At 43.6% G+C, this 66,868-nt stretch overlaps 3 protein-coding genes and 1 pseudogene across 4 annotated transcripts in view; 2 read left to right on the top strand and 2 right to left on the bottom strand.

Annotated features, from left to right (window-relative positions):
- Nucleotides 1–6,187: 6,187 nt before the first annotated feature.
- On the top strand, nucleotides 6,188–6,598 carry LOC311116306 (histone H3.2-like; the record flags this gene model as incomplete). The annotated part of the gene is made up of 1 exon (XM_084191407.1): nucleotides 6,188–6,598. The coding sequence occupies one exon, from the start codon at nucleotides 6,188–6,190 to the stop codon at nucleotides 6,596–6,598; it is 411 nt and encodes a 136-aa protein (XP_084047533.1).
- A 27,310-nt stretch (nucleotides 6,599–33,908) lies between these two features.
- LOC311116307 (histone H3.2) lies at nucleotides 33,909–34,319 on the top strand (the record flags this gene model as incomplete). Its single annotated transcript, XM_084191408.1, has 1 exon — nucleotides 33,909–34,319. One exon carries the CDS (start codon nucleotides 33,909–33,911, stop codon nucleotides 34,317–34,319), a length of 411 nt encoding a protein of 136 aa, XP_084047534.1.
- Nucleotides 34,320–49,561: 15,242 nt separating this feature from the next.
- Nucleotides 49,562–66,765, bottom strand: LOC311116305 (annotated as a pseudogene). Its single transcript has 20 exons — nucleotides 66,711–66,765; nucleotides 63,646–63,762; nucleotides 55,739–55,884; nucleotides 55,514–55,603; nucleotides 55,232–55,413; nucleotides 54,855–55,046; nucleotides 54,625–54,731; nucleotides 54,348–54,458; nucleotides 54,013–54,149; nucleotides 53,628–53,836; nucleotides 53,389–53,515; nucleotides 53,105–53,215; nucleotides 52,760–53,023; nucleotides 52,540–52,668; nucleotides 52,196–52,381; nucleotides 51,810–52,060; nucleotides 51,374–51,685; nucleotides 50,986–51,176; nucleotides 50,777–50,867; nucleotides 49,562–49,830 (listed from the first exon to the last, which is right to left on the bottom strand). The product of its transcript is annotated as an uncharacterized misc_RNA (transcript).
- LOC311116315 (ras-related protein Rab-5C-like) overlaps nucleotides 66,711–66,868 on the bottom strand; it is a 5,282-nt gene continuing 5,124 nt past the window's right edge. The window contains exon 3 of the mRNA XM_084191411.1: nucleotides 66,711–66,804. The gene's annotated coding sequence lies outside the window, so the exon portion shown is untranslated. The remainder of the gene's footprint in view (nucleotides 66,805–66,868) is intronic.

Below are 66,868 nucleotides of genomic sequence, written 5' to 3'. Positions count from 1 at the left end.
TGCCACAGTGCCACACTGCCACTAAATGTCGAATCAGGCTAAAGTCGTGCTTCAAATGGCTCCCCCCCCCCCCTTTTGGGGCGATTTCAGTCAGGTTGAAAATCACCCAGAAGTCTGTCATAGACTCCCATGTAAAATCTATGTTTTTCAAATATCAGATCTTTCAATACAATCTCTATGGGTGTCTGAGGGCTTGCACTTACGCGCTTTCGTCATACGTTACGTAACCATGAACGTAACTAAGAAAATAGCGGATTGTGTCTTTGAAATAAGTTCCTTTTTGTCGGTGAACAAATGAAGATAAATTGGCAACGAAACAATTAGGACCTCCCAGACCAAATTTAATAATTCAACAGGTTTCTACTAAAGGCGGAAAGTCCTACACCCGAGGATTTTCAAAAAATTGGTACGAACGGAAAAATAACATTGCCACTCAACTTGATGAGGGATACAGGCTAGCTGTCCGCCGCCACAACGATGAGGTTAGTGTTGATAATCACAAGTTTACTGGAGAACTGAGACCAAGTAGAGACTTTGGACAGGGTGGATATGGTATAATAAAGGCAGTTTATTCAGAGGTAAAGATATCTGGAATCGCGTGCACGGACCCGTTTGTCAAACTCTTAGGGAGCTATACATTAAGCCCCATTACTTACCATATCAGATAAGAGAAATTGCTGCAGCTACATATATTTTACATCCTGGCCCTACACAGTTCACTATTTGCATCACTTACCAAAATATTACATGTGGTCATATATGCTTGGAAAGTGGAGATGCCATAGAACGTCAAAAAAGTAAACATTGCTGGAGACACATTGCCGTTTTGGAGAAGACATCGCGTTTGCTAGCGAAGAGATTTGTTGTGGCAAATGAACTTGGGCTGGGAATTGCCAGGGACCTCACGATAAGATATATGCATTGCGAGTCTCATGATTCTATACGTATTGCGATTCGATACTGTGATTTTATTGCGCACCATATGTCTGTTGCAGAGGGATCAGAAAGCCATGAGAACGAGTTTTGATCAGTCATGGAAATAAAAGTGCTGAAAACAAATTGGCTCCCAATGTGAAAAGATTGAGAACAAGCTATGAAGGAACAATAATGGTGTTTTGGTGCAGGTACAGCCAACTAGCGCTAAAATATTGCGATATTGTCAATACAGTATATCGTAAAGTATCACTATGTAACTCGATTTCTTTCACCCCAATCCCTCAAATTAACGGTAAATAACTGAATTGTTTGCCCCACATTTAGCTAAGATGATTAGCTAGCCAGCTAAAATGTTTTTTTAGTTAGCAGTCGCATCTACAATAGTTTACTGTCAATAACATGTCTCCAAACATGACGTGGTGTCTCCAATTGTGTTGACATTTTACAATTGCGATGCGCATCCATGAGTATCCACTTTCTGTAGCTCAGCTGGTAGAGCACTGCGCTTGTAACGCCAAGGTAGTGGGTTCGATCCCCGGGACCACCCATACACAAAAATGTATGCACACATGACTGTAAGTCGCTTTGGATAAAAGCGTCTGGTAAATGGCATATTATTATTATTATTATTATTATTATTATTATTATTATTATTATCTGAAGAGAGCCCCGAAACATTGTGTGCAGACATTTTATGCAATAAATGAAGTAGGTTGAATCTAGTAGTTCTGATCTTCTGATTGGTCCTGATGAGTTGGGCAAGGTCCCCTCCAGGCTACTGTCACTGTTGCATTGGCTCTGAGTCGGGTTCTCTGTCTTCAAATGTTCAGCCTAAGAGAGGGGATTTTTGTGTGTGTGTGTGTGTGTGTTTAACAGTGATGATGTGTGTGTGTGTGTGTGTGTGTGTGTTTAACAGTGATGATGTGTGTGTGTGTGTTTGTGTGTGTGTGTGTGTCCTCAGAGCAAGAACTCGTGAGTTGGAAGAACTGAGAGGCCTATGGCGTGGGTGTTGTCCTTGGCCACCTGCTGACAAGGCTGACAAGATAGGACCCTTTTGTCCATTGTTATTGGATAGGAACAGAACTTATAACCAGCTCCTGACCTAAATAGATCTTAGCACAACATTTTACTCAACATATCATATTCACTATAACAAATATATTTACTACGACATTAGCAAGAACCGCCACATCCTCAGCCGGCTAATCCAGTGTGTGAAGTTTTGCGGAGTGTTTGAGTTAGCTTTGCGAGGCAAAGATGAAACTGAGGGCTCCACCAACCCTGGTAAGCCAACACTTTTGAGATCAGTCAATAAATGCTTCTGGTATTGACTTATATGCTGCCCCTGTCTTCATGTTGTTGCTGGACATATCTTTTTTAAAATGTGTGTAGGTCACCTAAATCATCAGAAAAATTGCCCCCCCTGAGAATTTTTTCAGGAGCCGCCACTGCTTGTTTTAGATATAGTGATATTTGAGAATTGATTTCATTTCAAATAACTGAAAGTGAGAGGTTGTAATCTGAATAAAGGGGGGAAATGCCATTTATTGAACGTGGTGAGACAGTCTTACACATTTCTAGAGAACCAATTCGGATTTAAGTATAACTTTTGTATGACTTAAGCTTTTAGTGGTAGGTCCAAGCTTAAAATATTTAATAAATTCTGTCCTCTCTATTGATTTTCATTTTATAAATAGGTCCGTTTAATTTTGTCTGGCTTGCTGTTCCAAATCAAATGGAATATTTATTTTTCATATCAATTAAAAAACTGTTCGCTAGGTGTAGGCAAGACCGTAAACTGGGATAATACTATAGAGTTAATCAGTGTAATGTGAGGCTTCTTGTTTGCACGGGCAATGTCTCCGGCCAACTCCAGGATCTCAGCAGTCAGGCACTCGAGCACGGCAGCCAGGTAGACTGGTGCGACAGCACCCACACGCTCGGCATAGTTGCCTTTGCGCATCAGCCTGGGCATCTCGTAATCCATCTTGATTTAAATGTTCATGTAAAATGTGTTCCCAACATTGAAAGAATGTCTGTGTTTGTGTGTGGTTTTTTTATTCCAGGAAGATGAAGGGGGTGATGTCCTGCAGGACCTAGCAAAACATGCAAGGAAAATCGTTGTGTACTAACCTGGGATATTTACGTTAAGGATTATGTTTACCAATAGATGACAGTATTGACTCAATACGGGGTTTGCTTTCCCCTATCCGTAACCATTCAAATGTCTGACATATAACTGTGCTCGAGAAAGCCACAGGTAGCGTAATGTATTTCAGCAGATTTCGTGCGTTTCTGTGTGAAAAGACACGAATTTATGTGCTACTTAATTCGTGCGAAAAGACACCAATTTAACCAGTAAGCTACACACAACAACCATAAACGGATAGCCTATTTTTCTTTATTATAGTTGTGAATATACAGAAATGTTGTCTTTATTTAATAATGTTTCAAACATTGTAGTTGTATGCCTATGTACTGTTTGAGATTTTCTGAACATAATTTGTGAGAAAATACACACATTTACGTGGGAAAAATTGTTTTATTACATTTACGTCATTTAGCAGATGCTCTTATCCAGAGCGACTTACAGGAGCATTTAGGGTTAAGTGCCTTGCTTAAGGGCACATCGACAGATTTTTCACCTAGTCGGCCCGGGGACTAGAACCAGCGACCTTTCGGTTACTGGCACAACACTCTTACCCACTAAGCTACCTGCCACCCTTATTAATGTTAACGCTGTTTTCTATGCTTGATTTCGATTAATACTTTAATACTTTGGGATACTGGTGCACTTTTGGTCAGAAAGGCCCCTTTTCCGTGTAGGCAACAGTACACGATTTTCTTCATAATGCATTTCATATTTCGCAGAGCCTAAATTACACAATTTTCTTCATAATTCATTTAATACATGTTAAAGAGGTTAATGTAAAATAATGAAATGTCGGCTTTCACTTATGGCACTTCCAAGGCCTTTCTATTATGGTTATGTCAATCATATTATATACTTGTTGTAACACGTTCAACCAGTTATCAAGTCAGAAATGTCAGTTTCCAAGTACCGACTAGCACTTGAATGCTGTATTATGCCAACTTCACATTCTCGTGGAAAATGGGAAGTTGTAACTCCGACATGATTGTGTTAAAGTGGTTTTGAAGTCGGAACAATTCTTAAACCAATAAGATTGGCAACAACATTTTCACAATTTCTCACTTGTAATTCGAACTTGGAGGGTCATTCAAGTGAAACTTCCCAGTCGGAACTAGGTATTTCCGATAACTCTGATAGCACCCTGAACACGACATTAATATGTGTGATCGACAACAGTAGGGTCTGGGTCCTGGCGTGTCCAGTCCCCATACCCATTCCATAGGAGTGAGTGTCAGTAGTCTACTATATGTCCGTGCTATGTGAAGTAAGTATGGTGATTATTATTAAGGTTCTGGTCGTCAGAGATATCAACAAGTAAGGCTATACAATATCAATAAATATATGTTTTTTTCTATTCGTTTTTTTCCACAAATAGACAGGTATTTTTACCTTTCCTTGGTAGCAAGATCTTGTAATTTTTTGCTAACTTTCTATTAACATTTAATAGAGTGAGATCATTTTATTTATTTTGGGATATGTATCCACATCACCATCAGACCATTTTATTGGTAAACTACAAGTTGTATTGTCAGTGATCCAATTTACAGTTTAGTCATTTAGCAGACGCTCTTATCCAGAGTGCATACATTTTACATTCTGGCCCCCGTGGGAATCGAACCCACAACCATTGCGTTGCAAGCGCCATGCTCTACCAACTGAGCTACAGGAAGGTCAATACCTTATCTAGTACATTTATCATAATGTGGTTGTATTCCAGAGAGGTTAGAAAATGTATCTAGATCCTCTGAGTACAATGACACGTTTGTTTTTAAAGCTTGGATTTCTAATCCCTTGATATAATTGTTGGATCTGATTTGAATAGCTAACATTTCGATGGCCATAATAAATAGATATACCGATAGTGGACAACTTTGTACATTTCAGCACCACGGAGCTCCTCTATTACCCGTCTCGTGAGTGGAGATGAAGCAGAAGTGCTGTCCATTCAACTGTGCTGAATAAAGCAACGCATGCACCGAGACTTCCTTTGTCCTTCCTGATTTGTCCAATTATTTGGCTGGAGTATTTCGGCCTGCCGCGCGTCTTTGACTATTGTAGATAATCCCTTTGGATTTATGCGTTTTATTTCAACGCCTTAGGCAAGTAAAACGTGCAATACGTAGCTTTAAGACAGGTTAATATACATGGTGAGAAATGTAGAGGTGCGCGTATAAATGGAGCAATTGTGCCTTTTTGATGGAAATATGGAGGTGGGATTTTGGAGATCAGGTCATCATTTGCGCGCTCTCCGCGAATACAGTGGGCCATCAGGATGTCCTAGGGCACGATGGACACCCTCTTTGCGTGGATGGCACACAGTTTGGTGTCCTCGAACAGACCGACCAGGTGAGCCTCGCTAGCCTCCTGCAGGGCTATCACCGCGGAGCTCTAGAAGCGCAGGTCGATCTTGAAGAACTGGGCGATTTTTCTCCCCAGGCGCTGGCAGGGCTCGTAACGGGGAGGCGCTCCTGCGCGCAGACTTACATTTACATTTTAGTCATTTAGCAGACGCTCTTATCCAGAGCGACTTACAGGAGCAATTAGGGTTAAGTGCTTGCTTTTTTTCACCTAGTCGGCTCGGGGATTAGAACCAGCGACCTTTCGGTTACAGGCACAACGCTCTTACCCACTAAGCTACCTGCCGACTTGGCGGCCAGCTGCTTCCTGTAGGCTTCGCCATGGCGCGACAGTCGGAGTATAGCCTCGAAATGCCCATGTGAAATGTATAAAGCCGGCAGTGGCATCTGCTGATTGGACACCATCTCTCCACCACCCCGATTGGCCCGTTGCGGAGGACTCCTCTGTCGGTTACTGGAAGGGATGCTTTTCTTCTTTTTTTTAGGACAGCGCGCCCAACACAATACACTGGGCGCCCAAAACAATAGTCCACTAAGCGCGTGCGTACAATAGCACACTGCTGGCCCTTTGCGCGCAATAATAGTCGTCAAAGTCAAGAGTGAAATCTTGTGTTATATTTTAATGCTAGCCTGTTATCGCAAACGAGGCCAATAGTACACTGCCTGCACACAACTACACACTGCGCGCTGGCAAAAGCACACTGACAGTCGGGAGTTTAGCCTCGAAATGCAGAGACGCGCCATGGCCAGAACCAAGCAAACCGCTCGCAAATCCACCGGTGGCAAAGCCCCCAGGAAGCAGCTCGCCACTAAGGCTGCTCGCAAGAGTGCCCCGGCCACCGGCGGTGTGAAGAAGCCTCACCGTTACAGGCCCGGCACCGTGGCTCTGAGAGAGATCCATCGTTACCAGAAGTCCACTGAGCTACTCATCCGCAAGCTGCCCTTCCAGCGCCTGGTGAGAGAAATCGCCCAGGACTTCAAGACCGACCTGCGCTTCCAGAGCTCCGCCGTGATGGCCCTGCAGGAGGCTAGCGAGGCTTACCTGGTCGGCCTGTTCGAGGACACCAACCTGTGCGCCATCCACGCCAAGCGGGTGACCATCATGCCCAAGGACATCCAGCTGGCCCGCCGTATTCGTGGAGAGCGCGCATAAATGAGGATGACCTTAACTCGAAAATCCCCCAAAGGCTCTTTTAAGAGCCACCTCCATATTTCCATCAAAAAGGCACAATTGTTCCATGTATACACGCACCTCTACATTAGCCACCATGTATGTTGTTCACTAACACGTCTAAAATCTACGTATTTACCTTTTAGTTGCCTGAAGTCTAGCTTCAATGTTTGTGTGTGTGTGTGTGTGTGTGTATATACACAACCATCTGGCATCATCCACTTCCTTTGAACTATAGTAGCACAGTAAAATGCTTTACAAAGGAGGGGGAAAAGAAACGAGTGATAATATAGGCCGAATAGTAACAAGAATTGTGTTCAGATGAATAATTGACACTATTAGTTGTGTGTAATAATAGCCTTGCATGCAGTCCAGAAAAAACATTGCATGCCAACTTACTTTGAAAGTCCATGTCGCAGTGCTGCTGAGAGACTCATGCAGAGGCCAAAACTTTACAGTGGAGCACTGAGGCCATCTTGTGGTTAAATGTGGGTACTGCACATCATGGTGATTCCCTTTCAGTATTTGATCTTTAGGCCAGCGTTTCCCAAACGCGGTCCTGGGGTCCCCAAGGGGTGCGCGTTTTGCGTTTTGCCCTAGCACTCCACAGCTGATTCTAATACTCCAGCTTGATGATGATGAGTTGATTATTTGAAGCAGCTGTGTAGTGCTAGGGCAAAAACTCCCAAAACGTGCCCCGAGTTTGGGAAACCCTGCTTTAGGCTAATACTAGCCTATTAGGATGACTTGGTTCGATCGCTTTAATGGCAACTGCTGAACTCTGGTTTTCACTAATTACTTGTCCCAGGTGAATTATGAATCCAATAGCAAAACAAATGTTTCAAAATTGCTCAATAGTGAAAAAAGGGCAGGAAACGATGGGTTCTCAGCAATATTTCACCAACAACCAATCACTATTCAAGCATAGACATTAGGATCATCAACAAATATTCCTAAGTCATACTACAAAAGGGTTGTAACGAAATGGATTTGTCTGTTCAATGCAAGTTCAACGTCAAAGAAAAAGTTAATCACCACACCAAACGTGTCTTTAGATACACTGTAAAAAATGACTTTGTGGAATGTACTCAAGCTATTACAGTCAACAAAAGCACACGTCGTATTATTGAGTAGATCTTTTTGCTTGTTTTTATGAGTAGATAAGCTTGACTAAGTTGTTTAGATGTGGTCCAATACATAGAGTAAAGATTAGAGGTAAAAAAGGATTATATTACGTTGATTGAACTCAAATAGACATTGTGTTATTTTACCTGAATGATTCATCCTATTATGTATTTAGACCAAGTCAGAAAAATTTTCACATTTTTACTTTGGATTCACTCAATCAGATCCCTTAAGAGAAAAGGTATCCGGACACCGGGAATCCATTTATTTAAACATCAACGGTTTGCAAAACATCTGTTATTATGAGATGAGAAATTACGGATTTGCAATCAACACTGCAGGTAAATCCTGATTGCTGCAGGTAGGCAAAACCGTAGAAATAGGAACTACAACACTAACTAGTATAGGATCTCTGTGGGCAGAACCATTACTTACGAGAGATACAATGGAGCTTCAACCCCATAGACGTCACGGGGAACAAAATATTCTCATAGTAACCATGGATACCTACGGAAATGGAGGCTCAAATAGCTCGTGTTTGCACTGTGGGATATTTTTCAAACTACAATGCCAAAACATTGAACAACCCCAATAATCTAAACACTTTTACTCGTTTGTTCCTATAACATTTCTCTGTTCACGAGCACTGCTGATGGATGCCACCTACAGTGGGGAAAAAAAGTATTTAGTCAGCCACCAATTGTGCAAGATCTCCCACTTAAAAAGATGAGAGAGGCCTGTAATTTTCATTTTAGGTACATGTCAACTATGACAGACAAATTGAGAAAAAAATATCCAGACAATCACATTGTAGGATTTTTAATGAATTTATTTGCAAATTATGGTGGAAAATAAGTATTTGGTCACCTACAAACAAGCAAGATTTCTGGCTCTCACAGACCTGTAACTTCTTCTTTAAGAGGCTCCTCTGTCCTCCACTCGTTACCTGTATTAATGGCACCTGTTTGAACTTGTTATCAGTATAAAAGACACCTGTCCACAACCTCACACAGTCACACTCCAAACTCCACTATGGCCAAGACCAAAGAGCTGTCAAAGGACACCAGAAACAAAATTGTAGACCTGCACCAGGCTGGGAAGACTGAATCTGCAATAGGTAAGCAGCTTGGTTTGAAGAAATCAACTGTGGGAGCAATTATTAGGAAATGGAAGACATACAAGACCACTGATAATCTCCCTCGATCTGGGGCTCCACGCAAGATCTCACCCCGTGGGGTCAAAATGATCACAAGAACGGTGAGCAAAAATCCCAGAACCACACGGGGGGACTTAGTGAATGACCTGCAGAGAGCTGGGACCAAAGTAACAAAGCCTACCATCAGTAACACACTACGCCGCCAGGGACTCAAATCCTGCAGTGCCAGACGTGTCCCCCTGCTTAAGCCAGTACATGTCCAGGCCCGTCTGAAGTTTGCTAGAGTGCATTTGGATGATCCAGAAGAGGATTGGGAGAATGTCATATGGTCAGATGAAACCAAAATATAACTTTTTGGTAAAAACTCAACTCGTCGTGTTTGTAGGACAAAGAATGCTGAGTTGCATCCAAAGAACACCATACCTACTGTGAAGCATGGGGGTGGAAACATCATGCTTTGGGGCTGTTTTTCTGCAAAGGGACCAGGACGACTGATCCGTGTAAAGGAAAGAATGAATGGGGCCATGTATCCTGAGATTTTGAGTGAAAACCTCCTTCCATCAGCAAGGGCATTGAAGATGAAACGTGGCTGGGTCTTTCAGCATGACAATGATCCCAAACACACCGCCCGGGAAACGAAGGAGTGGCTTCGTAAGAAGCATTTCAAGGTCCTGGAGTGGCCTAGCCAGTCTCCAGATCTCAACCCCATATAAAATCTTTGGAGGGAGTTGAAAGTCCGTGTTGCCCAGCGACAGCCCCAAAACATCACTGCTCTGGAGGAGATCTGCATGGAGGAATGGGCCAAAATACCAGCAACAGTGTGTGAAAACCTTGTGAAGACTTACAGAAAATGTTTGACCTGTGTCATTGCCAACAAAGGGTATATAACAAAGTATTGAGAAACTTTTGTTATTGACCAAATACGTATTTTCCACCATAATTTGCAAATAAATTTATTAAAAATCCTACAATGTGATTTTCTGGAGAAAAAAAATCTCATTTTGTCTGTCATAGTTGACGTGTACCTATGATGAAAATTACAGGCCTCTCTCATCTTTTTAAGTGGGAGAACTTGCACAATTGGTGGCTGACTAAATACTTTTTTTCCCCACTGTATATTACTTTGGTCATTTTTCCTTTAACCCATTAATGTTGTAGGTGCGCCTTTTTTCAACAGTTCCCAATAGAAATCTGTACCGCACCTGCTGCTATTTCAACCTCTAAATGGCCGCCTATGAAAAGCCAAGTGACATTTACTCCTGATGTACCGACTGTACCGACTGACCTGTTGCAACCTCTACAACCACTGTGCTTATTATTTGACCCTGCTGGTCTTCTATGAACGTTTGAACATCTTGGAGAGAAATGTGCCCTTAATGGCCACGTACTGTTGTAATCTCCACCCGGCACAGGCAGAAGGGCACTGGGCACCCCTCAGAGCCTGGTTGTTCTCTAGGTTTGTGCCTTTCTAGGGAGTTTTTCCTAGCCACCGCTTTTCTACATCTGCATCGCTTGCCGTTTGGGGTTTTAGGCTGGGTTTCTGCATAGCACTTTGTGACATCTGTTGATGTAAAAAGGGCTTTATAGATCCACTTCATTGATTGATTGATTGATGGTAGAATTGTCAAAATACCAGTGGTAAAAGGTGTGTACCTTGATGATGAAACCTCAAAATGGTACGTACAACGGATTCAAAAATGGACATTTCAAACCGCAACTGTATGGGAACAAAATGGACATTACATTTTACAATGACATCCTTCATTAAAAACACCTATTTGGTATCTCTTGTATACAAAAACACAATGGAAAATACTGTGGCAGTGACCCTTTAAAAACACACCTTGCAGAATAAACGTGTCTTCCTTACCCTCTAACCTCTTTAGCCTAGATGACCGCCACGGGCCCATCGGGGACGGGGTCCCAGACCGCAATGTGCTCGAGCCCCGCCTCTCGGTGACCATCCCCCGGTAGGCAGAGGTTGGTCCCAGCACAGATTCTGTGCCCCAGGCGGCTTCACCAACAACAAGCGGGCCTGTGGTAGAGGACACCGTTCCTGACCTGCTACCAGAAAAAATGAAGGGAGAGAAGAGTTCCAAAAGGCACCTCAGCGTTTAACTACGAAGGTGTTACAAAGTAACCCTGACATTCAGTCTATGACAATTGTCCTCTGGCCTGGCATTCTGCTTAAGACAGTCATTTGTTCTTGAGGCCTGTCATCTTGACTGTGAGCTTTGAGCAGTCCAGCTCCACAAACACTTTCTGGAATGCCTTGAACGTGTACTCCGGCTTTTAGGGGTGGCTGAGATTCAGAGCATACAGTGAGGGGAAAAAGTATTTGATCCCCTGCTGATTTTGTACGTTTGCCCACTGACAAAGACATGATCAGTCTATAATTGTAATGGTAGGTTTATTTGAACAGTGAGAGACAGAATAACAACAAAACAATCCAGAAAAACGCATGTCAAAAATGTTATAAATTCATTTGCATTTTAATGAGGGAAATAAGTATCTTGTCCCTGACATCCTTGGAGAGGTCTTTGGTCTTGGCCACGGCGGAGAGTATGGACTCTGATTGATTGCTTCTGTGGACCGGTGTCTTTTACACATTTTTTTTTTTTATACAGGTAACACGCTGAGATTAGGAGCATTCCCTTTATGAGTGTGCTCCTAATCTCAGCTCGTTACCTGTATAAAAGACACCTGGGAGCCAGACATCTTTCTGATTGAGAGGGGGTCAAATACTTATTTCCCTCACAGTCTGATCCATCACTGTCCCAATGGTAGTGACTTGACAGGGGTAACTGGAGCTCAGATCACAGTCTGATCCATCACTGTCCCAATGGTAGTGACTTGACAGGGGTAACTGGAGCTCAGATCACAGTCTGATCCATCACTGTCCCAATGGTATTGACTTGACAGGGATAACTGAAGCTCAGATCACAGTCTGATCCATCACTGTCCCGATGGTAGTGACTTGACAGGGGTAACTGGAGCTCAGATCACAGTCTGATCCATCACTGTCCCAATGGTAGTGACTTGACAGGGGTAACTGGAGCTCAGTTAATTATGGCATGATTTTTCCTAGTAGCGTAGTAAAATAATACTATTAATTTGATCTTGCTTCTTTTTCTCTTTGGACTTTCAATTTGAATTATGAATAAATATATCCTCCATATTTATACATTATGGCATTTTGTTTTTAAAAGGTGTACTATATAGCTTTGGGAAGTACATTTTTATCAGAAAGGAAAGCTCTTCATTGATACATTTTCATAAATAAATAAACTGTCCTCAAAGTTTCAGGCTACTTTACTTTAAAGTAGCCACCTTTCTAGTTGGAAACAGTGTTATAGGGACTTTATTTTCTTCTGAGGATGGGATGTTTATTCAGTTATGGAAATGGTTAAATAATTTTTATTGTCTTATTAATATTGTTAATTTTGCTTTCGAGTTTGAATTAATTTTCTAAAACTATACAGTGCACCCTGAAGTTGCTAGATTTGAACCAGATAGCCAAAGGAAGGCTAAACACTGCCTTTGTACATGTTAATGTACCGTTTTGAAATTTTAGCCGTTTTAGTTGTGAAGAATTTACAAGCAATTTGTTTATACATTGCTGCACTGCAAGTTTACAACCAGATGGCCAAAAGTGTGCCTTTAATTGTTTATTTAATTCTCTTTTCAATTTTTAATTATTTTTATTACTATTATAGTTATATTACTATTATTATTAAATAGATTGTTTCATTTTGTGCTAAAAGGTGTGGGCAAATAATCTTTCTAAACAAATGTTTGGTCACCACCCAAGACTTGCTGATGCCCTCCTGGTAATGTTGTATTAACAGTTTATAAGCTATTTGTGATATAATGATATTTTCTTAATGTAATTTTAGCTTTTCTGAGTTTGAATATGTTCTACTATTACATAGTTCATCTTAAAGTATAAACAAAATGCCCAGAAGTAGACTTGTTAATTGTTATTTTTTATTAATGTTTTTTTATTTCATATTTTTTTGCTAAAAGACTGGGCAAGAAAAGTTTATACTAAACATCTGAATAGATGATGTTTTTTTGTTTGACCTTTAAGTCAATAGTATTTATTATTTTTAAGGCAATCAGTTGCCACAAATATTTTAAATTTGGTGGTAAATGATTTTGAGTTGTAACAAGTCTATGTTTTTGAGTTATGGGTAATCAGAAGATTGATTGAAAAAACGAATAAATGTTAAGTTAACTCAGGATATTTATGTTTCATTTTCATGCTTGAAATTATTAAGTTCTCTTGAGATATTGCAATGAGAAAGATGAATAAATATTCTGAGTAGCATAAACTGAAAATGTTTGAGTTGGCTTAATCAGTAAGTATGGTGATTATTATTAAGGTTCTGGTCGTCTGAGATACCAACAAGTAGGCTATACAATATCAAGACATATGTATTTTTCTATTAGTGTATTTGAGTTTGTTCTGTCGTTTCTGGATGATTAAATTGAAATTGCATCCAACTTTATATGGCTTGTTTTCAGGGGCGGCCTGTTCAATAGGGCGATATGGGCGACGCACTGCCAAACGGGAAAAGGAAGGGATTTTTTTTCTAATCAATTATATCACGGCAACAGTAGTTATCAGTGTTGTAATCTATACGTCTGATCTGCCACAGTGCCACACTGCCACTAAATGTCGAATCAGGCTAAAGTCTTGCTTCAAATGGCTCCCCCCCCTTTTGGGGCGATTTCAGTCAGGTTGAAAATCGCCCAGAAGTCTGTCATAGACTCCCATGTAAAATCTATGTTTTTCAAATATCAGATCTTTCAATACAATCTCTATGGGTGTCTGAGGGCTTGCACTTACGCGCTTTCGTCATACGTTACGTAACCATGAACGTAACTAAGAAAAGAGCGGATTGTGTCTTTGAAAGAAGTTCCTTTTTGTCGGCGAACAAATGAAGATAAATTGGCAACGAAACAATTAGGACCTCCCAGACCAAATTTAATAATTCAACAGGTTTCTACTAAAGGCGGAAAGTCCTACACCCGAGGATTTTCAAAAAATTGGTACGAACGGAAAAATAACATTGCCACTCAACTTGATGAGGGATACAGGCTAGCTGTCCGCCGCCACAACGATGAGGTTAGTGTTGATAATCACAAGTTTACTGGAGAACTGAGACCAAGTAGAGACTTTGGACAGGGTGGATATGGTATAATAAAGGCAGTTTATTCAGAGGTAAAGATATCTGGAATCGCGTGCACGGACCCGTTCGTCAAACTCTTAGGGAGCTATACATTAAGCCCCATTACTTACCATATCAGATAAGAGAAATTGCTGCAGCTACATATATTTTACATCCTGGCCCTACATAGTTAACTATTTGCATCACTTACCAAAATATTACATGTGGTCATATATGCTTGGAAAGTGGAGATGCCATAGAACGTCAAAAAAGTAAACATTGCTGGAGACACATTGCCGTTTTGGAGAAGACATCGCGTTTGCTAGCGAAGAGATTTGTTGTGGCAAATGAACTTGGGCTGGGAATTGCCAGGGACCTCACGATAAGATATATGCATTGCGAGTCTCATGATTCTATACGTATTGCGATTCGATACTGTGATTTTATTGCGCACCATATGTCTGTTGCAGAGGGATCAGAAAGCCATGAGAACGAGTTTTGATCAGTCATGGAAATAAAAGTGCTGAAAACAAATTGGCTCCCAATGTGAAAAGATTGAGAACAAGCTATGAAGGAACAATAATGGTGTTTTGGTGCAGGTACAGCCAACTAGCGCTAAAATATTGCGATATTGTCAATACAGTATATCGTAAAGTATCACTATGTAACTCGATTTCTTTCACCCCAATCCCTCAAATTAACGGTAAATAACTGAATTGTTTGCCCCACATTTAGCTAAGATGATTAGCTAGCCAGCTAAAATATTTTTTTAGTTAGCAGTCACATCTACAATAGTTTACTGTCAATAACATGTCTCCAAAAATGACGTGGTGTCTCCAATTGTGTTGACATTTTACAATTGCGATGCGCATCCATGAGTATCCACTTTCTGTAGCTCAGCTGGTAGAGCACTGCGCTTGTAACGCCAAGGTAGTGGGTTCGATCCCCGGGACCACCCATACACAAAAATGTATGCACGCATGACTGTAAGTCGCTTTGGATAAAAGCGTCTGCTAAATGGCATATTATTATTATTATTATTATTATTATTATTATTATTATTATTATTATCTGAAGAGAGCCCCGAAACATTGTGTGCAGACATTTTATGCAATAAATGAAGTAGGTTGAATCTAGTAGTTCTGATCTTCTGATTGGTCCTGATGAGTTGGGCGAGGTCCCCTCCAGGCTACTGTCACTGTTGCATTGGCTCTGAGTCGGGTTCTCTGTCTTCAAATGTTCAGCCTAAGAGAGGGGATTTTTGTGTGTGTGTGTGTGTGTTTAACAGTGATGATGTGTGTGTGTGTGTGTGTGTGTGTTTAACAGTGATGATGTGTGTGTGTGTGTGTTTGTGTGTGTGTGTGTGTCCTCAGAGCAAGAACTTGTGAGTTGGAAGAACTGAGAGGCCTATGGCGTGGGTGTTGTCCTTGGCCACCTGCTGACAAGGCTGACAAGATAGGACCCTTTTGTCCATTGTTATTGGATAGGAACAGAACTTATAACCAGCTCCTGACCTAAATAGATCTTAGCACAACATTTTACTCAACATATCATATTCCATATTCACTATAACAAATATATTTACTACGACATTAGCAAGAACCGCCACATCCTCAGCCGGCTAATCCAGTGTGTGAAGTTTTGCGGAGTGTTTGAGTTAGCTTTGCGAGGCAAAGATTAAACTGAGGGCTCCACCAACCCTGGTAAGCCAACACTTTTGAGATCAGTCAATAAATGCTTCTGGTATTGACTTATATGCTGCCCCTGTCTTCATGTTGTTGCTGGACATATCTTTTTTAAAATGTGTGTAGGTCACCTAAATCATCAGAAAAATTGCCCCCCCCTGAGATTTTTTTCAGGAGCCGCCACTGCTTGTTTTAGATATAGTGATATTTGAGAATTGATTTCATTTCAAATAACTGAAAGTGAGAGGTTGTAATCTGAATAAAGGGGGGAAATGCCATTTATTGAACGTGGTGAGACAGTCTTACACATTTCTAGAGAACCAATTCGGATTTAAGTATAACTTTTGTATGACTGAAGCTTTTAGTGGTAGGTCCAAGCTTAAAATATTTAATAAATTCTGTCCTCTCTATTGATATTCATTTTATAAATAGGCCCGTTTAATTTTGTCTGGCTTGCTGTTCCAAATCAAATGGAATATTTATTTTTCATATCAATTAAAAAACTGTTCGCTAGGTGTAGGCAAGACCGTAAACTGGGATAATACTATAGAGTTAATCAGTGTAATGTGAGGCTTCTTGTTTGCACGGGCAATGTCTCCGGCCAACTCCAGGATCTCAGCAGTCAGGCACTCGAGCACGGCAGCCAGGTAGACTGGTGCGACAGCACCCACACGCTCGGCATAGTTGCCTTTGCGCATCAGCCTGGGCATCTCGTAATCCATCTTGATTTAAATGTTCATGTAAAATGTGTTCCCAACATTGAAAGAATGTCTGTGTTTGTGTGTGGTTTTTTTATTCCAGGAAGATGAAGGGGGTGATGTCCTGCAGGACCTAGCAAAACATGCAAGGAAAATCGTTGTGTACTAACCTGGGATATTTACGTTAAGGATTATGTTTACCAATAGATGACAGTATTGACTCAATACGGGGTTTGCTTTTCCCTATCCGTAGCCGTTCAAATGTCTGACATATAACCGTGCTCGAGAAAGCCACAGGTAGCGTAATGTATTTCAGCAGATTTCGTGCGTTTCTGTGTGAAAAGACACAAATTTATGTGCTACTTAATTCGTGCGAAAAGACACCAATTTAACCAGTAAGCTACACACAACAACCATAAACGGATAGCCTATTTTTCTTTATTATAGTTGTGAATATACAGAAATGTTGTCTTTATTTAATAATGTTTCAAACATTGTAGTTGTATGCCTATGTACTGTTTGAGATTTTCTGAACATAATTTGTGAGAAAATACACACATTTACGTGGGAAAAATTGTTTTATTACATTTACGTCATTTAGCAGATGCTCTTATCCAGAGCGACTTACAGGAGCATTTAGGGTTAAGTGCCTTGCTTAAGGGCACATCGACAGATTTTTCACCTAGTCGGCCCGGGGACTAGAACCAGCGACCTTTCGGTTACTGGCACAACACTCTTACCCACTAAGCTACCTGCCACCCTTATTAATGTTAACGCTGTTTTCTATGCTTGATTTCGATTAATACTTTAATACTTTGGGATACTGGTGCACTTTTGGTCAGAAAGGCCCCTTTTCCGTGTAGGCAACAGTACACGATTTTCTTCATAATGCATTTCATATTTCGCAGAGCCTAAATTACACAATTTTCTTCATAATTCATTTAATACATGTTAAAGAGGTTAATGTAAAATAATGAAATGTCGGCTTTCACTTATGGCACTTCCAAGGCCTTTCTATTATGGTTATGTCAATCATATGATATACTTGTTGTAACACGTTCAACCAGTTAGCAAGTCAGAAATGTCCGTTTCCAAGTACCGACTAGCACTTGAATGCTGTATTATGCCAACTTCACATTCTCGTGGAAAATGGGAAGTTGTAACTCCGACATGATTGTGTTAAAGTGGTTTTGAAGTCGGAACAATTCTTAAACCAATAAGATTGGCAACAACATTTTCACAATTTCTCACTTGTAATTCGAACTTGGAGGGTCATTCAAGTGAAACTTCCCAATCGGAACTAGGTATTTCCGATAACTCTGATAGCACCCTGAACACGACATTAATATGTGTGATCGACAACAGTAGGGTCTGGGTCCTGGCGTGTCCAGTCCCCATACCCATTCCATAGGAGTGAGTGTCAGTAGTCTACTATATGTCCGTGCTATGTGAAGTAAGTATGGTGATTATTATTAAGGTTCTGGTCGTCAGAGATATCAACAAGTAAGGCTATACAATATCAATAAATATATGTTTTTTTCTATTCGTTTTTTTCCACAAATAGACAGGTATTTTTACCTTTCCTTGGTAGCAAGATCTTGTAATTTTTTGCTAACTTTCTATTAACATTTAATAGAGTGAGATCATTTTATTTATTTTGGGATATGTATCCACATCACCATCAGACCATTTTATTGGTAAACTACAAGTTGTATTGTCAGTGATCCAATTTACAGTTTAGTCATTTAGCAGACGCTCTTATCCAGAGTGCATACATTTTTCATTCTGGCCCCCGTGGGAATCGAACCCACAACCATTGCGTTGCAAGCGCCATGCTCTACCAACTGAGCTATAGGAAGGTCAATACCTTAAATAGTACATTTATCATAATGTGGTTGTATTCCAGAGAGGTTAGAAAATGTATCTAGATCCTCTGAGTACAATGACACGTTTGTTTTTAAACCTTGGATTTCTAATCCCTTGATATAATTGTTGGATCTGATTTGAATAGCTAACATTTCGATGGCCATAATAAATAGATATACCGATAGTGGACAACTTTGTACATTTCAGCACCACGGAGCTCCTCTATTACCCGTCTCGTGAGTGGAGATGAAGCAGAAGTGCTGTCCATTCAACTGTGCTGAATAAAGCAACGCATGCACCGAGACTTCCTTTGTCCTTCCTGATTTGTCCAATTATTTGGCTGGAGTATTTCGGCCTGCCGCGCGTCTTTGACTATTGTAGATAATCCCTTTGGATTTATGCGTTTTATTTCAACGCCTCAGGCAAGTAAAACGTGCAATACGTAGCTTTAAGACAGGTTAATATACATGGTGAGAAATGTAGAGGTGCGCGTATAAATGGAGCAATTGTGCCTTTTTGATGGAAATATGGAGGTGGGATTTTGGAGATCAGGTCATCATTTGCGCGCTCTCCGCGAATACAGTGGGCCATCAGGATGTCCTAGGGCACGATGGACACACTCTTTGCGTGGATGGCACACAGTTTGGTGTCCTCGAACAGACCGACCAGGTGAGCCTCGCTAGCCTCCTGCAGGGCTATCACCGCGGAGCTCTAGAAGCGCAGGTCGATCTTGAAGAACTGGGCGATTTTTCTCCCCAGGCGCTGGCAGGGCTCGTAACGGGGAGGCGCTCCTGCGCGCAGACTTACATTTACATTTTAGTCATTTAGCAGACGCTCTTATCCAGAGCGACTTACAGGAGCAATTAGGGTTAAGTGCTTGCTTTTTTTCACCTAGTCGGCTCGGGGATTAGAACCAGCGACCTTTCGGTTACAGGCACAACGCTCTTACCCACTAAGCTACCTGCCGACTTGGCGGCCAGCTGCTTCCTGTAGGCTTCGCCATGGCGCGACAGTCGGAGTATAGCCTCGAAATGCCCATGTGAAATGTATAAAGCCGGCAGTGGCATCTGCTGATTGGACACCATCTCTCCACCACCCCGATTGGCCCGTTGCGGAGGACTCCTCTGTCGGTTACTGGAAGGGATGCTTTTCTTCTTTTTTTTAGGACAGCGCGCCCAACACAATACACTGGGCGCCCAAAACAATAGTCCACTAAGCGCGTGCGTACAATAGCACACTGCTGGCCCTTTGCGCGCAATAATAGTCGTCAAAGTCAAGAGTGAAATCTTGTGTTATATTTTAATGCTAGCCTGTTATCGCAAACGAGGCCAATAGTACACTGCCTGCACACAACTACACACTGCGCGCTGGCAAAAGCACACTGACAGTCGGGAGTATAGCCTCGAAATGCAGAGACGCGCCATGGCCAGAACCAAGCAAACCGCTCGCAAATCCACCGGTGGCAAAGCCCCCAGGAAGCAGCTCGCCACTAAGGCTGCTCGCAAGAGTGCCCCGGCCACCGGCGGTGTGAAGAAGCCTCACCGTTACAGGCCCGGCACCGTGGCTCTGAGAGAGATCCGTCGTTACCAGAAGTCCACTGAGCTACTCATCCGCAAGCTGCCAGCGCCTGGTGAGAGAAATCGCCCAGGACTTCAAGACCGACCTGCGCTTCCAGAGCTCCGCCGTGATGGCCCTGCAGGAGGCTAGCGAGGCTTACCTGGTCGGCCTGTTCGAGGACACCAACCTGTGCGCCATCCACGCCAAGCGGGTGACCATCATGCCCAAGGACATCCAGCTGGCCCGCCGTATTCGTGGAGAGCGCGCATAAATGAGGATGACCTTAACTCGAAAATCCCCCAAAGGCTCTTTTAAGAGCCACCTCCATATTTCCATCAAAAAGGCACAATTGTTCCATGTATACACGCACCTCTACATTAGCCACCATGTATGTTGTTCACTAACACGTCTAAAATCTACGTATTGCACCTTTTAGTTGCCTGAAGTCTAGCTTCAATGTTTGTGTGTGTGTGTGTGTGTGTATATACACAACCATCTGGCATCATCCACTTCCTTTGAACTATAGTAGCACAGTAAAATGCTTTACAAAGGAGGGGGAAAAGAAACGAGTGATAATATAGGCCGAATAGTAACAAGAATTGTGTTCAGATGAATAATTGACACTATTAGTTGTGTGTAATAATAGCCTTGCATGCAGTCCAGAAAAAACATTGCATGCCAACTTACTTTGAAAGTCCATGTCGCAGTGCTGCTGAGAGACTCATGCAGAGGCCAAAACTTTACAGTGGAGCACGGAGGCCATCTTGTGGTTAAATGTGGGTACTGCACATCATGGTGATTCCCTTTCAGTATTTGATCTTTAGGCCAGCGTTTCCCAAACGCGGTCCTGGGGTCCCCAAGGGGTGCGCGTTTTGCGTTTTGCCCTAGCACTCCACAGCTGATTCTAATACTCCAGCTTGATGATGATGAGTTGATTATTTGAAGCAGCTGTGTAGTGCTAGGGCAAAAACTCCCAAAACGTGCCCCGAGTTTGGGAAACCCTGCTTTAGGCTAATACTAGCCTATTAGGATGACTTGGTTCGATCGCTTTAATGGCAACTGCTGAACTCTGGTTTTCACTAATTACTTGTCCCAGGTGAATTATGAATCCAATAGCAAAACAAATGTTTCAAAATTGCTCAATAGTGAAAAAAGGGCAGGAAACGATGGGTTCTCAGCAATATTTCACCAACAACCAATCACTATTCAAGCATAGACATTAGGATCATCAACAAATATTCCTAAGTCATACTACAAAAGGGTTGTAACGAAATGGATTTGTCTGTTCAATGCAAGTTCAACGTCAAAGAAAAAGTGAATCACCACACCAAACGTGTCTTTAGATACACTGTAAAAAATGACTTTGTGGAATGTACTCAAGCTATTACAGTCAACAAAAGCACACGTCGTATTATTGAGTAGATCTTTTTGCTTGTTTTTATGAGTAGATAAGCTTGACTAAGTTGTTTAGATGTGGTCCAATACATAGAGTAAAGATGAGAGGTAAAAAATGATTATATTACGTTGATTGAACTCAAATAGACATTGTGTTATTTTACCTGAATGATTCATCCTATTATGTATTTAGACCAAGTCAGAAAAATTTTCACATTTTTACTTTGGATTCACTCAATCAGATCCCTTAAGAGAAAAGGTATCCGGACACCGGGAATCCATTTATTTAAACATCAACGGTTTGCAAAACATCTGTTATTATGAGATGAGAAATTACGGATTTGCAATCAACACTGCAGGTAAATCCTGATTGCTGCAGGTAGGCAAAACCGTAGAAATAGGAACTACAACACTAACTAGTATAGGATCTCTGTGGGCAGAACCATTACTTACGAGAGATACAATGGAGCTTCAACCCCATAGACGTCACGGGGAACAAAATATTCTCATAGTAACCATGGATACCTACGGAAATGGAGGCTCAAATAGCTCGTGTTTGCACTGTGGGATATTTTTCAAACTACAATGCCAAAACATTGAACAACCCCAATAATCTAAACACTTTTACTCGTTTGTTCCTATAACATTTCTCTGTTCACGAGCACTGCTGATGGATGCCACCTACAGTGGGGAAAAAAAGTATTTAGTCAGCCACCAATTGTGCAAGATCTCCCACTTAAAAAGATGAGAGAGGCCTGTAATTTTCATTTTAGGTACATGTCAACTATGACAGACAAATTGAGAAAAAAATATCCGGACAATCACATTGTAGGATTTTTAATGAATTTATTTGCAAATTATGGTGGAAAATAAGTATTTGGTCACCTACAAACAAGCAAGATTTCTGGCTCTCACAGACCTGTAACTTCTTCTTTAAGAGGCTCCTCTGTCCTCCACTCGTTACCTGTATTAATGGCACCTGTTTGAACTTGTTATCAGTATAAAAGACACCTGTCCACAACCTCACACAGTCACACTCCAAACTCCACTATGGCCAAGACCAAAGAGCTGTCAAAGGACACCAGAAACAAAATTGTAGACCTGCACCAGGCTGGGAAGACTGAATCTGCAATAGGTAAGCAGCTTGGTTTGAAGAAATCAACTGTGGGAGCAATTATTAGGAAATGGAAGACATACAAGACCACTGATAATCTCCCTCGATCTGGGGCTCCACGCAAGATCTCACCCCGTGGGGTCAAAATGATCACAAGAACGGTGAGCAAAAATCCCAGAACCACACGGGGGGACTTAGTGAATGACCTGCAGAGAGCTGGGACCAAAGTAACAAAGCCTACCATCAGTAACACACTACGCCGCCAGGGACTCAAATCCTGCAGTGCCAGACGTGTCCCCCTGCTTAAGCCAGTACATGTCCAGGCCCGTCTGAAGTTTGCTAGAGTGCATTTGGATGATCCAGAAGAGGATTGGGAGAATGTCATATGGTCAGATGAAACCAAAATATAACTTTTTGGTAAAAACTCAACTCGTCGTGTTTGTAGGACAAAGAATGCTGAGTTGCATCCAAAGAACACCATACCTACTGTGAAGCATGGGGGTGGAAACATCATGCTTTGGGGCTGTTTTTCTGCAAAGGGACCAGGACGACTGATCCGTGTAAAGGAAAGAATGAATGGGGCCATGTATCCTGAGATTTTGAGTGAAAACCTCCTTCCATCAGCAAGGGCATTGAAGATGAAACGTGGCTGGGTCTTTCAGCATGACAATGATCCCAAACACACCGCCCGGGAAACGAAGGAGTGGCTTCGTAAGAAGCATTTCAAGGTCCTGGAGTGGCCTAGCCAGTCTCCAGATCTCAACCCCATATAAAATCTTTGGAGGGAGTTGAAAGTCCGTGTTGCCCAGTGACAGCCCCAAAACATCACTGCTCTGGAGGAGATCTGCATGGAGGAATGGGCCAAAATACCAGCAACAGTGTGTGAAAACCTTGTGAAGACTTACAGAAAATGTTTGACCTGTGTCATTGCCAACAAAGGGTATATAACAAAGTATTGAGAAACTTTTGTTATTGACCAAATACTTATTTTCCACCATAATTTGCAAATAAATTCATTAAAAATCCTACAATGTGATTTTCTGGAGAAAAAAAATCTCATTTTGTCTGTCATAGTTGACGTGTACCTATGATGAAAATTACAGGCCTCTCTCATCTTTTTAAGTGGGAGAACTTGCACAATTGGTGGCTGACTAAATACTTTTTTTCCCCACTGTATATTACTTTGGTCATTTTTCCTTTAACCCATTAATGTTGTAGGTGCGCCTTTTTTCAACAGTTCCCAATAGAAATCTGTACCGCACCTGCTGCTATTTCAACCTCTAAATGGCCGCCTATGAAAAGCCAAGTGACATTTACTCCTGATGTACCGACTGTACCGACTGACCTGTTGCAACCTCTACAACCACTGTGCTTATTATTTGACCCTGCTGGTCTTCTATGAACGTTTGAACATCTTGGAGAGAAATGTGCCCTTAATGGCCACGTACTGTTGTAATCTCCACCCGGCACAGGCAGAAGGGCACTGGGCACCCCTCAGAGCCTGGTTGTTCTCTAGGTTTGTGCCTTTCTAGGGAGTTTTTCCTAGCCACCGCTTTTCTACATCTGCATCGCTTGCCGTTTGGGGTTTTAGGCTGGGTTTCTGCATAGCACTTTGTGACATCTGTTGATGTAAAAAGGGCTTTATAGATCCACTTCATTGATTGATTGATTGATGGTAGAATTGTCAAAATACCAGTGGTAAAAGGTGTGTACCTTGATGATGAAACCTCAAAATGGTACGTACAACGGATTCAAAAATGGACATTTCAAACCGCAACTGTATGGGAACAAAATGGACATTACATTTTACAATGACATCCTTCATTAAAAACACCTATTTGGTATCTCTTGTATACAAAAACACAATGGAAAATACTGTGGCAGTGACCCTTTAAAACACACCTTGCAGAATAAACGTGTCTTCCTTACCCTCTAACCTCTTTAGCCTAGATGACCGCCACGGGCCCATCGGGGACGGGGTCCCAGACCGCAATGTGCTCGAGCCCCGCCTCTCGGTGACCATCCCCCGGTAGGCAGAGGTTGGTCCCAGCACAGATTCTGTGCCCCAGGCGGCTTCACCAACAACAAGCGGGCCTGTGGTAGAGGACACCGTTCCTGACCTGCTACCAGAAAAAATGAAGGGAGAGAAGAGTTCCAAAAGGCACCTCAGCGTTTAACTACGAAGGTGTTACAAAGTAACCCTGACATTCAGTCTATGACAATTGTCCTCTGGCCTGGCATTCTGCTTAAGACAGTCATTTGTTCTTGAGGCCTGTCATCTTGACTGTGAGCTTTGAGCAGTCCAGCTCCACAAACACTTTCTGGAATGCCTTGAACGTGTACTCCGGCTTTTAGGGGTGGCTGAGATTCAGAGCATACAGTGAGGGGAAAAAGTATTTGATCCCCTGCTGATTTTGTACGTTTGCCCACTGACAAAGACATGATCAGTCTATAATTGTAATGGTAGGTTTATTTGAACAGTGAGAGACAGAATAACAACAAAACAATCCAGAAAAACGCATGTCAAAAATGTTATAAATTCATTTGCATTTTAATGAGGGAAATAAGTATCTTGTCCCTGACATCCTTGGAGAGGTCTTTGGTCTTGGCCACGGCGGAGAGTATGGACTCTGATTGATTGCTTCTGTGGACCGGTGTCTTTTACACATTTTTTTTTTTATACAGGTAACACGCTGAGATTAGGAGCATTCCCTTTATGAGTGTGCTCCTAATCTCAGCTCGTTACCTGTATAAAAGACACCTGGGAGCCAGACATCTTTCTGATTGAGAGGGGGTCAAATACTTATTTCCCTCATTAAAATGCTAATCAATTCATAACATTTTGGACATGCGTTTTTTTCTGGAAGTTTTTGCTGTTATTCTGTCTTTCACTGTTCAAATAAACCTACCATTCAAATTATAGACTGATCATTTCTTTGTCAGTGGGCAAACGTACAGAATCAGCAGGGGATCAAATACTGTTTTCCCCTCACTGTATGTCATGCCAAGAAGAATGGCAGAAGCCTTTGCAAAACTCAGACCGGTGATCACTTAAGGATGACGCCTACCTCCTCTGGACCATCACTCGCCACGGCACCCTCCTTGTTGATCGCATAGATTTGCTTTACATGTTACGCAAGGTCTTGCAGGAAATGACCCCCCTCAGCTTCCTGTAAAATAACACACAAATGCAGACATTCTGTCAATGTGGGGAACACATTTTATTCCACCTGGATTACGACATGCCCTTATTTGTTATCAGATTGCAGTGACTTGACAGGGGTAACTGGAGCTCAGATCACAGTCTGATCCATCACTGTCCCAATGGTAGTGACTTGACAGGGGTAACTGGAGCTCAGATCACAGTCTGATCCATCACTGTCCCAATGGTAGTGACTTGACAGGGGTAACTGGAGCTCAGATCACAGTCTGATCCATCACTGTCCCAATGGTAGTGACTTGACAGGGGTAACTGGAGCTCAGATCACAGTCTGATCCATCACTGTCCCAATGGTAGTGACTTGACAGGGGTAACTGGAGCTCAGATCACAGTCTGATCCATCACTGTCCCAATGGTATTGACTTGACAGGGATAACTGAAGCTCAGATCACAGTCTGATCCATCACTGTCCCGATGGTAGTGACTTGACAGGGGTAACTGGAGCTCAGATCACAGTCTGATCCATCACTGTCCCAATGGTAGTGACTTGACAGGGGTAACTGGAGCTCAGTTAATTATGGCATGATTTTTCCTAGTAGCGTAGTAAAATAATACTATTAATTTGATCTTGCTTCTTTTTCTCTTTGGACTTTCAATTTGAATTATGAATAAATATATCCTCCATATTTATACACTATGGCATTTTGTTTTTAAAAGGTGTACTATATAGCTTTGGGAAGTACATTTTTATCAGAAAGGAAAGCTCTTCATTGATACATTTTCATAAATAAATAAACTGTCCTCAAAGTTTCAGGCTACTTTACTTTAAAGTAGCCACCTTTCTAGTTGGAAACAGTGTTATAGGGACTTTATTTTCTTCTGAGGATGGGATGTTTATTCAGTTATGGAAATGGTTAAATAATTTTTATTGTCTTATTAATATTGTTAATTTTGCTTTCGAGTTTGAATTAATTTTCTAAAACTATACAGTGCACCCTGAAGTTGCTAGATTTGAACCAGATAGCCAAAGGAAGGCTAAACACTGCCTTTGTACATGTTAATGTACCGTTTTGAAATTTTAGCCGTTTTAGTTGTGAAGAATTTACAAGCAATTTGTTTATACATTGCTGCACTGCAAGTTTACAACCAGATGGCCAAAAGTGTGCCTTTAATTGTTTATTTAATTCTCTTTTCAATTTTTAATTATTTTTATTACTATTATAGTTATATTACTATTATTATTAAATAGATTGTTTCATTTTGTGCTAAAAGGTGTGGGCAAATAATCTTTCTAAACAAATGTTTGGTCACCACCCAAGACTTGCTGATGCCCTCCTGGTAATGTTGTATTAACAGTTTATAAGCTATTTGTGATATAATGATATTTTCTTAATGTAATTTTAGCTTTTCTGAGTTTGAATATGTTCTACTATTACATAGTTCATCTTAAAGTATAAACAAAATGCCCAGAAGTAGACTTGTTAATTGTTATTTTTTATTAATGTTTTTTTTATTTCATATTTTTTTGCTAAAAGACTGGGCAAGAAAAGTTTATACTAAACATCTGAATAGATGATGTTTTTTTGTTTGACCTTTAAGTCAATAGTATTTATTATTTTTAAGGCAATCAGTTGCCACAAATATTTTAAATTTGGTGGTAAATGATTTTGAGTTGTAACAAGTCTATGTTTTTGAGTTATGGGTAATCAGAAGATTGATTGAAAAAACGAATAAATGTTAAGTTAACTCAGGATATTTATGTTTCATTTTCATGCTTGAAATTATTAAGTTCTCTTGAGATATTGCAATGAGAAAGATGAATAAATATTCTGAGTAGCATAAACTGAAAATGTTTGAGTTGGCTTAATCAGTAAGTATGGTGATTATTATTAAGGTTCTGGTCGTCTGAGATACCAACAAGTAGGCTATACAATATCAAGACATATGTATTTTTCTATTAGTGTATTTGAGTTTGTTCTGTCGTTTCTGGATGATTAAATTGAAATTGCATCCAACTTTATATGGCTTGTTTTCAGGGGCGGCCTGTTCAATAGGGCGATATGGGCGACGCACTGCCAAACGGGAAAAGGAAGGGATTTTTTTTCTAATCAATTATATCACGGCAACAGTAGTTATCAGTGTTGTAATCTATACGTCTGATCTGCCACAGTGCCACACTGCCACTAAATGTCGAATCAGGCTAAAGTCTTGCTTCAAATGGCTCCCCCCCCTTTTGGGGCGATTTCAGTCAGGTTGAAAATCGCCCAGAAGTCTGTCATAGACTCCCATGTAAAATCTATGTTTTTCAAATATCAGATCTTTCAATACAATCTCTATGGGTGTCTGAGGGCTTGCACTTACGCGCTTTCGTCATACGTTACGTAACCATGAACGTAACTAAGAAAAGAGCGGATTGTGTCTTTGAAAGAAGTTCCTTTTTGTCGGCGAACAAATGAAGATAAATTGGCAACGAAACAATTAGGACCTCCCAGACCAAATTTAATAATTCAACAGGTTTCTACTAAAGGCGGAAAGTCCTACACCCGAGGATTTTCAAAAAATTGGTACGAACGGAAAAATAACATTGCCACTCAACTTGATGAGGGATACAGGCTAGCTGTCCGCCGCCACAACGATGAGGTTAGTGTTGATAATCACAAGTTTACTGGAGAACTGAGACCAAGTAGAGACTTTGGACAGGGTGGATATGGTATAATAAAGGCAGTTTATTCAGAGGTAAAGATATCTGGAATCGCGTGCACGGACCCGTTCGTCAAACTCTTAGGGAGCTATACATTAAGCCCCATTACTTACCATATCAGATAAGAGAAATTGCTGCAGCTACATATATTTTACATCCTGGCCCTACATAGTTAACTATTTGCATCACTTACCAAAATATTACATGTGGTCATATATGCTTGGAAAGTGGAGATGCCATAGAACGTCAAAAAAGTAAACATTGCTGGAGACACATTGCCGTTTTGGAGAAGACATCGCGTTTGCTAGCGAAGAGACTTGTTGTGGCAAATGAACTTGGGCTGGGAATTGCCAGGGACCTCACGATAAGATATATGCATTGCGAGTCTCATGATTCTATACGTATTGCGATTCGATACTGTGATTTTATTGCGCACCATATGTCTGTTGCAGAGGGATCAGAAAGCCATGAGAACGAGTTTTGATCAGTCATGGAAATAAAAGTGCTGAAAACAAATTGGCTCCCAATGTGAAAAGATTGAGAACAAGCTATGAAGGAACAATAATGGTGTTTTGGTGCAGGTACAGCCAACTAGCGCTAAAATATTGCGATATTGTCAATACAGTATATCGTAAAGTATCACTATGTAACTCGATTTCTTTCACCCCAATCCCTCAAATTAACGGTAAATAACTGAATTGTTTGCCCCACATTTAGCTAAGATGATTAGCTAGCCAGCTAAAATATTTTTTTAGTTAGCAGTCGCATCTACAATAGTTTACTGTCAATAACATGTCTCCAAAAATGACGTGGTGTCTCCAATTGTGTTGACATTTTACAATTGCGATGCGCATCCATGAGTATCCACTTTCTGTAGCTCAACTGGTAGAGCACTGCGCTTGTAACGCCAAGGTAGTGGGTTCGATCCCCGGGACCACCCATACACAAAAATGTATGCACGCATGACTGTAAGTCGCTTTGGATAAAAGCGTCTGCTAAATGGCATATTATTATTATTATTATTATTATTATTATTATTATTATTATTATTATTATTATTATTATCTGAAGAGAGCCCCGAAACATTGTGTGCAGACATTTTATGCAATAAATGAAGTAGGTTGAATCTAGTAGTTCTGATCTTCTGATTGGTCCTGATGAGTTGGGCGAGGTCCCCTCCAGGCTACTGTCACTGTTGCATTGGCTCTGAGTCGGGTTCTCTGTCTTCAAATGTTCAGCCTAAGAGAGGGGATTTTTGTGTGTGTGTGTGTGTGTTTAACAGTGATGATGTGTGTGTGTGTGTGTGTGTGTGTTTAACAGTGATGATGTGTGTGTGTGTGTGTTTGTGTGTGTGTGTGTGTCCTCAGAGCAAGAACTTGTGAGTTGGAAGAACTGAGAGGCCTATGGCGTGGGTGTTGTCCTTGGCCACCTGCTGACAAGGCTGACAAGATAGGACCCTTTTGTCCATTGTTATTGGATAGGAACAGAACTTATAACCAGCTCCTGACCTAAATAGATCTTAGCACAACATTTTACTCAACATATCATATTCCATATTCACTATAACAAATATATTTACTACGACATTAGCAAGAACCGCCACATCCTCAGCCGGCTAATCCAGTGTGTGAAGTTTTGCGGAGTGTTTGAGTTAGCTTTGCGAGGCAAAGATGAAACTGAGGGCTCCACCAACCCTGGTAAGCCAACACTTTTGAGATCAGTCAATAAATGCTTCTGGTATTGACTTATATGCTGCCCCTGTCTTCATGTTATTGCTGGACATATCTTTTTTAAAATGTGTGTAGGTCACCTAAATCATCAGACAAATTGCCCCCCCCTGAGAATTTTTTCAGGAGCCGCCACTGCTTGTTTTAGATATAGTGATATTTGAGAATTGATTTCATTTCAAATAACTGAAAGTGAGAGGTTGTAATCTGAATAAAGGGGGGAAATGCCATTTATTGAACGTGGTGAGACAGTCTTACACATTTCTAGAGAACCAATTCGGATTTAAGTATAACTTTTGTATGACTGAAGCTTTTAGTGGTAGGTCCAAGCTTAAAATATTTAATAAATTCTGTCCTCTCTATTGATATTCATTTTATAAATAGGCCCGTTTAATTTTGTCTGGCTTGCTGTTCCAAATCAAATGGAATATTTATTTTTCATATCAATTAAAAAACTGTTCGCTAGGTGTAGGCAAGACCGTAAACTGGGATAATACTATAGAGTTAATCAGTGTAATGTGAGGCTTCTTGTTTGCACGGGCAATGTCTCCGGCCAACTCCAGGATCTCAGCAGTCAGGCACTCGAGCACGGCAGCCAGGTAGACTGGTGCGACAGCACCCACACGCTCGGCATAGTTGCCTTTGCGCATCAGCCTGGGCATCTCGTAATCCATCTTGATTTAAATGTTCATGTAAAATGTGTTCCCAACATTGAAAGAATGTCTGTGTTTGTGTGTGGTTTTTTTATTCCAGGAAGATGAAGGGGTGATGTCCTGCAGGACCTAGCAAAACATGCAAGGAAAATCGTTGTGTACTAACCTGGGATATTTACGTTAAGGATTATGTTTACCAATAGATGACAGTATTGACTCAATACGGGGTTTGCTTTTCCCTATCCGTAGCCGTTCAAATGTCTGACATATAACCGTGCTCGAGAAAGCCACAGGTAGCGTAATGTATTTCAGCAGATTTCGTGTGTTTCTGTGTGAAAAGACACAAATTTATGTGCTACTTAATTCGTGCGAAAAGACACCAATTTAACCAGTAAGCTACACACAACAACCATAAACGGATAGCCTATTTTTCTTTATTATAGTTGTGAATATACAGAAATGTTGTCTTTATTTAATAATGTTTCAAACATTGTAGTTGTATGCCTATGTACTGTTTGAGATTTTCTGAACATAATTTGTGAGAAAATACACACATTTACGTGGGAAAAATTGTTTTATTACATTTACGTCATTTAGCAGATGCTCTTATCCAGAGCGACTTACAGGAGCATTTAGGGTTAAGTGCCTTGCTTAAGGGCACATCGACAGATTTTTCACCTAGTCGGCCCAGGGGACTAGAACCAGCGACCTTTCGGTTACTGGCACAACACTCTTACCCACTAAGCTACCTGCCACCCTTATTAATGTTAACGCTGTTTTCTATGCTTGATTTCGATTAATACTTTAATACTTTGGGATACTGGTGCACTTTTGGTCAGAAAGGCCCCTTTTCCGTGTAGGCAACAGTACACGATTTTCTTCATAATGCATTTCATATTTCGCAGAGCCTAAATTACACAATTTTCTTCATAATTCATTTAATACATGTTAAAGAGGTTAATGTAAAATAATGAAATGTCGGCTTTCACTTATGGCACTTCCAAGGCCTTTCTATTATGGTTATGTCAATCATATGATATACTTGTTGTAACACGTTCAACCAGTTAGCAAGTCAGAAATGTCCGTTTCCAAGTACCGACTAGCACTTGAATGCTGTATTATGCCAACTTCACATTCTCGTGGAAAATGGGAAGTTGTAACTCCGACATGATTGTGTTAAAGTGGTTTTGAAGTCGGAACAATTCTTAAACCAATAAGATTGGCAACAACATTTTCACAATTTCTCACTTGTAATTCGAACTTGGAGGGTCATTCAAGTGAAACTTCCCAGTCGGAACTAGGTATTTCCGATAACTCTGATAGCACCCTGAACACGACATTAATATGTGTGATCGACAACAGTAGGGTCTGGGTCCTGGCGTGTCCAGTCCCCATACCCATTCCATAGGAGTGAGTGTCAGTAGTCTACTATATGTCCGTGATATGTGAAGTAAGTATGGTGATTATTATTAAGGTTCTGGTCGTCAGAGATATCAACAAGTAAGGCTATACAATATCAATAAATATATGTTTTTTTCTATTCGTTTTTTTCCACAAATAGACAGGTATTTTTACCTTTCCTTGGTAGCAAGATCTTGTAATTTTTTGCTAACTTTCTATTAACATTTAATAGAGTGAGATCATTTTATTTAGGGATATGTATCCACATCACCATCAGACCATTTTATTGGTAAACTACAAGTTGTATTGTCAGTGATCCAATTTACAGTTTAGTCATTTAGCAGACGCTCTTATCCAGAGTGCATACATTTTTCATTCTGGCCCCCGTGGGAATCGAACCCACAACCATTGCGTTGCAAGCGCCATGCTCTACCAACTGAGCTACAGGAAGGTCAATACCTTATATAGTACATTTATCATAATGTGGTTGTATTCCAGAGAGGTTAGAAAATGTATCTAGATCCTCTGAGTACAATGACACGTTTGTTTTTAAACCTTGGATTTCTAATCCCTTGATATAATTGTTGGATCTGATTTGAATAGCTAACATTTCGATGGCCATAATAAATAGATATACCGATAGTGGACAACTTTGTACATTTCAGCACCACGGAGCTCCTCTATTACCCGTCTCGTGAGTGGAGATGAAGCAGAAGTGCTGTCCATTCAACTGTGCTGAATAAAGCAACGCATGCACCGAGACTTCCTTTGTCCTTCCTGATTTGTCCAATTATTTGGCTGGAGTATTTCGGCCTGCCGCGCGTCTTTGACTATTGTAGATAATCCCTTTGGATTTATGCGTTTTATTTCAACGCCTCAGGCAAGTAAAACGTGCAATACGTAGCTTTAAGACAGGTTAATATACATGGTGAGAAATGTAGAGGTGCGCGTATAAATGGAGCAATTGTGCCTTTTTGATGGAAATATGGAGGTGGGATTTTGGAGATCAGGTCATCATTTGCGCGCTCTCCGCGAATACAGTGGGCCATCAGGATGTCCTAGGGCACGATGGACACCCTCTTTGCGTGGATGGCACACAGTTTGGTGTCCTTGAACAGACCGACCAGGTGAGCCTCGCTAGCCTCCTGCAGGGCTATCACCGCGGAGCTCTAGAAGCGCAGGTCGATCTTGAAGAACTGGGAGATTTTTCTCCCCAGGCGCTGGCAGGGCTCGTAACGGGGAGGCGCTCCTGCGCGCAGACTTACATTTACATTTTAGTCATTTAGCAGACGCTCTTATCCAGAGCGACTTACAGGAGCAATTAGGGTTAAGTGCTTGCTTTTTTTCACCTAGTCGGCTCGGGGATTAGAACCAGCGACCTTTCGGTTACAGGCACAACGCTCTTACCCACTAAGCTACCTGCCGACTTGGCGGCCAGCTGCTTCCTGTAGGCTTCGCCATGGCGCGACAGTCGGAGTATAGCCTCGAAATGCCCATGTGAAATGTATAAAGCCGGCAGTGGCATCTGCTGATTGGACACCATCTCCCCACCACCCCGATTGGCCCGTTGCGGAGGACTCCTCTGTCGGTTACTGGAAGGGATGCTTTTCTTCTTTTTTTTAGGACCGCGCGCCCAACACAATACACTGGACGCCCAAAACAATAGTCCACTAAGCGCGTGCGTACAATAGCACACTGCTGGCCCTTTGCGCGCAATAATAGTCGTCAAAGTCAAGAGTGAAATCTTGTGTTATATTTTAATGCTAGCCTGTTATCGCAAACGAGGCCAATAGTACACTGCCTGCACACAACTACACACTGCGCGCTGGCAAAAGCACACTGACAGTCGGGAGTATAGCCTCGAAATGCAGAGACGCGCCATGGCCAGAACCAAGCAAACCGCTCGCAAATCCACCGGTGGCAAAGCCCCCAGGAAGCAGCTCGCCACTAAGGCTGCTCGCAAGAGTGCCCCGGCCACCGGCGGTGTGAAGAAGCCTCACCGTTACAGGCCCGGCACCGTGGCTCTGAGAGAGATCCGTCGTTACCAGAAGTCCACTGAGCTACTCATCCGCAAGCTGCCCTTCCAGCGCCTGGTGAGAGAAATCGCCCAGGACTTCAAGACCGACCTGCGCTTCCAGAGCTCCGCCGTGATGGCCCTGCAGGAGGCTAGCGAGGCTTACCTGGTCGGCCTGTTCGAGGACACCAACCTGTGCGCCATCCACGCCAAGCGGGTGACCATCATGCCCAAGGACATCCAGCTGGCCCGCCGTATTCGTGGAGAGCGCGCATAAATGAGGATGACCTTAACTCGAAAATCCCCCAAAGGCTCTTTTAAGAGCCACCTCCATATTTCCATCAAAAAGGCACAATTGTTCCATGTATACACGCACCTCTACATTAGCCACCATGTATGTTGTTCACTAACACGTCTAAAATCTACGTATTGCACCTTTTAGTTGCCTGAAGTCTAGCTTCAATGTTTGTGTGTGTGTGTGTGTATATACACAACCATCTGGCATCATCCACTTCCTTTGAACTATAGTAGCACAGTAAAATGCTTTACAAAGGAGGGGGAAAAGAAACGAGTGATAATATAGGCCGAATAGTAACAAGAATTGTGTTCAGATGAATAATTGACACTATTAGTTGTGTGTAATAATAGCCTTGCATGCAGTCCAGAAAAAAACATTGCATGCCAACTTACTTTAAAAGTCCATGTCGCAGTGCTGCTGAGAGACTCATGCAGAGGACAAAACTTTACAGTGGAGCACGGAGGCCATCTTGTGGTTAAATGTGGGTACTGCACATCATGGTGATTCCCTTTCAGTATTTGATCTTTAGGCCAGCGTTTCCCAAACGCGGTCCTGGGGTCCCCAAGGGGTGCGCGTTTTGCGTTTTGCCCTAGCACTCCACAGCTGATTCTAATACTCCAGCTTGATGATGATGAGTTGATTATTTGAAGCAGCTGTGTAGTGCTAGGGCAAAAACTCCCAAAACGTGCCCCGAGTTTGGGAAACCCTGCTTTAGGCTAATACTAGCCTATTAGGATGACTTGGTTCGATCGCTTTAATGGCAACTGCTGAACTCTGGTTTTCACTAATTACTTGTCCCAGGTCACCATTATGAATCCAATAGCAAAACAAATGTTTCAAAATTGCTCAATAGTGAAAAAAGGGCAGGAAACGATGGGTTCTCAGCAATATTTCACCAACAACCAATCACTATTCAAGCATAGACATTAGGATCATCAACAAATATTCCTAAGTCATACTACAAAAGGGTTGTAACGAAATGGATTTGTCTGTTCAATGCAAGTTCAACGTCAAAGAAAAAGTGAATCACCACACCAAACGTGTCTTTAGATACACTGTAAAAAATGACTTTGTGGAATGTACTCAAGCTATTACAGTCAACAAAAGCACACGTCGTATTATTGAGTAGATCTTTTTGCTTGTTTTTATGAGTAGATAAGCTTGACTAAGTTGTTTAGATGTGGTCCAATAAAGATGAGAGGTAAAAAAGGATTATATTACGTTGATTGAACTCAAATAGACATTGTGTTATTTTACCTGAATGATTCATCCTATTATGTATTTAGACCAAGTCAGAAAAATTTTCACATTTTTACTTTGGATTCACTCAATCAGATCCCTTAAGAGAAAAGGTATCCGGACACCGGGAATCCATTTATTTAAACATCAACGGTTTGCAAAACATCTGTTATTATGAGATGAGAAATTACGGATTTGCAATCAACACTGCAGGTAAATCCTGATTGCTGCAGGTAGGCAAAACCGTAGAAATAGGAACTACAACACTAACTAGTATAGGATCTCTGTGGGCAGAACCATTACTTACGAGAGATACAATGGAGCTTCAACCCCATAGACGTCACGGGGAACAAAATATTCTCATAGTAACCATGGATACCTACGGAAATGGAGGCTCAAATAGCTCGTGTTTGCACTGTGGGATATTTTTCAAACTACAATGCCAAAACATTGAACAACCCCAATAATCTAAACACTTTTACTCGTTTGTTCCTATAACATTTCTCTGTTCACGAGCACTGCTGATGGATGCCACCTACAGTGGGGAAAAAAAGTATTTAGTCAGCCACCAATTGTGCAAGATCTCCCACTTAAAAAGATGAGAGAGGCCTGTAATTTTCATTTTAGGTACATGTCAACTATGACAGACAAATTGAGAAAAAAATATCCAGACAATCACATTGTAGGATTTTTAATGAATTTATTTGCAAATTATGGTGGAAAATAAGTATTTGGTCACCTACAAACAAGCAAGATTTCTGGCTCTCACAGACCTGTAACTTCTTCTTTAAGAGGCTCCTCTGTCCTCCACTCGTTACCTGTATTAATGGCACCTGTTTGAACTTGTTATCAGTATAAAAGACACCTGTCCACAACCTCACACAGTCACACTCCAAACTCCACTATGGCCAAGACCAAAGAGCTGTCAAAGGACACCAGAAACAAAATTGTAGACCTGCACCAGGCTGGGAAGACTGAATCTGCAATAGGTAAGCAGCTTGGTTTGAAGAAATCAACTGTGGGAGCAATTATTAGGAAATGGAAGACATACAAGACCACTGATAATCTCCCTCGATCTGGGGCTCCACGCAAGATCTCACCCCGTGGGGTCAAAATGATCACAAGAACGGTGAGCAAAAATCCCAGAACCACACGGGGGGACTTAGTGAATGACCTGCAGAGAGCTGGGACCAAAGTAACAAAGCCTACCATCAGTAACACACTACGCCGCCAGGGACTCAAATCCTGCAGTGCCAGACGTGTCCCCCTGCTTAAGCCAGTACATGTCCAGGCCCGTCTGAAGTTTGCTAGAGTGCATTTGGATGATCCAGAAGAGGATTGGGAGAATGTCATATGGTCAGATGAAACCAAAATATAACTTTTTGGTAAAAACTCAACTCGTCGTGTTTGTAGGACAAAGAATGCTGAGTTGCATCCAAAGAACACCATACCTACTGTGAAGCATGGGGGTGGAAAAATCATGCTTTGGGGCTGTTTTTCTGCAAAGGGACCAGGACGACTGATCCGTGTAAAGGAAAGAATGAATGGGGCCATGTATCGTGAGATTTTGAGTGAAAACCTCCTTCCATCAGCAAGGGCATTGAAGATGAAACGTGGCTGGGTCTTTCAGCATGACAATGATCCCAAACACACCGCCCGGGAAACGAAGGAGTGGCTTCGTAAGAAGCATTTCAAGGTCCTGGAGTGGCCTAGCCAGTCTCCAGATCTCAATCCCATATAAAATCTTTGGAGGGAGTTGAAAGTCCGTGTTGCCCAGCGACAGCCCCAAAACATCACTGCTCTGGAGGAGATCTGCATGGAGGAATGGGCCAAAATACCAGCAACAGTGTGTGAAAACCTTGTGAAGACTTACAGAAAATGTTTGACCTGTGTCATTGCCAACAAAGGGTATATAACAAAGTATTGAGAAACTTTTGTTATTGACCAAATACGTATTTTCCACCATAATTTGCAAATAAATTTATAAAAAATCCTACAATGTGATTTTCTGGAGAAAAAAAATCTCATTTTGTCTGTCATAGTTGACGTGTACCTATGATGAAAATTACAGGCCTCTCTCATCTTTTTAAGTGGGAGAACTTGCACAATTGGTGGCTGACTAAATACTTTTTTTCCCCACTGTATATTACTTTGGTCATTTTTCCTTTAACCCATTAATGTTGTAGGTGCGCCTTTTTTCAACAGTTCCCAATAGAAATCTGTACCGCACCTGCTGCTATTTCAACCTCTAAATGGCCGCCTATGAAAAGCCAAGTGACATTTACTCCTGATGTACCGACTGTACCGACTGACCTGTTGCAACCTCTACAACCACTGTGCTTATTATTTGACCCTGCTGGTCTTCTATGAACGTTTGAACATCTTGGAGAGAAATGTGCCCTTAATGGCCACGTACTGTTGTAATCTCCACCCGGCACAGGCAGAAGGGCACTGGGCACCCCTCAGAGCCTGGTTGTTCTCTAGGTTTGTGCCTTTCTAGGGAGTTTTTCCTAGCCACCGCTTTTCTACATCTGCATCGCTTGCCGTTTGGGGTTTTAGGCTGGGTTTCTGCATAGCACTTTGTGACATCTGTTGATGTAAAAAGGGCTTTATAGATCCACTTCATTGATTGATTGATTGATGGTAGAATTGTCAAAATACCAGTGGTAAAAGGTGTGTACCTTGATGATGAAACCTCAAAATGGTACGTACAACGGATTCAAAAATGGACATTTCAAACCGCAACTGTATGGGAACAAAATGGACATTACATTTTACAATGACATCCTTCATTAAAAACACCTATTTGGTATCTCTTGTATACAAAAACACAATGGAAAATACTGTGGCAGTGACCCTTTAAAACACACCTTGCAGAATAAACGTGTCTTCCTTACCCTCTAACCTCTTTAGCCTAGATGACCGCCACGGGCCCATCGGGGACGGGGTCCCAGACCGCAATGTGCTCGAGCCCCGCCTCTCGGTGACCATCCCCCGGTAGGCAGAGGTTGGTCCCAGCACAGATTCTGTGCCCCAGGCGGCTTCACCAACAACAAGCGGGCCTGTGGTAGAGGACACCGTTCCTGACCTGCTACCAGAAAAAATGAAGGGAGAGAAGAGTTCCAAAAGGCACCTCAGCGTTTAACTACGAAGGTGTTACAAAGTAACCCTGACATTCAGTCTATGACAATTGTCCTCTGGCCTGGCATTCTGCTTAAGACAGTCATTTGTTCTTGAGGCCTGTCATCTTGACTGTGAGCTTTGAGCAGTCCAGCTCCACAAACACTTTCTGGAATGCCTTGAACGTGTACTCCGGCTTTTAGGGGTGGCTGAGATTCAGAGCATACAGTGAGGGGAAAAAGTATTTGATCCCCTGCTGATTTTGTACGTTTGCCCACTGACAAAGACATGATCAGTCTATAATTGTAATGGTAGGTTTATTTGAACAGTGAGAGACAGAATAACAACAAAACAATCCAGAAAAACGCATGTCAAAAATGTTATAAATTCATTTGCATTTTAATGAGGGAAATAAGTATCTTGTCCCTGACATCCTTGGAGAGGTCTTTGGTCTTGGCCACGGCTGAGAGTATGGAATCTGATTGATTGATTGCTTCTGTGGACCGGTGTCTTTCACACATTATTTTTTTTATACAGGTAACACGCTGAGATTAGGAGCATTCCCTTTATGAGTGTGCTCCTAATCTCAGCTCGTTACCTGTATAAAAGACACCTGGGAGCCAGACATCTTTCTGATTGAGAGGGGGTCAAATACTTATTTCCCTCATTAAAATGCTAATCAATTCATAACATTTTGGACATGCGTTTTTTTCTGGAAGTTTTTGCTGTTATTCTGTCTTTCACTGTTCAAATAAACCTACCATTCAAATTATAGACTGATCATTTCTTTGTCAGTGGGCAAACGTACAGAATCAGCAGGGGATCAAATACTGTTTTCCCCTCACTGTATGTCATGCCAAGAAGAATGGCAGAAGCCTTTGCAAAACTCAGACCGGTGATCACTTAAGGATGACGCCTACCTCCTCTGGACCATCACTCGCCACGGCACCCTCCTTGTTGATCGCATAGATTTGCTTTACATGTTACACAAGGTCTTGCAGGAAATGACCCCCCTCAGCTTCCTGTAAAATAACACACAAATACAGACATTCTGTCAATGTGGGGAACACATTTTATTCCACCTGGATTACGACATGCCCTTATTTGTTATCAGATTGCAGTGACTTGACAGGGGTAACTGGAGCTCAGATCACAGTCTGATCCATCACTGTCCCAATGGTAGTGACTTGACAGGGGTAACTGGAGCTCAGATCACAGTCTGATCCATCACTGTCCCAATGGTAGTGACTTGACAGGGGTAACTGGAGCTCAGATCACAGTCTGATCCATCACTGTCCCAATGGTATTGACTTGACAGGGATAACTGAAGCTCAGATCACAGTCTGATCCATCACTGTCCCGATGGTAGTGACTTGACAGGGGTAACTGGAGCTCAGATCACAGTCTGATCCATCACTGTCCCAATGGTAGTGACTTGACAGGGGTAACTGGAGCTCAGATCACAGTCTGATCCATCACTGTCCCAATGGTAGTGACTTGACAGGGATAACTGGAGCTCAGATCACAGTCTGATCCATCACTGTCCCAATGGTAGTGACTTGACAGGGGTAACTGGAGCTCAGATCACAGTCTGATCCATCACTGTCCCAATGGTAGTGACTTGACAGGGGTAGCTGGAGCTCAGATCACAGTCTGATCCATCACTGTCCCAAAGGTAGTGACTTGACAGGGGTAACTGGAGCTCAGATCACAGGCTGATCCATCACTGTCCCAATGGTAGTGACTTGACAGGGGTAACTGGAGCTCAGATCACAGTCTGATCCATCACTGTCCCAATGGTAGTGACTTGACAGGGGTAACTGGAGCTCAGATCACAGTCTGATCCATCACTGTCCCAATGGTAGTGACTTGACAGGGGTAACTGGAGCTCAGATCACAGTCTGATCCATCACTGTCCCAATGGTAGTGACTTGACAGGGGTAACTGGAGCTCAGATCACAGTCTGATCCATCACTGTCCCAATGGTAGTGACTTGACAGGGGTAACTGGAGCTCAGATCACAGTCTGATCCATCACTGTCCCAATGGTAGTGACTTGACAGGGATAACTGGAGCTCAGATCACAGTCTGATCCATCACTGTCCCAATGGTAGTGACTTGACAGGGGTAACTGGAGCTCAGATCACAGTCTGATCCATCACTGTCCCAATGGTATTGACTTGACAGGGATAACTGAAGCTCAGATCACAGTCTGATCCATCACTGTCCCGATGGTAGTGACATGACAGGGGTAACTGGAGCTCAGATCACAGTCTGATCCATCACTGTCCCAATGGTAGTGACTTGACAGGGGTAACTGGAGCTCAGATCACAGTCTGATCCATCACTGTCCCAATGGTAGTGACTTGACAGGGATAACAGGAGCTCAGATCACAGTCTGATCCATCACTGTCCCAATGGTAGTGACTTGACAGGGGTAACTGGAGCTCAGATCACAGTCTGATCCATCACTGTCCCAATGGTAGTGACTTGACAGGGGTAACTGGAGCTCAGATCACAGTCTGATCCATCACTGTCCCAATGGTAGTGACTTGACAGGGGTAACTGGAGCTCAGATCACAGTCTGATCCATCACTGTCCCAATGGTAGTGACTTGACAGGGGTAACTGGAGCTCAGATCACAGTCTGATCCATCACTGTCCCAATGGTAGTGACTTGACAGGGGTAACTGGAGCTCAGATCACAGTCTGATCCATCACTGTCCCAATGGTAGTGACTTGACAGGGGTAACTGGAGCTCAGATCACAGTCTGATCCATCACTGTCCCAATGGTAGTGACTTGACAGGGGTAACTGGAGCTCAGATCACAGTCTGATCCATCACTGTCCCAATGGTAGTGACTTGACAGGGGTAACTGGAGCTCAGATCACAGTCTGATCCATCACTGTCCCAATGGTAGTGACTTGACAGGGGTAACTGGAGCTCAGATCACAGTCTGATCCATCACTGTCCCGATGGTATTGACTTGACAGGGATAACTGAAGCTCAGATCACAGTCTTATCCATCACTGTCCCGATGGTAGTGACTTGACAGGGGTAACTGGAGCTCAGATCACAGTCTGATCCATCACTGTCCCAATGGTAGTGACTTGACAGGGGTAACTGGAGCTCAGATCACAGTCTGATCCATCACTGTCCCGATGGTATTGACTTGACAGGGATAACTGAAGCTCAGATCACAGTCTGATCCATCATTGTCCCAATGGTAGTGACTTGACAGGGGTAACTGGAGCTCAGATCACAGTCTGATCCATCACTGTCCCAATGGTAGTGACTTGACAGGGGTAACTGGAGCTCAGATCACAGTCTGTTCCATCACTGTCCCAATGGTAGTGACTTGACAGGGGTAACTGGAGCTCAGATCACAGTCTGATCCATCACTGTCCCGATGGTAGTGACTTGACAGGGGTAACTGGAGCTCAGATCACAGTCTGATCCATCACTGTCCCGATGGTATTGACTTGACAGGGATAACTGAAGCTCAGATCACAGTCTGATCCATCACTGTCCCGATGGTAGTGACTTGACAGGGGTAACTGGAGCTCAGATCACAGTCTGATCCATCACTGTCCCAATGGTAGTGACTTGACAGGGGTAACTGGAGCTCAGATCACAGTCTGATCCATCACTGTCCCAATGGTAGTGACTTGACAGGGGTAACTGGAGCTCAGATCACAGTCTGATCCATCACTGTCCCAATGGTAGTGACTTGACAGGGGTAACTGGAGCTCAGATCACAGTCTGATCCATCACTGTCCCAATGGTAGTGACTTGACAGGGATAACTGGAGCTCAGATCACAGTCTGATCCATCACTGTCCCAATGGTAGTGACTTGACAGGGGTAACTGGAGCTCAGATCACAGTCTGATCCATCACTGTCCCAATGGTAGTGACTTGACAGGGGTAACTGGAGCTCAGATCACAGTCTGATCCATCACTGTCCCAATGGTAGTGACTTGACAGGGATAACTGGAGCTCAGATCACAGTCTGATCCATCACTGTCCCAATGGTAGTGACTTGACAGGGGTAACTGGAGCTCAGATCACAGTCTGATCCATCACTGTCCCAATGGTAGTGACTTGACAGGGGTAACTGGAGCTCAGATCACAGTCTGATCCATCACTGTCCCAATGGTAGTGACTTGACAGGGGTAACTGGAGCTCAGATCACAGTCTGATCCATCACTGTCCCAATGGTAGTGACTTGACAGGGGTAACTGGAGCTCAGATCACAGTCTGATCCATCACTGTCCCAATGGTAGTGACTTGACAGGGGTAACTGGAACTCAGATCACAGTCTGATCCATCACTGTCCCAATGGTAGTGACATGACAGGGGTAACTGGAGCTCAGATCACAGTCTGATCCATCACTGTCCCAATGGTAGTGACTTGACAGGGGTAACTGGAGCTCAGATCACAGTCTGATCCATCACTGTCCCAATGGTAGTGACTTGACAGGGTTAACTGGAGCTCAGATCACAGTCTGATCCATCACTGTCCCAATGGTAGTGACTTGACAGGGGTAACTGGAGCTCAGATCACAGTCTGATCCATCACTGTCCCAATGGTAGTGACTTGACAGGGGTAACTGGAGCTCAGATCACAGTCTGATCCATCACTGTCCCAATGGTAGTGACTTGACAGGGGTAACTGGAGCTCAGATCACAGTCTGATCCATCACTGTCCCAATGGTAGTGACTTGACAAGGGTAACTGGAGCTCAGATCACAGTCTGATCCATCACTGTCCCAATGGTAGTGACTTGACAGGGGTAACTGGAGCTCAGATCACAGTCTGAGCTTGGCCTGTTGTTGCCTCAGTTTAATGAAAAGGACCCTGAGACATTATTTTAGTTGTGTGAGCGTGTTGCTGACGCCAGGAGTTGGCCTGATTCTGACCGCCCTTTGATGTTGCAGTGTGTGCTGACTGGTAAAGCGCAGGAAGCATATTCAGCTCTTAGTGTAGCCGACAGTGTCAGTTATGATAAGGTTAAAACGGCTGTGTTACAGATTTACGAATTGGTCCCTGAGGCTTACCGCCAACGATTTAGAACTTTAAAAAGGGATGATCAGCAGACTCATGTTGAGTTTGCGCAAGAATTATCTTCACAGTTTAATCGCTGGTGTTCCGCCTCTGCAGTTATTACTTTCCAAGGGCTGTGTGATCTGATTATGTTAGAGCAATTTAAGGACACAATCCCTGATCGTATAGCGACGTACGTTAACGAACGAAAAATATAGACTGTCGCTGAGGCTGCGGTTTTGGCGGATGAATATGTTTTGACTCACAAAAATGTTTTTGCAGAACCCCGTATTCGGAGTGAGTGGGGGCGTTTGCGGAGATTTGTGCCTCGCTCACCGAGATACTTCGGTTCACGGGCAGAGTTTCATTCAACTAGGGTTGAGCCCGATTCTCGTGGGAAAACTGACTTTGGTCAAGAGTGTCACCACATTGGAAAAACGAATGTCCGGTTCTCAGGTCTAGGGGTAAGTTCAGTACAGGTGCTTATGTTAAATCTAAGCCTACAGCGTTAGCTGCGCCTGTTCCACATCAGTTCACTCCTGACACATTGTCTCATGCCCAGGGGCATGTGAAAGTCCATATTGATCCAGACTATTTACCTTTCATTACGGAGGGTTTTGTGTCTATATTAAGAAGTAAGAACCTAGTGCCAGTGAAGATCTTAAGAGACACAGGTGCCTCTGAATCGTTTGTGTTGGAATCTGTGTTACCCTTCTCTGCGGAGACTAATTCGGGCAATAGTGTTCTAATTAGGGGAATAGGTTTGAACACTCTGTCAGTTCCATTGCATAAACTGATGTTGGATTGTGGACTGGTGAAAGGTGAGGTTGTTGTGGACGTGCGTCCTTCATTGCCTATTGAGGGTATCGACGTGATCCTTGGGAATAACTTGGCTGGTGAGCGTGTGTGGCCTATCGTGTTTCCACTAAGCCGTTAATTGTAGGGATTCTTGATGAGAGTGCGCAGAATTTCCCAGAGGTGTTCTCTGCGTGTGCAGTGACGCGTTCTATGATCCATGATGACCTGGTCACTGAACTGGCTAACGAGAATACCACAAAGAAGTCTGTCACTGTTTTCCCTGTTATCCCGTTATCTGTATCCCGGACTGACCCCACATTAGAAGAGTTGCGGGACCAAATTGTGCCTGTGGAACAGTTGGGAGATGTCGCACAGGGCTATTTTCTCCAAGAGGTCCTGATGAGAAAGTGGATGTCTCATGGTAGTTGTTTTCTTGGGGAGGCGATTAGTCAGGTTGTGGTACCAGTTAAGCTTTGTGAGTTGGTGTTTACAACTTCTCACAACGACGTTGCTGGACATATGGGTGTGAGAAAAACCTACAATCGCATATTAAAACGTTTATTTTGGCCTAGATTAAAGAAGGATGTTTCTGATTTCATCAAAACTTGTCACACCTGTCAATTAACTGGTAAACCTAATCAAGCTATTAAGCCGGTACCACTGTTTCCTATTCCTGTACTCAGTAAACCTTTTGAGTATCTGATTATTGACTGTTGGTCCTTTGCCTCGTTCTAAAAAGGGTAGTAATTATTTGTTGACTGTGATATGTCAGACCACTAGGTTTCCTGCTGCCTATCCTCTCCGGTCTGTCACGACTAAGTCTGTGTTAAAAGCTTTGACTCAGTTTCTCTCACTGTTTGGAATCCCTAAGGTCATTCAAAGTGATCAAGGATCTAATTTCACCTTTAATCTCTTTGGTCAGGTTCTCCAACAGCTCCATATTAAACACAATTTGTCTAGCGCCTATCACACGCAAGGTCAAGGAGCACTGGAACGTTTCCATCAAACACTTAAGTCTTTGTTGAGAGCTTATGGTACTGAGATGGATAAGGATTGGGAGGTGGGGTTGCCTTGGTTACTGTTAGCCGCTAGGGAGGTTTCACAGGAGAGCACGGGTTTTAGTCCAAATGACCTTGTGTTTGGACATAGGGTGCGTGGGCTTTTATCTGTTCTCCAGGATGACTGGAAGTCTCCCGAGCCTCCTCAGTCCCTGTTATCATATGTGTGTGATTTTCGGTGCCGCTTGTATGCCGCTGGTGAAATGGCTAAAGAGAAGCTATCATCTTCACAGGACAGGATGAAGAGCATATTTGATCACCGAGCTGAGCCTTGTCACTTTAGTCCAGGTGATCAGGTTCTGGCTCTGCTGCCAATTGTTGGTTCTCCTTTTCAAGCCAAGTTTCAAGGTCCATATACAGTGGTGCGCCAGTACACTGAGCAAAATTATCTAGTTGCCACTCCAGAACGGAGGAAAGCACACCAACTGTGCCATGTCAATTTGTTAAAACCCTATTATGCACGTTCCTCTGAGACTGAACAGTGGGAGTCTACAGAGGATGTTAAAACTGTTCTTTTGGCTGATACTGTTATTTCCCTGGGTTCTGGTCATGCTAGGTCTGTGCATGAGGAGGAAGATGTTCCTGGTCCCGACGATTGCATACTGCAGGGTAGATTGAAAAATTCAGAGACACTGTATACAGTGGGGAAAAAAATATTTAGTCAGCCACCAATTGTGCAAGTTCTCCCACTTAAAAAGATGAGAGAGGCCTGTAATTTTCATCACAGGTACACGTCAACTATGACAGACAAAATGAGGAAAATAAATCCAGAACATCACATTGTAGGATTTTTAATGAATTTATTTGCAAATTATGGTGGAAAATAAGTATTTGGTCAATAACAAAAGTTTCTCAATACTTTGTTATATACCCTTTGTTGGCAATGACACAGGTCAAACGTTTTCTGTAAGTCTCCACAAGGTTTTCACACACTGTTGCTGGTATTTTGGCCCATTCCTCCATGCAGATCTCCTCTAGAGCAGTGATGTTTTGGGGCTGTCGCTGGGCAACACGGACTTTCAACTCCCTCCAAAGATTTTCTACTGGGGTTGAGATCTGGAGACTGGCTAGGCCACTCCAGGACCTTGAAATGCTTCTTACGAAGCCACTCCTTCGTTACCCGGGCGGTGTGTTTGGGATCATTGTCATGCTGAAAGACCCAGCCACGTTTCATCTTCAATGCCCTTGCTGATGGAAGGAGGTTTTCACTCAAAATCTTACGATACATGGCCCCATTCATTCTTTCCTTTACACGGATCAGTCGTCCTGGTCCCTTTGCAGAAAAACAGCCCCAAAGCATGATGTTTCCACCCCCATGCTTCACAGTAGGTATGGTGTTCTTTGGATGCAACTCAGCATTCTTTGTCCTCCAAACACGACAAGTTGAGTTTTTACCAAAAAGTTATATTTTGGTTTCATCTGACCATATGGCATTCTCCCAATCCTCTTCTGGATCATCCAAATGCACTCTAGCAAACTTCAGACGGGCCTGGACATGTACTGGCTTAAGCAGGGGGACACGTCTGGCACTGCAGGATTTGAGTCCCCGATGGCGCAGTGTGTTACTGATGGTAGGCTTTGTTACTTTGGTCCCAGCTCTCTGCAGGTCATTCACTAGGTCCCCCCGTGTGGTTCTGGGATTTTTGCTCACCGTTCTTGTGATCAGTTTGACCCCACGGGGTGAGATCTTGCGTGGAGCCCCAGATCGAGGGAGATTATCAGTGGTCTTGTATGTCTTCCATTTCCTAATAATTGCTCCCACAGTTGATTTCTTCAAACCAAGCTGCTTACCTATTGCAGATTCAGTCTTCCCAGCCTGGTGCAGGTCTACAATTTTGTTTCTGGTGTCCTTTGACAGCTCTTTGTTTGGTTTTGTCATGTTCTATCTTTCCTGTCTGTTCCCTCCTGGTCTTGTGTTCTTCTTTCCTCTTAAACGTTGCTTCCTGTGTGTAAAGGATGCTGAGGTCATTCATTGGGCTCTCTCCATGCAGACACCTTTATTGATTTTTGTTGTGGTATTTTTGTGGCTTTTTGTTTGTTTGCTTTGGCACCTTTCAACACCTTGCATTATTACATTTATGCATGCATAACAATCACTTACACTACTGATTACACACACCATTGTTAATTGTACTTAGTTTACTTTAGTTAATAAATATATATTTTGGTATTCCTTGTATCCACGTTGTCTCCCTTTTGTTACAAACTTTGAGCCGGTTCGTGACAACGGAAAACCCAGCCAACTGTATATTATCCATGTCGTCGTTCAACCACGACTCTGTGAAACATAAGATATTACAGTTTTTAATGTCCCGTTGGTAGGATAGTCTCGAACAGAGCTCATCCTGTTTATTCTCCAGTGATTGAAAGTTGGCCAATAGAACGGATGGTAGAGGCGGGTTACCCACTCGCCGACAAATTCTCACAAGGCACCCGGATCTGCGCCCCCTATATCTCCGTATTTTCTTCATGCGAATGACAGGGATTTGGGCATGGTCCGGGAGAAACAGTAAATTCTTTGCATCAGACTCATTAAAGAAAAAATCTTCATCCAGTTTGAGGTGAGTAATTGCTGTTCTGATATCCAGAAGCTCTTTCCGGTCATAAGAGATGGTAGCAGCAACATTATGTACAAAATAAGTTACAAACAATGCAAAAAAACACTAAATATCACAATTGGTTAGGAGCCCGTAAAACGGCAGCCATCCCCTCCGGAGCCATTATGTCGATGGCTAAATCTAGCCTTTAGAAGTTGCTAAACCCAAACAAGTTTTTTCAAGGATGGAGTTGAGGAGCAAAGAAAACTTTGCACTGGAAATAAATATTGCCTTTCGTGATTGACCTTTAAACGTTCCATTGACCAACCTTCTAGGTCTAACCTTCTCATTAGCCACCAGAGAACCAGGTAAGCAGACTGAATTACAGTTAGTGATCATATCTGCTCATTTCTGATATAAACATACAGTGCAGCAATGTATGCACCTTTACTGAAATATCCCATGGATAGGAGAGCAATATCTAACTCTTCCTCACTCTTACACAGCCCGGGGTTATGGAATCTCAGCAGGGCCAGGCTCCAAAAACAACAGCCAGTATTCATTCATACACTCAAATCATTATTATTGGTCACATACTCATATTAAGTAGATGTTATTGTGGGTGTAGCGAAATGCTTGTAAATGCTCCCTATACCTTGAAACCTATAGCAGCCAACAGCACAGACACCTGTTGATGACCATGGCCACATACACAATCTTCCCCCATACTAAACTAAAGGGCACAGGTTAGGGAAAGAAGGAATCTAAAAACACAAGTTCCCTCTACTGCAGGTATGGAAGTAAACATTGGAGGGCTAAGATCGCCATCTTGTGCAAGAGTTTATGAAGACAGGAATGAAGGTGAAATCTATATACTTCTATTATTTATTTCTATTAGTTATCTATTATTTTATTTTTCATTTATAACATTCAATATAGACATGTGCATAGCAGCAAGTTTCAGGCAGTATCAGGAGGGGGCATACGTTTCAGGTTCAAGCTAAAACAAAGACAGTACAGATTCACACAATCAAATTCATGACAAAATATGGACGATGCTGATAGTACTTTGCTAAAAATAGAAAAACTGATAATTTGAGTTAATCTTAGAACAGGGCTGCTAAGTTCATATGCTTTTGCGTGCTTGGCTGTGATGCAGCAGAATAAACCCACACGTCTCTGGTGAGGGAGGGAGAGAGGACCTTGGGCATAAACAAAGCTGTCGCGCTAATTCTAACCCTGACCATTGTGTAACATGCTTTAGCACACTGCCGCCTCACACCGCCTACAGCAGTGTGGCGGCCAGACCTGATTTACCGGGCCAACCATACCCAAGGCACAGCATCTCTCCCCCGTCATAGGACTACGACACACTTCAGGATCATGTATAAGGAACATAAAAGTAGTCTAGACTAAGCAACACAGACTAAGAGACAGAGAGAGAAAGGAAGAGAAAGGTGAAAACCATGAAAACACCAGTTGTAGTCCTTCTTCCAGTGTAATAGTGTATCAATCGAACATGCCAGGGAACTTGTTATTACAGTACGTGGTGAAGTTAAACTCCTCCACTGTAAAGTCAACGTCCTTCCACTTCTTGGCTAGTTTTCTTCCCTCTGGAGTCTCCATGGCAAAGTTCTCGATGGCCAGAATGGGCAGCAGGGCAATCTCCTTATATACCATTTCCATTCCCCATTGCTGTTCAGATATAAATATATAAACAAATATACTGATGTAGATTTCCATATATAAGCATGTTAAAAGACAATAGAATAGTCCTAGTAACATAAGATAAACGGAAAGGCTGCGGATACAAATTCTACTGGACCTTTCTTCCCGGGGTGTAAAAGTCCCGAAGTTTCTGTGCATGTGCAAGATTCTGTATTTACGCACAGTCTCTGCTCTACTCCTAGAGAACAGGCTATTCTGGCGAATGGTTCTCGTTTAATAAAGTGAGATCAAAGCTGAATCAATTTCTGCAAGATCACATAATGATAATATTGTACATAACAGAACTGAATATACACTGAGCGTACACAACATAAGGAACACCTTCATAATATTGAGTTACACCCCCCTTTGCCCTCAGAACAGCCTCAATTCATCGGGGCATGGTCTCTACCAGTGTGCCTGGCACCTACTACCATACCCCGTTCAAAATCACTTAAATATTTTGTCTTGCCCATTCACCTCTGAATGGCACACATACACAATCCATGTCTCAATTGTCTCGACGATTAAAAATAATTATTTAACCTGTCTCCTACCTTTCCGCTACACTGATTGAAGTGGATTTAACAAGTGACATCAATAAGGGATCATAACTTTCATGTGGATTCACCTGGTCAGTCTATGTCATGGAAAGAGCTGGTGTTCATAATATTTTGTACACTCAGTTTAATAGCATAGTATAATAATAATAATAATAATATGCCATTTAGCAGACGCTTTTATCCAAAGCGACTTACAGTCATAATACAATAATGTTACTGTAAGACAAAAAACACCACCTCAGGTTTTAGAATGGTGACCTTTTTCTCTCATGCAGCCACAACACAACAGCGCGCCACTAGACAAAATATCTGCCTACGGATCCGCAGCCTCGGCCTAAAATAAAAAGCTAGAGATTAATGGCCAACCTCACCCTGCCACAGGCAGCACAGCTGATCACACGGCCTGGCTCCCAGTCCTCAAAAGTCTTCAGAAGGGTCTGCCCATTGGTTTTATAGTACCTCCTGAAAACACACACACATGCACATGTTAACTCCTCACACACAAACACACTGATGCAAAAACACTTCCAATATGTGACAGTGACAGTATCGGGACAGACATTAGAGAAACACAACTTACTCAAAGTCAGGGTTGATGTTGACATGGTGTGCGTTTTCAATTACTTTAATGTCATTGCCGAAGGCCACGAGCACAAAACAGCCTCGACACGAGAGCTGAATGCTAGCAGCACTGAAACGACCCTTCTTCTTGATCTTCAACTGTTCTTTCAACTGTCTGGTCAACAACGCTTCTGTCTGGAGCTCAGTGATCTAATAGTGGAGACAGAGAGAGAAAAGATCTAAAGAAAAGGAGATTAGAGAACGAGGAATTGGCTGCCGGGTTCAAAAGACATATACTGGAAAAAAGGAAAGTGAATGAGTGTAGGTTTTTCCAAAGAGATGAGATACTTGCAGTGGTAGTACATAGAGAAAGATACCAGCCTCACCACCATGAGGAATAGCCTCACCTTCATTTGGAACTCCCTGGGCTCCATCCTCTGCACTTCGCTGATGGCCCTGCCAGTCAATTCCTCCAGACATTCATTGAGATGTTCCCGACGCACCTCCCGCCCCCCTGCCTGGGCCACCACAGAGTAAACGCTGTCACTCGCCCGAGCCCGGCCACTGGCCTGCTGTTGTGCGATCTCATTGGTCAGCAGCCCATAGCGCACCACCAGGTTGTATTCTGGGATGTCCAGGCCCTCCTCAGCAACGCTGGTGGAGATCAGGAGGTTGAGGGAGCCCTGGCGGAAGTTTTTGATTGTGTCCTTCTGCTCATTCTACAAGCGCACCCACAGAAACACACAAACAGAGGTCAGTTGTTGGTATGACACAGGCATTGGCACTTTCCAACCCACCTTTCTATACCTCCAAAAGTTCTGACTGTGTTTAATGTCAGGTTACCTGGGTCATGTAATTGATGCCGTTGCCAGCGCCTGTCAGAATGGCTGCCCTGATACCAGCACGCTGCAGGGCTGGGTTCTTGGACACCCAGTCATACAAGCAGTGGGTGCTTTTACGGGTCTTGGAGAAGAGGATGCCTCTGGAGTGCTCACCCTGGTCAAACTGCTCCAGCAGGGTGCTCTGAAGCTTCCCCATCTTAGGGTTTTCAAACCGGTCATCGCCTGCCAGTTTCCTCAGCTCCACCTCGTTCTCTGTTGAGGATCAGGACACTGACTATCAATGTTCAGAAGTTGAACTTCCTATACTCTTAATATTCCCAAGAATCACACGCATACAGTATGTGAGAAAGTGGGAGAGATTGTTCCAAGGGAATTGCAGGTTCTCACCCTGGTAGAGTCCAAGCAGGAAGAAGTCGGTTCCATCCATGCCAGTGGAACTCTTGGTGCTATAGTAGGCCTCTAGGACCCTAAAGGCATCCACCATGCGCACTGTGTCGTTGATGAGCAGGGCGTCGTTGTACTGACGCAGGTGGAGAGCACACTGGGCCAGTAGTCTGTTCCTGTCCGTCACACCTACACCAGGAAACACACATGCAAAATAGGTTTTAATATGGAATTCAAAAGTATGGCATTGACTGAGGAAGGTTCCTTGTGTGATTTGGTGCATGAAAATGATTCCTATGCTTTGCTTCTATAATGTGGTAATATTTCATATTAAGAGAATGATTTACCCTTCTTCTCCAGAATCACCACGTCTGCCTCATACTCCTGCGTGCCAAACTCCCTGATAGAAAAGGCCCTAAGGCCATGAAGTCATGGATAAACTGCATCATGAACTTCAGGTGATCCCCAAATGGGTCCTGAGACAAAACAACAGGAGTTTGTTGAATTCAAACCAATACAGCTCTCAAGTTCAAAGGCTATATGTTTATAGAACAGAATTGAACTCACCTGAGGTCTTCTGTCAACGATGTCAAACCTTTTCCTTGGTCTGGGGACCTTTTTCTTCAGCTCAGGGGCATACACTTTAGACGACACAATCACTGAGTCCAGGTTGGCACAAATCTGAAGGCGATAAATAACGAAATTAGCTAACTGTAAAGGGTAAACATAAAGTGTTAGATCTAGCTCACATTCCATGAGGGTAGCCCCCTCGTAGTCCTTGATGTAACCAAGGTAACGACTCTTCGTCACTTTGATGTCTTTGGAAAATCCCTGTGATGACAAAACAAGCCAGAGGGGAGAGGTCAGAGGTGAGGTAGAGAGAGAGGTACATGTTATCATCCTATACTATACCTGCTTCTTGAAGTAGCCAATGGCGTACTCATCAGCGTAGGTGAGGAAGTACAGGATGCTGTGCTTGATGTGGTACTCCTTTAGGTGGTTCATCAGGTGAGTACCGTAGCCCTGAAACCACAATGGCAAACAATCAGGGGAAAATGTCGGCCTCTTGGTCCAACACATACATTCAAACTCTGACAGATACCGTGAGTACAATAACAAGCCATTAAGTCCAACTTACCCAGCTAATTTATTTCAGTATTTGTGCTGTTGCATGTAAAGGAGAGGTGTGTCCATACCTTGACTTGCTCGTTGGATGTGACGGCACAAAAGACGATCTCTGTAAAGCCCTGGGTTGGGAACATCCTGAAACAGATGCCCCCGATGACACGGCCATCCTTGATTAGGGCCAGCGTCTTGTGCTTCCTGGACAGAGAACAGTCCAAGAGAGTGGGGAGAAATGGTCAAAAAAAGCTCATTTCAAGAAGCTTCACTGAAGACATAACAGGAGAGAGAAACTGTTAAACTGTCTACGTACGGGTCAAACACTAGGCGTGTGATGTACTCTTTGGGCATGCGAGGCAGCTGGTGGGAGAAGACGTTCTGCAAGCCCACCAGCCACATCAGGATCTTCTTGTTGGACTTCTGGGAAAGAGAGTTCCCTATGACATGGAACTCTATGATGCCCCGCCTCTCCTCCAGCCTGGCTGTCTCATCACGAGCAGCATTGGCAGACAGCAGACTCGTCTAGCAGAGAGTGACAGTGATTATCAACATAGTTCATTATTATATTCATTCTAACAAACATCCCGTTTCCATACTTAGATGTTAGACTTGATAAAACATATCAGTCAACATAAATATTCATGTTGCACTGGCGAATGGACATTAAATGACGCGTCTCAGTCTTGGGCAGCACTTACCTCTGGGCCCAACATGGTAGCCGGGTCAGTGATGGTCATCATTACCTCGTTGACCAACTCCATGGGGATGTCGCCCATCACCCTGATCCTCTTGGCGTCCTCCAGGGTCAGAGCTTCTGGAAGCTTCCTCTTCTCTCCTGAGGGGAAACAGTACAAAACATTACTATAACCACCATGAATTTATATGATGTTTATGTGTCTGAGGCTATCACACGGAGGCATTGGAAATACAAGCTCCCACATCAACAGGCAAGACATAAAAACAAACGTCAGCTATTACTTCACACCCAGTACAAAGCAAAAGTTAGCTTGGCGGGGCTGCCAGAGTTACTGACCTGTTATGGGCTCGGCCACGCCAGAGTCCAGCCCCAGACTGCCTAGCGAAGAGCCACTGTTCATGCCCTTAGAGATGGAGGGCGAACCCGACACTGCAGCAGGGCTGATCACTGCCAGGATCAGAAACACAGGACAATGACCGAGACCAGACAGGATTATTGAAAATGGAGAGAGGGAAAAGTATAATATTATCACACATTACATGTTGTACAACCTATAAGTGCCTTTATGGATCTTATGAGAACCACTTATTTAGTTGTAACAGGTACCCCCTACCTAACTGGTGACCCAGCTGGCCCCCCTCTGAGGCAGGCATGGTGAAGTCAGCCTCCCAGATGGGAGAGTTTTCCCCATAGATCTCCTCCTCTAGCATAGACAGAAACCTGGGACACAAACACTTTGTTACAATCCACAGATTCACAGCGTCCATTTCACTCACTCCAGAATCTTGGTTTGATTGTAACTCGAGGAAGAAACACAATAAGTATCAACGTGACACCACGTACTTGGGAAAGTGTGTGAGGATTAGTGTGTGTTTCTCTGGTAGGAGCTTGTCCTTCTCCACTCTGAACTTCTCCAGGAGCTGGCGGCACGTCACGGTGAAGATTGACTTGAGCAGACTGCGGCCAAACACCTGGGTGGTCTCATAGCGCGGCAGGCTGTCGTTACTCTGGGGGACATGGCAGTAGCACAGCCACCTGGGAAACAAGACACAGATTAGATTACAGTAGTTGTGAGTCACTTTTGATGGGAACAAAAGGAGAAGTCAGCAGTGAGACCTCTACATTAACAGAAAATAAACAAGATGCAATACAACAATAAAAAACAAGATGCAATTCATTGCAAAAAAACAAACATTTTCCACAACAGATGTCACACACACCTGGTGTAGTCCACTTTGTAGGCTGTGCCATCATCCTTCTGGGACCGCTGGCGGAACTGTGTGGGAGTCTCCAGCTTCCAGTAGTTGAGGCACAGGAGGAACATCTTGGAGAGCTCAAACATTGTCTGCCTCTCTCTGGGTGCCAGGTGGCTGAATTTGTACTGAACGAAGTTCAACACTCCCTGAGAAACAAAATAAAACAAACTTGTACAAAAAGTATTTTACTGTTGGGCAAGAAGGAAAGAACAGCTTGACAAACAGGTAGGAAGGAGACTTGTCTACCTGCTCTATGTTGGGCTTCTGAAAGGGGGGTCTCCCCAATGATCCCTCCACTATCGGCTGACTCATCTGCAAGATGCATTTTCTCAGCAGCTGGGGGATAGAGATGAAAAGAGAGAGAGGGTCAAGATGTGCAAAGCCAGATATTGACTCCAGTGGCAGGAAAGTGGAGGTTATGGCCATTTACACTTGTCTGTCTGGTTGGAATGGAGGGAAGTGATGTCACACCTTGAAGAGGTAGAAGTAGACCTGCTTGGTGTCAGTGTCCTCCTCCTTGTGCACAGACATAAAGAGGTTCTCCACATCCACCACCATCCCCAGCAGCCTGTTGATCTCCTCCTCTGACACGTTCTCTAGGTGGGACACATGGGCCGCTGCACAGGAGGGGTTCAATAACAGATCAGCATCTTAAAGTGTCAATCAGCAGTTGAAACAATAACAAAGGAACTCCACACAACTGTTTAGGTAAAAAGTTTATGAATGGGGCTGGAGAAAAGTAACTACTCTCAAATTCATAGACAGAGCTACGTATGCAAGGACTGACCATCCATGATATTAAAATGATTGTTTTAACCATGTTTTTAGGCTATACAGTGTTTCTTTACATTTACATTGTTTACAAACATTGGAGTAAAACAAGCTTCTATTTTGGGTTCTGATGGGGTAGGACAGTTGAACTAAGCTCATTAAGCATTTATAAGTTATAGTCTTCAAGAATCAATAGGTACATATCATTAATTTATAAGCACAAAAATTGATGTAGCAACTGCTGACTGCCCCTTTAAAGGGGGAATAGCTAAGGATTGTTACTTTACTACTCACTCAATAAAGAGATGAGGCTGAAACCTACATTGTGCAATTTATATGATCATAATTGCTATTATGGAATAGCATACACATTCTATATCTATGATGTGTATTGATGACATTAGGTTCAGTGTGATCATGAAGCATATCTATCCTTCAAACTAGTGTTGAGTCATAAGGCAGCCTACCCAGTGCATGCCCGCAGCTGCGGCAGGACTCGCTCAGGCTGGCCGCTTGTTGCTGTAAGTCCATACTACGGGTGGCTGTCGGCGGTTGTGGGTGTCACTAGCCTAAAGATAAGAGGAAAATAAATCAGAAGCCCACACTAGCATAATAAAACAGATTCATGCTAGTTGGCTGCCTAGCTAGCTACTACCAAAGTTGGTTAGCCTTGCTGTTGATAACTATATTCTTGACAGTAACGTTAGCTACGCATGTACGCCATATACATTTATGAAGGATATTATTGCATGTTAGAAACCAAATGCAAATGATAATGGTGTTTTGTTTCTGTTTGTTTAGATGGTTGTGCAAGTAGGGGAAATGGCTAGTTAGCTAGTAATTGTTTTGGTGAACTTGGCTATGCTAGCTAGCCTAGCCATATAGCTAACGTTAGCTATTTAGCTACCTTGCAAGCGGAGAAGACTCCGAGTTTCTCGAGCTTTTTCGCCCGTGGAAAAGCTCTGACTTGGGCTTATTTCTGACTCGCCAGCTGTTGTTGGCTAAGACCTGGTCTGACTGGGTCACTGTTCCCCGATCCAGATCCCGCCCCAGCAGTCCCACCAGACTGAGCTTGATGTAGCCGGGGTTGCAAGACAGCTGAATGGCGGGTAGCTACTGGTAACTTTTAGCAACTGTGGTTAGTTGTTTCCAATGTTATTTCACGCTTAAGAGTACCTGTAATTGAGCCAACTAGCTACCTACCATTCAGCTGTTTTTCTAACTTCATTATCCGAGGCATTAACGTTAGGTGGTTGGTAGCTGCTGTACTTAATTACAGCTACTGATTGCAGTCTGCCACCCAGATAGCTGGCATTGGGTAAGTTTGGCTTTATACATAGCTTGGGCTTTGTCGAGTAAGGCTTAAACTATGTATTTAGATTGTAGTTAGGTATTATAGGTAGGCATCGTGGGCTGTTGTGGGTAGTTGTTGTATGTAGTTATTGTAGGTTACTTTTGTATTCGGCGGTGCCGGGTGTAACACGAAGCTAGCTAGCTAGCCAACTCACCTCCTGGACTAGCTGGCTAGTAGCTATTAGCAACGGTAGCAACTAAATACAATATCCTTTTAGCCAGCTACATTCGTTCGCAGCGACGCCGTTTTTCAAACAAAGTCAACACAGCAGCCATTGCTAGCTAGCCAACACTACCAGCTAGCTGTACTGTAGTAGCTAAATACAATATATTTGTGCTAGCTAGCCAACGTTTAATCATTGCTGCGTTATGAAAGAACTAGACACGGACACGAATTATCTGTTTAGTGTGTTAACACACTATTTGTAGTTTGTTGTAACCAAGTATTGGTGCTAAACTGTGTGTTATTGGATGCTAGCATGCTAGTTAGCTATGGCGTCATAGTTAGCTAGCTGAATAAAGTAAGTTGAGTCTAGTCCTTGAAACATTGAACCGCTGTAGTTTACAACAATTCTAATTTCTAAAGTGGAAGTTGGGAGAGTTTTATTCGGGTGGTTCAGTGAAACAATTATAGTTTCTGAGGTGGAAGTTGGGAGAGTTATATTTTTTTTGGTGAGGGAGGCCTTGCTCTCTCCTTTCCCAGATGTTTAGTTCATTTCATTCCGATCTCCTCTGCATTATTGTAGCCATCTGCTACAGCCTGTCAACTATGCCTCTGCCTATCCCTGTTCTCTCCTCTCCGCACAGGCTACACAAACGCCTCACACCGCGTGGCTGCTGCCTCTCTAACCTTGTGGTCCCTGCACGCACCACACACCTGGAGTTCCAGGTCTCAGGCAGCCTCTGGAACTGCCGTTCTGCTGCCAACAAGGCTGACTTCATCCAAGCCTATGCTACCCTCCAGTCCCTCGACTTCCTGGCGCTGACGGAAACATGGATTACCACTGAAAACACTGCTACTCCTACTGCTCTCTCCTCGTCTGACCATGTGTTCTCGCATACCCCGATAGCATCTGGTCAGAGGGGTGGTGGCACAGGAATCCTCATCTCTCCCAAGTGGTCATTCTCCATTTTTCCCCTAACCCATCTGTCTATCTCCTCATTTGAATTCCACGCTGTCACAGTCACTAGCCCATTTAAGCTTAATATCCTTGTCATCTATCGCTCTCCAGGTTCCCTTGGAGAGTTCATCAATGAGCTTGACGCCTTGATAAGTTCCTTTCCTGAGGATGGCTCACCCTTCACAGTTTTGGGGGATTTCAACCTCCCTACATCTACATTTGACTCATTTCTCTCTGTCTCCTTCTTTCCACTCCTCTCCTCTTTTGACCTCACCCTCTCACCGTCCCCCCCCCTACTCACAAGGCAGGCAATACGCTTGACTTCATCTTCACTAGATGTTGCTCTTCTACTAATCTCACTGCAACTCCCCTCCATGTCTCCGACCACTACTTTGTATCCTTTTCTCTCTCGCTCTCCTCCAACACTACTCACTCTGCCCCTACACAGATGGTAACGCGCCGCCGCAACCTTCGCTCTCTCTCTCCCACTACTCTCTCCTCTTCCATCCTATCATCTCTTCCCTCTGCTCAATCCTTCTCCCTTCAATCTCCTGATTCTGCCTCCTCAACCCTCCTCTCCTCCCTTTCTGCATCCTTTGACTCCCTGTGTCCCCTATCCTCCCGGCCGGCTCGGTCCTCCCCTCCAGCTCCGTGGCTTGATGACTCATTGCGAGCTCACAGAACAGAGCTCCGGGCAGCTGAGCGGAAATGGAAGAAAACTAAACTCCCTGCCGACCTGGCATCTTTTCACTCCCTCCTCTCTACATTTTCTTCATCTGCTTCTGCTGCTAAGGCCACTTTCTACCACTCTAAATTCCAAGCATCTGCCTCTAACCCTAGGAAGCTCTTTGCCACATTCTCCTCACTGCTGAATCCTCCCCCACCCCCCCTCCTCCCTCTCTGTGGATGACTTCGTCAACCACTTTGAAAAGAAGGTTGACGACATCCGATCCTCGTTTGTTAAGTCTAATGACACTGCTGGTCCTGCTCACACTGCCCTACCCTATGCTTTGACTTCTTTCTCCCCTCTCTCTCCAGATAAAATCTTGCGACTAGTGACTGCAGGCCGCCCAACAACCTGCCCGCTTGACCCCATCCCCTCCTCTCTTCTCCAGACCATCTCCGGTGACCTTCTCCCCTACCTCACCTCGCTGATCAACTCATCCTTGACCGCTGGCTATGTCCCTTCCGTCTTCAAGAGAGCGAGAGTTGCACCCCTTCTCAAAAAACCAACACTCGATCCCACTGATGTCAACAACTACAGACCAGTATCCCTTCTTTCTTTTCTTTCCAAAACTATTGAGCGTGCCGTCTTTAGCCAACTCTCTTGCTATCTCTCTCAGAATGACCTTCTTGATCCAAACCAGTCAGGTTTCAGGACTGGTCATTCAACTGAGACTGCTCTTCTCTGTGTCACGGAGGCTCTCCGCACTGCTAAAGCTAACTCTCTCTCCTCTGCTCTTGTCCTTCTAGACCTGTCTGCTGCCTTTGATACTGTGAACCATCAGATCCTCCTCTCCACCCTCTCCGAGCTGGGCATCTCCGGCGCGGCTCACTCCTGGATTGCGTCCTACCTGACCGGTCGCTCCTACCAAGTGGCGTGGCGAGAAGCTGTCTCCGCACCACGTGCTCTCACCACTAGTGTCCCCCAGGGCTCAGTTCTAGGCCCTCTCCTTTTCTCCCTATACACCAAGTCACTTGGCTCTGTCATATCCTCACATGGCCTCTCCTATCATTGCTACGCTGACGATACACAACTAATCTTCTCCTTTCCCCCTTCTGATAACCAGGTGGCGAATCGCATCTCTGCATGTCTGGCAGACATATCAGTATGGATGACGGATCACCACCTCAAGCTGAACCCTGGCAAGACGGAGCTGCTCTTCCTCCCGGGGAAGGACTGCCCGTTCCATGATCTCGCCATCACGGTTGACAACTCCGTTGTGTCCTCCTCCCAGAGTGCGAAGAGCCTTGGCGTGACCCTGGACAACACCCTGTCGTTCTCTGCCAACATCAAGGCGGTGACCCGATCCTGCAGGTTCATGCTCTACAACATTTGGAGAGTACGACCCTGCCTTACACAGGAAGCGGCACAGGTCCTAATCCAGGCACTTGTCATCTCCCGTCTGGATTACTGCAACTCGCTGTTGGCTGGGCTCCCTGCCTGTGCCATTAAACCCCTACAACTCATCCAGAATGCCGCAGCCCGTCTGGTGTTCAACCTTCCCAAGTTCTCTCACGTCACCCCCCTCCTCCGCACACTCCACTGGCTTCCAGTTGAAGCTCGCATCCGTTACAAGACCATGGTGCTTGCCTATGGTGCAGTGAGGGGAACGGCACCTCCGTACCTTCAGGCTCTGATCAGTCCCTACACCCAAACGAGGGCATTGCGTTCATCCACCTCTGGCCTGCTGGCTCCCCTTCCTCTGCGGAAGCATAGTTCCCGCTCAGCCCAGTCAAAACTGTTCGCTGCTCTGGCACCCCAATGGTGGAACAAGCTCCCTCACGACACCAGGACAGCGGAGTCACTCACCACCTTCCGGAGACATTTGAAACCCCACCTCTTTAAGGAATACCTGGGATACGATAAAGTAATCCTTCTACCCCCCCCAAAAAAAAAAAAATGGTAAAGTGGTTATCCCACTGGCTATAGGGTGAATGCACCAATTTGTAAGTCGCTCTGGATAAGAGCATCTGCTAAATGACGTAAATGTGCCCTTGAGCAAGGCACTTAACCCTAATTGCTCCTGTAAGTCGCTCTGGATAAGAGCGTCTGCTAAATGACTAAAATGTAAAATGTAAATGTCTGTGCCGCCGGGTCCGACATATCAAAACGCACGCTTCACTGCAGCCTGTTCCACTCAATGGTACGTATACACATCATTGGTTCCACTCCACCCCTTTTTTGGGTCGCTCACCTCTCCCCTCGCCCTGGATTTGAAGAAAGGCAGTATGGGTACTGTAGTCTCAGTGGCCCCTGCAGTCTGCCTAAAGTATTGAAAGTAGCCGGAATTGTCAAAGTTTGCAATGAAAACATACAAATGCATTTACATAGAACAATACAGAATTACACTGTGTTGAATTAGCTACACTATTTATTGACCACCATTGAGTATAAATTATACTTTAACGATCCAGTAGAGGTCAGTAGAGCACACTAACTTTCTAACTTCAATGAGGACTGTTGTGAGAGGTTCTTGTGTAACATGTAGGATAAATAATCGAAATAACTTAAAATGTGTACTTATCCCTTTGCGTTTGAAATGAAAGGTTTCAGCTTTGGGGCAACAGCTGTTTACAACTAGTCTGGTAAAGTATAATCTGCCCCAGCCATTACTGTCATGTCAGAGAGAGAGCAAAGGGGTTTTGGCCAACTAAATCCACTGGCGGGACGACGACGACCACGACTGTGGAGCAGGAATGTGAGGAATTCAGTCAGACCATAGTGTGAGATTTTTCAGCAGAAAGAATCTCACTGAGCTCAGCTGGCTTCTTAGACTGATGAGGATCTATTGATGAGATTGAGAATTAGAGAAGATCGAGAATTAGAGAACAAAGGCTTCTGTATGACTGGAAACAACTACTGTACGCCCAACATGTCGGTAAAGATACTCATAGCTGTTAGGTGAAAACTAAGTGAAAAATCTTCTACTCGAATACCCATTGTCATACAACAAATGAGAAGACAGGCAGACAATGAGATACCTTCCCCCTTATTTATTGGTAAAATTACAATGTTGTTTTGCTTTGTTTACCCCTGCCCTCCCCATGTCCCCCATCTCACAGCAGTGACAGCTGCAGGTACTGTTGTGCTAATCATTGATGTCATAACAGACGATCCCTCCCCGATATGAAAAAGTAAAAAAAGAACAGAGAAAAAGAAAAGCAAAAGAAACTGATAAAATCTGAAATCACAACAGATGACAGAACCAGTGCACCCCATACCAGAGAATCTTCAGAAACAAAATAATTGTATACAAATAAAAAAGACATCTTTACATGACAAAAATAATTGAGGATGACAAAGTATCATGTTGAGATTGGGAAGGTATTGTATTGACAGTAACTACTGATTGGTTACATATTTGAAGAAAATAATTATACAAATAATAGCAACATGTTTTCAATACACAATTGTGATTTTGGTCAGGAAAACAAATCTTGCTTTGTGTTTTATTCCACTTTCGTCATTGTATATGAATGATTCAGAGACATTATATTAATACTAAAAATGACTTATTGGTGACAATGATGTTAATGCACTATGTATATGGTTGGATATCATAGATTAATGATTGGAAAACCTTAGGTGGTCTAGTCTTTGAAATCATACTGTTTAACTTGTGCCAAAAATAAGTGAAAGTAATAACAATAATAATAACAATGTAATAGTTCAGTTCATCTACACAACTGCTATATCTGGAAGGAAACAACTGTTCTCCTAACTCCTTATTTGGGGTTGAGGAGTTGAACACTCTCCCTTCTTTTGCCCAAGGGTGACGATCGGGAACAAGACAAAATTAAATCATGAGAATTGCTACATTCACCCACCACCAAACTAAACAGGGTTAGAACAGTGACAGAAGACATACGTTGAAATACTGTAGTATTATGGTAAAGAAATGACAAGAGAGAGGGAGAGACAGAAAGGAGAGGGCCAAAGAGCCTGTTCATTATTCCTCCCAGTTGCGTTTGATTTTTTATTTTTCTTACAGAAATACAGTGAAACAAAGAAGAGCAGTGCTCTGTTATGTGCGATTGGTAAGGATTGATATTTTTTTCCTCCCTAAGTGGGGTTGTTGTTTTTTGCCTGGGTGTTGTCAGATGTCCATAGTTTCGTTGCAGATACTGGGTTGTTATGTCCTCGGATAAGTTAAAACAGTTTTAGGTCATCATGTTGGTCATAATTGTGTCATGTCTGTTGGTCGGATCATTGGAACCTTGGAGTTGTGTGTTGACAGTTGATTGGCCTGTGAGCTGGTTTGCTTATCAGTTGATCAGTGCAGTATTGGTGCATGGGGGTTGGTCAGACCGTCGGTTGGTTTGACCGTGGGATGTGTTTGTCAGCTGGTCTGGTCAGTTGGTTGATACTGCAGGTTGGTTGGTGTGTCGGTCCAGTTGGTTAGTTCCCACCTCCACAGCACTTGCTACCACCAGCCTGTGGGGCGGCTTCCTGCAGGTCCACTCCAGCCCGGCCACTGGCCCGGCCACTGGCTCCACCTGCTGGCTCGTTCTTAGGAAGCTTCTTGGCTACAGGAGAAGGAAAAAAAAGAAACAGTGAGTAGGAAGCCTTCATGGTTTCTACACATTTAATTTGTTCTGGGAAGAAATGTACACCGAGTATACAAAACATTATGAACACCTGCTCTTTCCATGACAGACTGACCAGGTGAAAGCTATGATCCCTTATTGATGTCAATTGTTAAATCCACTTCAAAATCAAGCGTAGATGAAGGAGAGGAGACATGTTAAAGACAGATTTTTAAGCCTCGAGACAGTTGAGACATGGATTGTGTATGTGTGACAAAGGAGATGATTGTGGACTACAGGAAAAAGAAGAGGACCGAGCACGCCCCCATTCTCATCGACGGGGCTGTAGTGGAGCAAGTTGAAAGCTTTAAGTTCCTTGGTGTCCACATCACCAACAAACTAAGATGGTCCAAGCACACCAAGACAGTTGTGAATAGGGCACGACAAACCTATTCCCACTAAGGAGACTGAAAAGATTTGGCATGGGTCCTCAGATTCTCAAAAGGTTCTACAGCTGCACCATCGAGAGCATCCTGACTGGTTACATCAGTCAGGTTCTACAACTGCTAAAAAGGTTCAACTACAACTAAAAATTGTCAAAGACTACAGCCACCCTGGTCATAGACTGTTCTCTCTGCTACCGCACGGCAAGCAGTACCGGAGCGCCAAGTCTAGGTCCAAGAGGCTTCTAAACAGCTTCTACCCCCAAGTCATAAGACTCCTGAACATCTAATCAAATAGCTACCCAGACTATTTGCATTGGTATTCTTTCTTAAAATTGCATTGTTGGTTAAGGGCTTGTAAGTAAACATTTCACTGTAAGGTCTACACCTGTTGTATTCGGCGCATGTGACAAATAACATTTGATTTGTGTATGTGCTGGGTTTGGATTGTGTATGTGCTGGGTTTTTCACGCTTAACAGTTTGCTGTGTATATCAAGAATGGTCCACCACCCAAAGATCATCGAGCCTACTTGACATAACTGTCGAAAGCATTGGAGTCAACATGGGCCAGCATCCCTATGGAACGCTTGACACCTTATAAAGTCAATGCCCCAAAGAATTTAGGCTGTTCCGAGGGCAAAAGCGGGGGTGCAACTCAATATTAGGAAGGTGTTCCTAATGTTTGATATACTCAGTGTCACGATCGTCATTCATAGAGGAGGACCAAGGCGCAGCGTTGAATGCGAAGATTTTATTTATTAGAATGATCACACGATCAAAACAACAAAACTAAAACGTGATGTCCCTGGTTACATAAACAAACCCACACGGAACAAGAAATCACAAATAATGAATGCCTAACGGCTACCTAAGTATGACTCCCAATCAGAGACAACGAGCTACAGCCGTCTCTGATTGGGAGCCACCCTGGCCAACATAGATATACAACAACTAGAACATAAACAAATGAAAACTCACACCCTGGCTCAACACACTAGAGTCCCCAGAGCCAGGGCGTGACAGTACCCCCCCCTAAAGGCGCGGACTCCGACCGCGCCAACCAAATACAACAGGGGAGGGACCGGGTGGGCACTCCGCCTCGGCGGCGGATCCGGCTCCGGACATGACCCCCACTCCTTCTCTAACCCCCCAAAGTACCCCTGGTCCGGTCTGGCCCTGCTGACCGGAGCTGAACTGAACACTGGTGGAGAGGATTGCTCTAGCTCCGGCGTGACGCAGCACCTGACCGGTGCCGGACCCGCCACCGGTGGAACAGGCACGGCCGTGCCGGACTGACGACGCACACCACTGGCTTGGTGTGGGGAGCAGGAGCGGGCCGAGCCGGGCTGACGAAACGCACCACTGACTTGGTGCAGGGAGCAGGAGCGGGCCGGACCGGGCTGACGACGCGCAACACTGACTTGGTGCGGGGAGCAGGAACGGGCCGGACTGGGCTGGCGACGCGCACCACAGACTTGGTGCGGAGAGCAGGAACGGGCCGGACAGGGCTGACGAAACGCACCACTGACTTGGTGCGGGGAGCAGGAATGGGCCGGACTGGGCTGGCGACGCGCACCACAGACTTGGTGCGGAGAGCAGGAACGGGCCGGACAGGGCTGACGAAACGCACCACTGACTTGGTGTGGGGAGCAGGAATGGGCCGGGCCGAGCTGGCGATGCGCACCGTAGACTTGGTGCGAGTGGCAGGAACAGGCCGGACCGTACTGGGAACACACACCACTGGCCCTACGTGGGGATCAGGAACAGGCCGGACCGGACTGGCAACACACGCCAGTACCTCTCGCCGTGCCTCTACATCTTCCACCCCCTCTTCGACCAGTGGCCCCCGTAACCTGGCGGCCTCCTCTGCCAATCCGCTGGGCCGCTCTGCCGCGGTCTCCTGCTGGCCCGTCGTCCACGGCGTTAGCCCCCCCCTAAAAAAATTCTGGGCGTCTCCCCTGCCCGTGGACCAGGTCTCCATGTCCCTCGCCAGCCTTTCGCCCTTCTGCCACAATGTCAAGCCCTTCTCTTCCTCACTCGGCTTGACCCAGTCGAGGAGGCGAAGGAGATCTGTTAGGGATCTCCCTGGCGATGGCTCCTGGACACGCTGCTTGGTCACATCTTGGTGGTTTCTTCTGTCACGATCGTCATTCATAGAGGAGGACCAAGGCGCAGCGTTGAAAGCGAACATTTTATTTATTAGAATGATCACATGATCAAAACAACAAAACGAAAACGTGACGTCCCTGGTTACATAAACAAACCCACACGGAACAAGAAACCACAAATAATGAATGCCTAACGGCTACCTAAGTATGACTCCCAATCAGAGACAACGAGCTACAGCCGTCTCTGATTGGGAGCCACCCTGGCCAACATAGATATACAACAACTAGAACATAAACAAATGAAAACTCACACCCTGGCTCAACATACTAGAGTCCCCAGAGCCAGGGTGTGACACTCAGTGTATACATGCACACATAATAATGTGGTACACGTACCTATGGCCATAAAGATCTCATTGACGTTCATGGCCGTCTTGGCTGAAGTCTCCATGAAGAGCAAACTGTTGTCATCTGCGTACGCTTGTGCTTCCTACAAAAAAACAAAGGAAGGACAGAGATCTTTAGAGGTCTATCACAAACATATAGATACACAG

Source organism: Coregonus lavaretus, assembly GCF_964263955.1.
Source record: "Coregonus lavaretus genome assembly, contig: HAP1_SCAFFOLD_496, whole genome shotgun sequence".
Taxonomy (NCBI): Eukaryota; Metazoa; Chordata; class Actinopteri; order Salmoniformes; family Salmonidae; genus Coregonus; species Coregonus lavaretus.
This window is presented reverse-complemented; position numbering and strand designations above follow the sequence as displayed.